The 72,089-nt window shown below is 44.2% G+C and overlaps 1 protein-coding gene across 1 annotated transcript; it reads left to right on the forward strand.

Moving 5' to 3' along the window:
* The first annotated feature begins 10,939 nt into the window (after positions 1-10,939).
* On the forward strand, positions 10,940-47,278 carry IVD (isovaleryl-CoA dehydrogenase). The gene is made up of 12 exons (XM_040333806.1): positions 10,940-11,121; positions 22,644-22,733; positions 24,947-24,998; positions 27,016-27,185; positions 28,289-28,382; positions 32,020-32,156; positions 33,161-33,257; positions 35,878-35,971; positions 36,343-36,424; positions 39,598-39,702; positions 42,343-42,415; positions 46,867-47,278. The coding sequence occupies exons 1-12, from the start codon at positions 10,984-10,986 to the stop codon at positions 46,998-47,000; spliced, it is 1,266 nt and encodes a 421-aa protein (XP_040189740.1). The 5' UTR covers positions 10,940-10,983; the 3' UTR covers positions 47,001-47,278.
* Positions 47,279-72,089: the final 24,811 nt, after the last annotated feature.

The following is a 72,089-nucleotide window of genomic DNA, read 5'->3' on the forward strand; positions in this document are numbered from 1 at the left end:
ACTTGTTTAGAAACAGCCCGCTGGAATCCTGTCCGCTCGGACATGTTCGGTCGTCTGTACAGACCTACCGTACATGTCTGAGCACCCGCCATCCCTCGCCCTCATGACTTTGACGCATGCGTGGAAGCATTGAACTGGCAGGGCCGCGCACGTCGCCGCGTCATCGGCACGGCCTCGTCGACGTGTATCGAGTACGCGCGGATTTCTGTATGATGGTGAGTACAGCCATCATACAGAAATCCCCGGGCAGACATGTACGCTGAAAACGGTCCGGCGGACCGTTTTCATCGTACATGTTTGCCCGTGTGTACAAGGCCTTAGATTTAGGCCCCATTCACACCTCCGCGACAAAACGCCCGACGCCGGACGCTAGTGCCGCTGGAGGGGAGAATTCCCATTGCTGTCTATGAGATGGTTCACATCTCATAGACGCCGTACGCCTGCCGCCTGAAAAAAAGTCCTGGACCCTTTTTTTCAGGCGGCATTGGCGTTCGGCCATACAAAGCAATGGGAAGGATTTGTAAAAAAAAAAAAAAAGTTACACTATTCGCGGCAGTGTGAATGCAGTGTCAGAGTTACGACGGCGTATCTACTGATACGCCGGCTTAACTCTTTCTGAATCTAGCCATACATTTTCAAAAAAACATTTGTCATTAGGACAGTGAGGTGCAATCTTCTGAACAGATCCCCACATACAGCAAAACAAATGTTACAGGGGTGATAACCCTTCTCTATGTTTTCCAAAAAGTTTAAAAATAGATTTTTTGGCTGGAGCTACACTTTAAAAAAGTATATATCAAAAAATATTCCATATTGGGAACCAAAGAAGCGGCACCCTAAGGGAATTAAAGACGGCTACTATCGGTAATATTGGGCAATAATGGATCAAGATAATAAAATGTATTAATTAATATTTATTGATGTATCAAAAAAGTCATATACAAAAAATTGGTAAAAAATAATTGCTCTATATAGAGTCATTAATGACAAAAATACCAATCTATCATCGTTCATAGTATATATTATACCGTTGGTGCAAATAACAATGACCCATAAGGACAATTACAAACATTTATACTAACATAAAACAAAAAATGGTCCGGACGCCTATTAAGCCACATATATTGATAAGTCCAGCGGTAATACACCGCTATATACAAAAAAAGTTAGTTATCAATATGTTGAATTAAGGACTTAATCATAATTGATGTGGCTTCCCCCGGGGGTGAGATAGGAGTAGCTGTTGTATAGTATGATGGATATAATTAAATAGTTGTTAATGGAGTGCTTTTTGACATTGGAATTCAGCAGTGTGTCTCATTAATTAGTTTGATCTCTGGGCTAAATGCAGATGTTGACGAGTGTTTGTTGTATCTCAAGGTCTGTGTCTCTATTGTTTCCCACAATGAATCTTATTGCTTCCGCATATAATGATGCCATTGAAACATATGATGAGCCACATAAATAAGAAGGCCAGTATGGTGGCCTGAGTTTATGGGAGGAGCCCGGAGGGTATTTAAGCAGCCCACTCACACATGCTCTTTGTCGGTTCAGTGTGCGGTACTACACGTCACTGGGCCGACTCTTTCCAGCTCACCTCATGTCCGTGAGTCTGCGCATTCAATCGCATTCGACATCCCAAGCGCTTTGCGGCTTCTCCCTTCATGGTCTTCGCCGGCGGTTCCCGCTTACTGTCGCAGGTAGGATTCAAACCTTTTCGTATGTTGTGAAATCTTGCAATTCATTATGCTTCCTATCCTGCATCCCTTTTGGAAAAAAAACTGCCTCTGAGTTACTTTTGCTCATGTTTCAACATCATTTGGCTCAGGCGTAGTACATTTGTAACTTCCTTCTGCCAAACATACGATTCATTTGTAAATCCATTTGGAGATTGACATGTGTTTGTATGGGTTCTTTGGCAGATTGCGGTGGTAATTGGACTCACATGGTGCCTTGTCTGCACTTGATTAGCCTGGGGGGATGGGTGGTTGGTAGGTGTTCGGTTTCAAAGCAAGGGGTAGCATACACTCTACAGCCAATTCGTATCAGATTCGTTCAATACTCCTTACTATCAATTCGTATCGGATTCATTTCATGCATTTTACAACCATTTTGTATCACATACATTGCATACTTTCTACCGTTGCCATTCATTGTTTCCCCCATGTCGTGTGTTTTAGTTCCCGCAGCGGAACTTACGAATTGCTTGTACACGGTTCTTCTCTCTCATTTATTTACCAAAGTTATTGCCTGTGTGTCATGCATGGCGCCACACCACACTCTTGGGATGTGTTGCACATCCACTCCAGTCCAAAGCAAACCCAGTCGCACGTTCACTGTCCCATGTAGGATTCGTTGGCTTGTTTGTCATGTCAAATTCGTGGCCACTCATGGTGTCACCTGTACCATATGTTTGGTTCCCGCAGTGGAGCTTACAAAGCATTGATACGCACTTCTCGTGTTCTATTTTCTACACCAAACCTCGTTGTTTTGCCCCATGCACGGCATCACGCTACACGTTCCCGACATGTTTCACTCCAGCCACAGTCCGCCGCAAACTCACTCGCATGGCCCACTGTCGCAAGTAAGATTTACACATGCCTTATGTCTTATCAATTTGCTACCATTCGTTCTCTCCCATATCATTCATTAGTGGCCCCTACGGAACCTACGATTCAAACAGGTGTTGTCCTTCTACCTTATACTGCTTGCTTAAGGTACAAACAAACCAGGTGTTTCTATCCTTTCTCAGTAACCCAATTCTTATTGATTGAGACCTTGCAACCATGCAAATCATCTCAGCAGTCTGATACCCTTGCTGAGACCCTTGCAACACATGACCCTTACAAAATGCAAAAAAAAAAAAAACGCAAAAAAAAAAAATACAAAAAAACAATTGCCGCCACTTAATCTCAGCCCAGCAACCTGACACCTGTTGAGACCGTTGCAACTACGCAAAATTCGTCTCCACAGCCTGACACCCTTGTTGAGACCCTTGCAGACGCAATACCGTCTCAGCAGCCCCACACTCATCGAGACTCTTGCAACCACACAAAATCGTCTCAGCAGCCTGACACCCTTGTTAAGACCCTTGCAACACATGACCCTTACAAATAAATAAATAAATAATAATAAAAAAAAAAACGCAAAAAAAAAAAACACAAAAAAAAAAAAACGCAAAAAGAAATATAAAGGTGCAGAAAAAAAAAAAATTGCCACCACACAATCTCAGCCCCACAACCTGACACCTGTTGAGACCGTTGCAACGACGCAAAATTCGTCTCCGCAGCCTGACACCCTTGTTGAGACCCTTGCAAACGCAATACCGTTTTAGCAGCCCCACATTCATGGAGACTCTTGCAAGCACACAAAATTGTCTCCACAGCCTGACACCCTTGTTGAGACCCTTGCAGACGCAATACCGTCTCAGCAGCCCCACACTCATCGAGACTCTTGCAACCACACAAAATCGTCTCAGCAGCCTGACACCCTTGTTAAGACCCTTGCAACACATGACCCTTACAAATAAATAAATAATAAAAAAAAAAACGCAAAAATAAAAAAACGCAAAAAAAAAAAAAAAACCCAAAAAGAAATATAAAAGTGCAGAAAAAAAAAATTGCCACCACACAATCTCAGCCCCACAACCTGACACCTGTTGAGACCGTTGCAACGACGCAAAATTCGTCTCCGCAGCCCGACACCCTTGTTGAGACCCTTGCAAACGCAATACCGTTTTAGCAGCCCCACACTCATGGAGACTCTTGCAAGCACACAATTGTCTCAGCAGCCTGACACCCTTGTTAAGACCCTTGCAAACGCAATACCGTCTCAGCAGCCCCACACTCATGGAGACTCTTGCAAGCACACAAAATTGTCTCAGCAGCCCGACACCCTTGTTAAGACCCTTGCAACACATGACCCTTACAAAACGCAAAAAAAAAAAAATAAAAAAAAAAAAGCAAAAAGAATTATAAAAAGTGCAGAAAAAAAAAGAAAATTGTCACCACACAATCTCGGCCCAGCAACCTGACACCTGTTGAGACCATTGCAACCATGCAAAATCGTCTCAGCAGCCTCACACCATTGTTGAGACCCATGCAAACGCAATACCATCTCAGCAGCCCTACACTCATCAAGACCCTTGCAACCACGCAATACCGTCTCAGCAGCCTCACACCATTGTTGAGACCCTTGCAAATGCAATACCGTCTCAGCAGCGCCACACTCATCGAGACCTTTTGCAACCATGCAATATCGTCTCAGCAAACCAGACTGAGACCCTTGCAACAACGCAATACCGTCTCAGCAGCCTCACACCATAGTTCAGACCCTTGCAAATGCAATTCCGTCTCAGCAGCCCCACACTCATCAAGACTCTTGCAACCACGCAATACCGTCTCAGCAGCCTCACACCATTGTTGAGACCCTTGCAAACGCAATACCGTCTCAGCAGCCCCACACTCATCGAGACCCTTGCAACCACGCAATACCGTCTCAGCAGCCTCACACCGTAGTTCAGACCCTTGCAAATGCAATACCGTCTCAGCAGCCCCACACTCATCGAGACCCTTGCAACAACGCAATACCGTCTCAGCAGCCTCACACCATAGTTCAGACCCTTGCAAATGCAATTCCGTCTCAGCAGCCCCACACTCATCAAGACTCTTGCAACCACGCAATACCGTCTCAGCAGCCTCACACCATTGTTGAGACCCTTGCAAACGCAATACCGTCTCAGCAGCCCCACACTCATCGAGACCCTTGCAACCACGCAATACCGTCTCAGCAGCCTCACACCGTAGTTCAGACCCTTGCAAATGCAATACCGTCTCAGCAGCGCCACACTCATCGAGACCTTTTGCAACCACGCAATATCGTCTCAGCAAACCAGACTGAGACCCTTGCAACCACGCAATATCGTCTCAGCAAACCAGACTGAGACCCTTGCAACTACGTAATGCCGTCTCAAAACAAACCTTCATACTCAAGGCCCCTGCAACCACACAATATCGTCCCAGCAACCTGACACCCTTGCAACCGCACAATATTGTCTGCAGTAGTATAAAACACTTTGCGGCAGGCACCTACGTGCAAACCCGAATACAAACTAAACTTGCAAACACACCTCAGTGACAAACGATCAGCCACAACACAGTGGCGCCCAGTTGGCCGTTCGTCTTCAGTGGCGCGCGGGCCGCTTATCTTTTCTCAGTTTTTTCCCTGCGGTTAGTTCAGGTTTTCATCCAGCACCAGCGAGTGCACGTTGGCCTGCGAGTGCACGTTGGCCTGCGAGTGCATGTATATCGTCTTGTTGAGCACCTGTGTATTGTCTTGATTTTCTCACACCAATGCAAGATCCAGTCCAAGTTCTCAAACTAGACCAAGCATCAGTAGCAGACTTAGCTATGTGGCACAACTTCCCCACCTGATAGAACAGCATTTCAATCTTCATCCTGGCAGTGTCAGCCGAGCCACCAAAGGCTTTTGCAGCCATTTTTAGGCCGCCACTGGTTCTCCAAAACTTGGCCCCCAGAAATTCTCTTAAAATTTTTCACCCAGTCTTCATCACACCTCGTGCTGCACCCCATCGTGGCAGCTGCCCAGGTCTGGGACCACACTTGAACAGGACAGACACTGTTCTTCACCACAGACAATCAGGCCACAGCCGACATCATCAATTAAGGTAGATCTAAGTCACTCCCCATCACTTCCTGCGCAGGCTCGCGCAGCTGTCACTCCGTCACCAGTTAATATCTTATGTAGACCTTTTTTCAGGCAAATGCAAAAAGCACCTGATGCGCTTTCCCATTCCAACCTTGGAATGGATGTTTTTTCCAGCAAGAGCCTGGAGCCGACCCAACAACTATCCCTGTCCCACCATGGACATTGCTGACGATGGACTGAAGTCACATCTCACCAACGCAATCCAACTTATTAACCACTCCTTGGCACGCAACACACTGAAGGCCTATCGCACTGCTTGGAACACTAATCGCAATTTTTTGGCCCCTTGCCACGAAGCAGCAGTTGGACACATCCTAGCCTTCATATCGTATTGCCACATGCAGCTGACCATTTCTCAATACTATCACGCCATATCTAGATGGCATCCAGCATTTCCTGTCCCTACAGGACCCCAGTAAACCGTCAGTATTCTCGAGCCCATGCAGTCAAGTCCCTCCTACAGGGCATACAGAAGCACCAACCTGTAGTCAGTGGCAAGCGCCTACCTTTCAAGAGTCCCATCTTTAGGGACATGTCTAAAATCCTTACTCATTCCCTGTTTAGGGCTTTGCCCAGACTAGTCACCCGAACAGCCATCTACCAGGCCTTCTACGGTTCCCTACAACCTAGTGAATTTAGTCAGCGGCTCTGGCAGTCACACACTGCTCCGACGCCACCCGACTCGCTTTCGAACCACTACACTCTCACAGTCTGCAAACGCAACAAACCAGCCCCTGGGGTTGACATCAACCTGTTTCAGACTGACAACGCCTGATGCCCAGTGACGGTGCTCGACCCACTACTGCTCCATCTACCCAGCCAATCTGATGGTAGCTCGTTGCTACCCTTTCTATACCAGCTCCCTGAGTGTCAGCCAGTGTGTCAAGCATGTCAGAATCCTCCTAAGTAACTTGGGCTTCAAACCCCAGTCAGTTCTCTAGACATTCTTTGGAGCAGCCTCAGTTGCCTCCCAACAGGGAGTACCAGACCACATAATCAAGATACCAGGCTGATGGAAGTCTCCTTGTTTTGCCACATACATCCCAAATCCTCATGAAGGAATGGCACAAGCCTTTACCAAGCTGGCTAAATAAATACAAGAAATCAATATAAACTATTTCCCTATCTGAGTCTTTTGCCCCCTTTTCTTGGCATACTGACCAGACCACCAAGCCACACTTCAGGTCTATTTATGTTGTAAGTCTTGTCGCGTGTTTATGTGATCCACATCTCTCTCGGTCAGAGGGTAACGACCATAAATAAGAAGGCCAGTATGGTGGCCTGAGTTTATGGGAGGAGCCCGGAGGGTATTTAAGCAGCCCACTCACACATGCTCTTTGTCGGTTCAGTGTGCGGTACTACACGTCACTGGGCCGACTCTTTCCAGCTCACCTCATGTCCGTGAGTCTGCGCATTCAATCGCATTCGACACCCTCCCGCCCTTCCCTTTTTCAGGGCACTTCTCAGCATATCCTTCTTCAATTAACTACCCATTACTTACCTTGGGTATGCCCCCTTTTCCAGTCCTTAATTCAACATATTGATAACTGACTTTTTTGTATATAGCGGTGTATTACCGCTGGACTTATCAATATATGTGGCTTAATAGGCGTCCGGACCATTTTTTGTTTTATGTTAGTATAAATGTTTGTAATTGTCCTTATGGTTCATTGTTATTTGCACCAACGGTATAATATATACTATGATGCCCTGTACACACGATCGGTCCATCCGAAGAAAAGGTCTGAAGGACCGTTGTCATCGGTTAACCAATGAAGCTGACTGATGGTCAGTCGTGCCTACACACCATCAGTTAAAAAAACGATTGTGTCAGAACGCTGTGACGTAAAACACAACGACGTGCTGAAAAAAACGAAGTTCAATGCTTCCAAGCATGCGTCGACTTGATTCAGAGCATGCGTGGATTTTTAACCGATGGACGTGCCTACAAACGATCGTTTTTTTTTTTCTATCGGTTAGGTATCCATCGGTTAAATTTAAAACAAGTTGGCTTTTTTTTAACCTATGGATAAATAACCGATGGGGCCCACACACGATCGGTTTGGACCGATGAAAACGGTCCATCAGACTGTTCTCATCGGTTTAACCGATCGTGTGTACGCAGCTTGAGCGATGATAGATGGGTATTTGTCATTTTGGTCATTAATGACTATATAGAGCAATTATTTTTTACCATTTTTTTGTATATGACTTTTTTGATACATCAATAAATATTTATAAATTGTATTATCTTGATCCATTATTGCCCAATATTACCGATAGTAGCCGTCTTTAATTCCATTAGGGAGCCGCATCTTTGGTTCCCAATAGGGAATATTTTTTGATATATGCAGTTTTTCTGGTTATGGTACTAACCCAATGGGGAGTGGCAGAGGATCATATGTCATATACTTAAATAATAGAAAGCGCAGGAAAAGCGCTACTTTTTATAAACTTTAAAAAAAGTACCAGTTCAAAATTACAAACAGATTCTACTTAACAACAAACCTACAGTCCCTGTCTTGTTTGCACCGCCTGTATACTGCTGTTCAAAGTATATAGGGCCAAAGGGGCTGGTAATGACCTGGGGGGAGGGGGGCGGGGAAACCCATGCTATTTTTCTCAGTCATTTTCATCCATATTGCAGGGACCAGACATTACATTAAAGCCGCAAGCAGTTTTAAATGACTTTTTTCTTATAGTAATCTCATTTTGTGCAGGGACAGTTCTAAACATGTGCCACTTCACAGGCATACTATAGACACCCAGCAGGTACGATATTTAAAGGAATTTTTCAAAAAAAAATTCACTTTAAGTCCTCAAACCCGTTTTAGGACAATAACTTGAATATTAGGCTTTAAAATGAGTACTTTTGATTTCGAACATTCGAGTCCCGTAGACTTCAATGGGGTTCTAAAGTTTGTGCGAATGTTTGGTTCGTTCGAAGGTTCTGGTGCGAACCGAACGGGGGGTTGTTCGGCTCATCCCTATTTGGGAAGCGACTGCACAGACAATGGTCATGGGTGGGTCCCCGAACACAGACAATGCACCCACATAGATGTCAAATTGGGAGCAGCAGTTGTGTCTGTTGAGGCCCCCCCGCACCCCTATAGATATGAATGGGACTGCCTGCACATGGATACACAGAACACCTGAGGCCGAACACACAGACATTGGGAAACTATTCTTTATTGGAGAAAAATAACTCCTTCCTCACCGCACACAAAGAAAGGTTGAGCGTTGTACATCCTCCCACTGGTCATGAAGAGGACAATCATCAAACCGTCTGCAGTCTGGCACTTGACACTTCTCTGGCCTCGTAGAACATTGCCGGATATTAATCAAATGGGGGGGGGCATAATCGTACATGGTAACTGACATCATTGACACGATTGGTACATTCAGACGACATCGGGACAATGTTATATGGGGGGGGGGGGACAAGTAGGATTGAACAGGTATGAGGATGTTTTTTTCCATGTACAGGGTGTTTTCTGCACAGTTTATATTTTCATGTGCAGAGCTGTGGGGGAAATGCTGACAGGCTGAATAATACAGCTCTACTCTGTACATTACACCAGTGTTATGGTGTGAACAGGACACATAGAAGACACTAGCAGCTTGAAAACCAATGACGCTTTGTGACCGTTAGCATCCTAACAACCAACACGTTGTGACCGCTAGCATCCTCCTAACAACCAATGACGCTTTCCGACCGCTAGCCTCCTAACAACCAATGACGCTTTCCGACCGCTAGCCTCCTAACAACCAATGACGCTTTCCGACCGCTAGCCTCCTAACAACCAATGACGCTTTCCGACCGCTAGCATCCTAACAACCAATGACGCTTTCCGACCGCTAGCATCCTAACAACCAATGGCGCTTTCCGACCGCTAGCATCCTAACAACCAATGACGCTTTCCGACCGCTAGCATCCTAACAACCACTGACGCTTTCCCAACCGCTAGCATCCTAACAACCAATGACGCTTTCCGACCGCTAGCATCCTAACAACCAATGACGCTTTCCGACCGCTAGCATCCTAACAACCAATGACGCTTTCCGACCGCTAGCATCCTAACAACCAATGACGCTTTCTGACCGCTAACATCCTAACAACCAATGACGCTTTGAAGCCACAAGAGTCTTAGCAACCAATGAGACTTTTTTGGTCACTAGCATCTTAGCAAACAAGCAGGCTTTCCGGTCACTAGCATCTCAGCAACCAATAAGACTTTCCATTTATTAGCATCTTAGCAACCAATGACGCTTTCTTGCCATTAGCTTCTTACTAACCAATAGTGCTTACTGGCCATCTGCATCTTAGCAACCAATTATGCTTTCTAGCTGTCTGTGTCATAGCAACCAAATACACTTTCCAGCCACTAGCATCTTTAGCAACCAATTACACTTTCCAGCAACTAATTAAGCTTTCTGGCTGCTAGAATCTTAGCAACCGACTATGCTTTTATCCCACTTAAGTGTTCGCAACTAATCGTGCTTTCTTTCCACTTGCATCTTAGCAACCAATTATGTTTTCTCGTTGCTAGTGACACTTTTTAGCCATTAGCAATGTTATATTGCCACTTTATCTTACTAACCAATAATGGTTAAGAGCCACCTGCATCTTAGCAACCAATGACTGTGTGCATCATAGCAACCAATGCCACCTTCCAGCCACTAGCATCTTAGCAACCAATGGAACTTTCCAGAAACGAGTGTCTCAGCAATCAATGCCGCTTTATGGCTGCTAGCAACTTAGCAACCAGAGATGCTTTTATCCCACTAGTCTCTTAGCGACCAGTGATGCTTTCTTGCCACTTTAATCTTGACAACCACTTCTGCTTTCTTGCCTACATCGCTGCACATTGGGAAGAGGTCATTAGTGGTAATAATCCCACCAATGAATGAATGAGTTCCTGCAGCTTCCAGCAAGAGATCTGGACGCTAAATTGTCCATTCAGGGTCTGTGACCCCGGACTCCATCCCTAGGTACATGTCTGTACACAATTATATCACACGGAGGGGAGGATGAAAGGGGACAGGACAGGGAGCGCTCTGGTATAGATATGAACTGTACACCCGGACACCACATGACATCTCTGCCCCACTCTCCTCCAAGGTGAGCCGCATCATGTGACTAGAGGAATGGGCGGGGTTATTGCTCAGCTATGATAATCCTATTGGCTAACATTCCCCACCCCTTTCTCTCTGCGTCCCCATTGGACGGCTGGCTCCGGGACGTTCCTAAAGATCATGGCCGTTCTCCTTCGTAGAGTGCTCGTTGGTTGTCGCCGAGGATGGTCTGTGCTGGCTCCGAGCAGCCGGGGGTGTTCCGGGTCCTCCGTGCCCATAGATGACACTGTGAACGGGCTCAGCGACGAGCAGAAGCAGGTGCGGCACCCTAATCATTCATCATCGGGGTTACCCGGCCTGCTGGGAGAGCTATAGGAAGAGCTTACATGTAATAGGAGAAGAGCGAAACAATGTATAGGAAGAGCTTACATGTAATGGGAGAAGAGCGAAACAATGTATAGGAAGAGCTTACATGTAATGGGAGAAGAGCGATACAATGTATAGGAAGAGCTTACATGTAATAGGAGAAGAGCGATACAATGTATAGGAAGAGCTTACATGTAATAGGAGAAGAGCGATACAATGTATAGGAAGAGCTTACATGTAATAGGAGAAGAGCGATACAATGTATAGGAAGAGCTTACATGTAATAGAAGTACAATCGGGGCCGATTCTAGACTATTTTGCGCAATAGGCAAGACCAGCTACCTGCACCCCCCAGTGCCACCAGCCAGTGTTACCCTCCAGTGCCAACCACTGCCAACCAGTGTCACCCACCACTGCCAATCGGTGCCACCTGCCAGTGCCAACCAGTTCCAAGTGTCACTGCCAATCAGCCAGTGCCACCTGCCAGTTCCATATCAGTGCCACCTGCCAGTGCCAACCAGTGCCACCTGCCAGTTCCAAGCCAGTGCCATCTGTCAGTTCCAAACTGTTTAATTTCTAAATATCGGTATCGGCCAGAGAAAAGTACATATCGGTCTACCTCTAATAGGTAGATCTTCCATGTAAAAGGAGGAGTACAATCAGAGCCGATCCGCCCTATAGGCTCACTATGCAAGCCACTTAGGGCCCCGCAAAGCTGCGGAGGGACCCCAAATTACTAGAGGCCCCTGGTGAGAAGTCATTTTTGGCCTCTCGCCCCGCTTCTCAATTTGGCTGCATGGGAGAAGAGGTAAGAATTCGGCACCCCCCACTTTAATGTAAGATGTAATTTCCGACAGCAGAACACCCCCTCCCTCCGCTTCTCAACTTTAATCTTTAATGTCACTGTCGCTTCTCAACTTTTAATGTGACATGTCATTTTGCTTAGGGCCCCAGGGAGGTCAGGATCGGCACTGAGTACAATACAGTATAGGAAGATCTTCAGAAAGTCCAATAATATTTTGCCATGACAAACATGCAACTTCAGTGTTCCATCACCAAGACAGACATCATCTGCTTATCAAACAATCTGAGCTCTTATGAGGTCACATGCACTTTCCAGTCGTCTCCTTTCCTCTTGCTCTAAACCAGTGGTCTCCAAACTGTGGCCTGGGGGCCAGGGCTGTCTTAATGAGTGGGCACTGCCCAGGGGCCCCCGCTGCATGGGGGGGCCCTGAACTTTCCCTGTCCTCTTGCAGCTTAGTTTGTAAACAAGTACTGCTTTGTCAAGTCGATCGGGTCAGGAGGAACATCAGCGGTGTGGGGGAGGCAGCCTGTAACACACCCCTGAAAGCAGCTAGTCCTTGAGCCCACGCTGCCCGAAAATTGTGGGCCTTATGATGACACTGAGAGTAATGGATACACAGGGAAGTACATAGAGTTCACATGCACTGTATCTCCACTGGAAAAGAGGGTACTGCATGGATGGAATTGTGGTGCTGGGGGATATCAAGGGTGTATGGGGAAAAACAATGCTGAGGCTAGGGGGGTAGCAATGCTGGGGGTATCATGGGTGGCTGTAGTGCTAGAGTTATCAGGGATGTAGAGGGGCCACATAGGTAGGGGGTATCAGGGATGCAGTCGGGTCACAATAGAAGGGGTATCTTTTGGTAACAGTGCCGGAGGGACGTCTGGGGTGTAGTGGGGTTACTGTTATCGGAATATGTGGGGTGTAGAGGGGTCAGAGTGCTGGGGGGGATATTTGGGGTGTAGAGGAACCATAGTACTGGAGAGGTATTTGGGTTTTAGAATCCAGGGGGGTGTGGAGATGGTTACAGGATAACAATGGTAGGGGAAAACTTGGTGTGTGTGTGGGGGGGGGGGGGGGGGTGGTTGGGCGGCGTCAGGAGTGTTGGACGTATACAAGATGTAATATAAGAAGGGTTACAATGTTGGGGGTAACTGAGGCCCTGTCAGGCTGGAGTTGAAGCAGAGCTCCACTCAAAAAGGGAAGCTCTGCTTGTCTGCCTCCTACCTACTTGATGTCTGTTTACCTGCACTCTATCCCTTGTAGGGGCCCCAGAGCATTACTTTGCCCAAGGGCCCATGATGCTATTAAGACCGCACTGCCAGGGGCTGGATGTGGCCCTTTGCTTACCTTTATCTGGCCCTTGGTGTACTATTACTCCAATGGAAACCAATGATGGGGCCCCATTCCTCCCCCTGACACCGGTGACGGGGCCCCATTCCTCCCCCTGATGCCATAGATGAGAAACTATTTCTCCAACTGACACCAGCGATGGGCCACCATTCTTTGCCTTGACTCCGTCAATGGGGCACTATTCCACACCATCAATGCAGTGTTTCTACTTCCATTGGCCACAGTCTGATCCTCCTAAAACATGCTCAGGGGGCCACTTCCCTTTCTTTATCGTACATCACGGGACACAGAGAAGCATAGTAATTACTATGTGGGTTATAGAGAGTACCTTCAGGTGTGGACACTGGCACGCCCTTAAGGCAAGAAGTTCCCTCCCCTATATAACCCCTCCCATACCGGGAGTGCCTCAGTTTTTTGCCAGTGTCTAAGGTGTTGGTCACGAGTGAACATGTGCTCCAAGGAGCTCCACTGGAGGGATCCATATTGGATGTAAAAAGCCTCCATGAAATCCGGATCCGTCCAAAGTGCTTCTGAGCCAAAGTGGACGGTACCCGGGCCCCGGTTAAGAAGAACGGGGTTTGGCCTGTAATGCTTCTCTTTGAGAGCTGGATCCTGGTTATTCAGTACTTTGGTCAATTTCCTAATACCAAAAGTTTACTGACAGGGTGCGATATGGGTCCAGGGGTGTGGTGTTCCTGTCCATGGACCCCGGTCCCTGAAGGTCTATAGACACTGCTCTCCGTGATGGGTGAAGATTGGACTGTCTGTTATGCAGAGTCCTGCAGCGTTGGATCAGGTAAGTGAAGGTGCTTCAGGACTTGGTCCTAGGAGTAACCTTCCTTTATTTGAGCCATTATGTTTGCCTAAAGCTAACTGTCTGTGCTTCTCCTATATGGTCCTGTGTGTTGTGGGGAGGAGGGGTATCTCTAGTCAGGTAGTTAGCCCCTCCTGTGCAGGTTAAAAGCAGAAAAAAGTTGTCCAAAATGTTTGGCTTCACTTGGCTTACCTGGTTCTCACATGGAGCTGTGGGTTCCATCCTCATGCATGGCGCGTAGCGTCATGCGCGCGCGACATTGATGTGTCTTAGGCGCACGCGCGTGCACAAATGAAATTTTTGTACGCTGCTCCGATGCGCACGAATGTGCGCGGCATGCTCCGTGAGATGCGTGTGACGACATGTGCGCGCGTAGCCTCGTGGTGCACGCCTAGCAGCGGAGCGCGCGTGCGCATGCGCGCAGGGGGTCTATCTCAGCTGTTCTCTATGAGACTTGAGATTACAGGACAGAGCTACTGGTTCTGGCTGACGGTGGACACAGAGATCTTGTGCACATACTTCAGTATTTAGTACTGGTGGTGGACAGTGACATTTGCTTAAGGCGCATAGTGGGCTCTGCACCTTGCCAACCATCAAATAGCAGCGTCAGTGCTGGTCTATAGGTTCGCAAGTAGTTGCAACTATTGTGAGAACCTCAGCTTTATCATGGCTAAAGGCTCAGGGACTAGAAGCAAAAAAGCAAAGGGATCGCCATCTGGCTCAGAGGATCTCGGGCATGCTCCTGCGGCTGCTTCCTCTCCTGAAAAATTGAAGGAGGCCCAGGGTGAACCATCAGGGCTGTCAGATGCCTGTTCTGCCCTTGTCCCACTTGCTCCAGTTTTTGTGACACAGGAGGCTCTGGCCTCAGCTATGGGGGGTCTGGAGCAAAGATTAGCGACCTTGATTGCATCCTCTCTCTCAAAGGAAAATTGCACAAGGTCCCCCTCTCCCTCTGAGGAGTCCCTCGATTTGGGGCATGCATCCTCAGAAGAGGTTGATTTACCCTCTGGAGATCTGGCAGAAGGTCAGCTGGAAGTAGTGGACTCTGAGGATTCCACTTTGGGAGAACCCTTTTCGGCGTCGCAATCCGAAAAATTGTGGGTCCAGTCCCTCACTGAGATGGTCCGTTCGGCCTTCAAGTTGCCACTTTCAGAACCAGCTTCAAGTGCAGTCTCATCTTTAGGCTCCTTTAAAAGCTCCTCAAGCTAATTATTCCTTCCCGGTTCACCCCCTGCTGGAAGGGCTTATCTACAAGGATTGGGAACATCCAGATAGATATTTTCTTCCTCCTAAAAAGTTTTCGGTTTTATACCCCATGGAGGAACAATTCACTAAAAGATGGGGCATCCCCAAGGTTGACGCAGCTGTGTCCTGCGTAAACAAATCTTTGACCTGTCCAGTAGACAATGTTCTGGTATTCAAAGATCCGACAGACAAGAGATTAGAGACTTTATTAAAAACCTCTTTTGCTTCGGCGAGAGGAATAACCCAGCCTGCAATTGCGGCTATTGGGATTTGCCAGGCCTTGAAGGACCAGTTTAAAGGGGTCTTAAAGGAATTGCCGGCACAACAGGCCCAGAATTTGGCTGAGTTTCCCAGAGCATTATGTTTTGCCATAGATGCTATTAAGGACTCCATTCAGCAGTCCTCACGTCTCACTCTCTCGCTGGTTCATATGCGCAGGTTACTCTGGCTGAAGAACTGGTCTGCTGAAGCCCCGTGTAAAAAATTACTGGCGGGGTTTCCCTTTCATGGAGAGCGTTTGTTTGGGGAAGATCTGGATGCTTACATTCAGAAAATTTCCAGTGGCAAAAGTACACTGTTGCCAGTAAAGAAAAGGTTTAGGGGTCCCCCCTCCTTTAAGCGATCCTCCTCTCCTATCCCTAGTACTTCCGGTACCAGGCAGTTCCGACGGCCTCCTGGACGATTCAATGCAGGTGGGAAGCCACAGGGCCAGCCTCAGGCTTCCAAAAAACCTTGGAACCGTAAGCCACAGGCCAAGCCAGCAACTAAGTCAGCATTATGAAGGTTCTCCCCCACTCAGCCGGGTGGGGGGAAGACTTCAGCTGTTTGCGGAGGCTTGGCTAGACAGGATCCAAGACAGGTGGGTCCTCTCTACGGTCTCCGGGGGCTACAAGCTGGAGTTGAGCGAATTTCCTCCACCGCGCTTCTTAACCTCGAACGTCCCAAAGGACCTCGGCAAAAGAAGGTCCTTAGCATTGGCCTTAGATCATCTGTTATCCCAAGGGGTAATCAGAGAGCTGCCAGTGGAAGAACAAGGTTTGGGGTTTTATTCCAATCTCTTCACCGTCCCCAAACCAAACGGGGATGTAAGACCCATCCTGGACCTCAAGGCCTTAAACAAGTTCCTAAGGGTCCAATCATTCCGGATGGAATCGATCAGGTCAGTGGTGGCCTCCCTGCAAGGAGGGGAACTACTAGCGTCCATCGATATAAAGGACGCATACTTGCACGTTCCTATCTTTCTCGACCATCAGAAGCTGCTTCGCTTCGCGGTAAATCAGCGCCACTTCCAATTCGTGGCCTTACCTTTTGGTCTGGCCACCGCTCCTCGTGTTTTCACGAAAGTATTGGCTCCACTGTTAGCCTATCTAAGGTCTCAAGGCATATCCATAGTAGCCTATCTAGACGACCTATTGGTAGTAGACCGGTCAGTGGCCGATCTAAACTCAGCGGTACACAGAACCGTAAAATTTCTGGAATCCATGGGTTGGGTTCTCAACCTGGACAAGTCAGCCTTAATGCCTGTGCAAAGGCTCGAATATTTGGGTCTACTCATAGACACAAAGCTAAGAAGGGTCTTCCTGCCCCAAAGGAAGTTCGAGGCTTTAAGAGAACTAGTTCTACTAGTCAAAGCAAAGCGTCAGCCTCCCATTCGCCTCTGTATGAGGTTACTGGGAAAGATGGTAGCCTCGTTCGAGGCCGTCCCATTTGCGCAGTTCCACTCAAGGGAGCTTCAACATGCCATTCTGTCCGCTTGGAACAAAAAGGTTCAAGCCTTGGATCTCCCTATGTCTCTCTCCCGGTCAGTCCGGCAGAGCCTTTGTTGGTGGCTGGTTCCCCGGAACCTGCTAAAGGGGAAGTCCTTTGTTCCCGTGACATGGCAGGTTGTGACCACGGACGCCAGTCTGCTAGGCTGGGGTGCAGTCCTGGGAGGTTTGTCTCTCCAGGGGAAATGGTCAGCCTCCGAGAGGTCTCTACCCATAAATCTGCTGGAAATTCGAGCAGTCTATCTAGCCCTGTCAGCTTGGTCAGACAGGTTGAAGGGTCTTCCGGTCAGGATTCAATCAGACAATGTCACTGCCGTGGCATACATAAATCACCAGGGGGGCACAAGAAGTTGTGCAGCCCAAAGAGAGGTGAATCGAATCCTGACCTGGGCAGAGAAATATGTCCCATGCATATCTGCAGTGTTCATTCCGGGAATAGACAATTGGCGAGCAGACTACCTAAGCCGCCAACAGGTGCTTCCAGGGGAATGGACTCTTCACCCCGACATCTTTCAGAGCATTTGTCAGAGGTGGGGAACACCAGATGTCGATCTCTTTGCATCGAGGTTCAATGCAAGGGTGGGCAACTTTCTGTCCCGGACAAGGGATCCACTTGCTTACGGCACGGATGCACTGGTGTTCCCATGGGATCAGTTCTCCCTAATGTATGCGTTTCCTCCGCTGCAATTATTACCCCGTCTTCTTCGCAGGGTAAAGTCGGAAGGAAGACCAGTGATTCTGGTGGCTCCAGCGTGGCCCAGAAGGGCCTGGTTCGCGGACATTGTAAGGATGTCCGTGGGGCAACCGTGGTCCCTGCCGCTTCGGCCAGATCTATTGTCCCAGGGGCCAATATTCCATCCTTCCTTACCGTCTCTCAATTTGACGGTCTGGCTATTGAGTCCCATATCTTAAAGAAAAGGGGTCTCTCTAATGCGGTGGCATCTACTTTGATTAATGCCAGAAAACCGGCATCCAGACTTATCTATTACCGAGTTTGGAAATCTTATGTGGCCTGGTGCGAGACCAGGGGTTGGCATCCCCGGAGGTATCTCATTGGCAGAATTCTGGAGTTTCTGCAGTTAGGGGCAGACATGAAGTTGGCCCTAAGCACCATTAAGGGCCAGATCTCGGCCTTATCGATTTTTTTCCAAAGGCCACTAGCTACACATTCCCTGATCAAAACCTTTTTGCAAGGTATGATCCGGCTTAGTCCACCAGTCAAGATTCCCTTGTGTCCATGGGATCTGAATCTGGTCCTTTCTGTCTTACAGAAACAACCATTTGAGCCCTTGGCTCATATTCCTTTGGTCCTTCTGACCAGGAAGGTGATATTTTTGGTAGCCATAACCTCCGCCAGGAGGGTTTCGGAGTTGGCGGCCTTGTCTTGTAAGGAACCGTACCTTATATTCCATAAGGATAGAGTGGTCCTACGGCCCCACCCGGCTTTCCTACCTAAAGTTGTTTCAAAATTTCATTTGAATCAGGATCTTGTTCTCCCGTCTTTTTTCTCAGAACCTAGTTCTGCAAGGGAGAAGTCGTTACATACGCTAGACGTATTAAGAGCAGTTAAGATCTATCTTAAGGCTACTGCTCAGGTCCGGAAAACTGATACATTGTTTATCCTGCCAGAAGGTCCCAGATGTGGGCAGGCAGCGTCGAAGTCCACTATCTCCAAATGGATTCGGCAGGTCATTACTCAAGCCTATGGCTTGAGGGGAAAGGTTCCCCCGTTTAAGGTTAAAGCACATTCCACTAGAGCGGTGGGTACTTCCTGGGCAGTGCATCATCAAGCCTCCATGGCTCAAGTCTGCAAGGCCGCGACATGGTCGTCTGTCCATACTTTCACTAAGTTTTATCAATTGGACATAAGAAAGAATGAGGAGAGCGCCTTTGGGCGCAGTGTGCTGCAGGCTGCAGTCTGATTCCTCATGTCTGATGGCGCCCGGCTTATTTCTTGGGGTCTCCCTCCCCTCATAGCATTGCTTTAGGACATCCCACATAGTAATTACTATGCTTCTCTGTGTCCCGTGATGTACGATAAAGAAAATAGGATTTTTATAACAGCTTACCTGTAAAATCCTTTTCTTTTGAAGTACATCACGGGACACAGAGCACCCGCCCCTCTTTTGGGGTATTTGGGACACTTATTGCTTGCTACAAAACTGAGGCACTCCCGGTATGGGAGGGGTTATATAAGGGAGGGAACTTCTTGCCTTAAGGGCGTGCCAGTGTCCACACCTGAAGGTACTCTCTATAACCCACATAGTAATTACTATGCTTCTCTGTGTCCCGTGATGTACTTCAAAAGAAAAGGATTTTACAGGTAAGCTGTTATAAAAATCCTATTTTTTTGCATTTGAAAGACCACTGCGCAAATACAGTGTGACATAAAATATTTTATTCTAACATTCTTAACATTTTATTCTCTAGGGTCTCTACTGTGTGTGTATATGTATATGTGTGTGTGTGTGTGTGTGTGTGTGTGTGTGATAGAGATATATATATATACACACACACACACACACACACACACACACACACACACACACACACACACACACACACACACACACACTCTAGCAAAAAATAATTATTTTAACTTGAAAACAACAAATGTCAGAAAAACGTTTGATGTTTAAATGGTTAAACTTTCCTAATTTACATACAGAAGTCTATTCCTTTGTAAAAGACAAATTGTTACAATGTTTAGACTTCGTTCCACTGATAAAGAATGTTCTGATACTTGGCACACTGCCCAGATTTTTTTCTTCCTTTCTTTTGACTGCTAAGAACAGAAGTAATTCTCTGTATACAGAAGATCGGAAATACTTTGTCAAGATCCCAACGGAAAAAAAATTGCGATAACGATTCTTGACGATTAATCGTGCAGCTCTTCTTTTCAGCCATCGATTCTGTGCACCGTAAGAACAATCCTAGTGGCAGTTCAGCTTGACCGTTCTTACAGGTGGCGGTAGGGGACAGCTGCCCTCCGGGCGATCAGGGAGCCAGAGAAAGAATCCGCCGGGTGAAGAGCATAGATATTTCCATGACCGTCAGAGGCCTGGGCGCGACGTTATGATGTCACGTCCGGGCTGCAGATGTAAACAAAGCCGAGATCTCAGCTGGAAAGCATCGGATCTTTCCCTTTTTTTTTTTTTTTTTATATCTGATGCTTTCCAGCCTGGAGGAGAGATGAACCCACATCTCTCCATAAAGAGGACCTGTCACGCTCCATTTCTACTACAGGGGATGTTTACATTCCTTGTAATAGGAATAAAACTGATAAGAAATGTAAAGAGAAAGTTTAAAAATATTCAAGTAAAATAAACAATGAAAAAGATTAAAAATAAATGTCAAGTGCCTCCGTCCCGTATTTTTCCCTTGCGCACACGCAAGTCGCGCCCACATATGTAAATGCCATTCAAACCACACATGTGAGGTATCGCTGCGTGCATTACAGAGAGAGCGACAGTTTTAGCACTAGACCTTCTCTGTAACTCTAAACTGGTAACCTGTAAAAAAATTAAGTGTCGCCTATGGAGATTTTTTAACTACCAAAGTTTGGCGCAATTCCACAAGTGTGCGCAATTTTAAAGCATGACATGTTGGGTATCTATTTACTTGGCAAAAACATCATCTTTCACATTATACAAAAAAATTGGGCTAACTTTGCTGTATTGCTACTTTTTAATTCATGAAATGAATTGTCGCGTGACATTAAAAACGACCGCCATTTTATTCCCTAGGGTGTCTGCTAAAAAACATATATAATGTTTGGGGTTCTGAGCAATTTTTTTAGCAAAAAAAATGATTTTTTACATGTAGGATAGGAGGGTCAGAATAGGCCCGGTATGGAAGTGGTTAAACACACTGGGCTAGATTCAGCATTGATTTACGCCGGCGTATCTATAGATACGCCGCGTAAATTCAAAGCTGCGCCGGCGTATCTTCTTTCTTTATTCAGAAAGCAAGATACGCCGACATTGGCCTAAGATCCGACTGGCGTAAGTCTCTTACACCGTCGTATCTTAGAGTGCATATTTACGCTGGCCGCTAGGTGGCGCTTCCGTCGTTTTCGGCGTAGAATATGCAAATGACCTAGATACGCCGATTCACAAATTTACGTACGCCCGGCGCTATTTTTTTTTTTTACGTCGTTTACGTTAGGCTTTTTCGGCGTAAGGTTGCTCCTGCTATTATGGGGCGTACGCAATGTTAAGTATGGACGTCGTTCCCGCGTCGAATTTTGAATTTTTTACGTCGTTTGCGTAAGTCGTTCGCGAATAGGGCTGGACGTAATTTACGTTCACGTCAAAACCAATGACGTCCTTGCGGCGTACTTTGGAGCAATGCACACGGAAATTCCACGGACGGCGCATGCGCAGTTCGGGAAAAACGCCAATCACGTCGGGTCACCACCCATTTACATAAAACACGCCCCCCTCATACTCATTTGAGTTAGGCACGCTTACGCCAGCCCCATTTACGCTACACCGCCGCAACTTACGGAGCAAGTGCATTGTGATTACTGCACTTGCCCGTGTAAGTTGCGGCGGCGTAGCGTAAATAACATATGCTACACCCGCACAAACTTACGGCGGGCTACTTGAATCTAGCCCACTGTATATATCGTTGGTATTCGTAAGAGGAATATGCCTCATCATTGGTGTGAGTGTTAGGAATAGTTCCCTGTTCAGCCCCTTTCACACTGATGTGGTGCGGTTTTCCTGCACTGCGGGTGCAGCTCAGTGTACCTAAGGCCCCTTTCACACGGGCGGCTGTTCTGCTGCTGTTAAAAGACTCCAGGCACAGCAATTACTTGCATTTGTACATTGCGATGAGCTGCGTTTACATGTGGCTGCATTGGAAATTTTTTGCCATTTCTGATGTGCTTTCTGTTTTTTTTCTTTCCTTGTTGCCGCTGCTATCTGCAGGAGCCACGAGTCCTTGTATGCCTGACATACAAGTATAGTATTATGTATTAATAGATTCTTCTACACAGATGATTTGTCCCCTTGGTGACATTATTTTGTGTGTGTGTGTGTGTGTGTGTGTAAAGCTTGTACTGCAGTGATAAATGAAGGCTGTACACAGCCCAGGAATGGCTGTCCGATGTATTCCACCCACAAACACAGGTTCATGCATGAGGACCTGCACCGTACCACTGTCTACATTACATTGCCAATTTGCTGTTGAGGTAAATGCTGGCTGTAGACACAGGTATGTCAGTCTGTAGTTGTTGGGATAATGTATCTTCTAAAGCCCCATTCACACCATCAGATTATCTGCAGATTTTTGTCTTCAGATTTACCAAAACCATGTAGTACAAGGGCCTGCCTGATTGCATACAAATTGAAACTCTGAAGGTTTGACCTCATATTATATGATTTTGGTAAATCTGAAGACAAAAATCTGCAGATAATCTGATGGTGTGTATGGGGCTTAAGACTCTTTTATTAACCAGGAGGCCTTATGTTTCTCTCCCATTCAGCTTCGGCACACTATACACCGGTTCCTCCAGGACCATCTGGCACCCAAAGCCAATGAAATTGATCAACAAAATGAATTCAAAGACCTGAGGGTGAGTTGTTGTTACAGCTGGAGCACAGTGTTCTTAATGGCAATTACTTGCGCACCGTGTATTATGTCTTCTTATCGACGTGTAATTGTATCGAATTTTAAATGTGGGGGAATAACTAAAATGCACAGAAGTTTGTTCCTTGTGTTATTTAGCTTAAAGGGGTTGTAAAGGTAAAAAAAAATTCCCTAAATACTTTCCTTTACCTTAGTGCAGTCCTCCTTCACTTACCTCATCCTTCCATTTTTGCTTTTAAATGTCCTTATTTCTTCTGAGAAAACCTCACTTCCTGTTCTTCTGTCTGTAACTCCACACAGTAATGCAAGGTTTTCTTCCTGGTGTGGAGAAAGCCTCTTGAGGGGGCGAGCAGGAGTGTCAGGACGCCCACTAACACACAGCTCCTTTTTTCCATCTGCAAAGTAGAGAGTGTCCTGACCCCCCTGGTCGCCCCCTCCTTCCTCAAGAGGCTTTCACCACGCCAGGGAGAGAGCCTTGCATTGCTGTGTGTAGTTACAGACAGAAGAACAGGAAGTGAGGATTTCTCAGAAGAAATAAGGACATTTATTGCGCTATAAACAAAAAAAGACAGAACATTTTGAAAAAAAAAAACACTATTTTTTACTTTTTGTTATAATAATATCCCAATTTTTTTTTTTTAATTAAAATTTCCCTCGGTTTAGGCCGATATGTATTCTTCTACATATTTTTGTTAAAAAAAATCTCAATAAGCGAATTTTGATTGGTTTGCGCTAAAGTTATAGCGCCTACAAAATAGGGGATAGATTTATGAATTTTTTTTTTTTTTTTTTTACTAGTAATGGCGGGTGACTGGGGGAGGTGACCGATGCTGTGTCCCTATGTACAAGGGACACAGATCGGTCTCCTCTCTCCCGGACAGGACGTGGAGCTCTGTGTTTACACACAGAGCTCCACGTCCCTGCTGTTACCGCCGATTGCGGGTACCTGGCGAACATCGCGGCCGCCAGGCACGCGCATCGGCTTCCCAACGATGCGCCGGGCACACTGGGCGCGCACTGGAAATGTAAACAGGACGTCCACCCGCCACTTGAGAGCCGCGCTGTGGACGTCTTTCGTCTATAGTGTGGCTCTCAAGTGGTTAAATACCACCAAAGAGAGCCCTATCGGTCTCAAAATATTCTAAAAATGACATTTTGGGTACAGTGTTGCAAGACTTGTATTGTAATTCAAAGTGTGACAGCTCTGAAATCTGAAAGTTGGTCTGGGCAGGAAGGGGGTGGAGGTGTGATGAGGTGGTTAAAAACCTTATCATCCCATTTATAGTAACATTAAAATTGCATTTAGTACAACATGCAACAGATTTATTCTATCAAATTGTCATTCTGTAAAATCTAGCCTTGCTGTAAAGTTACAAAAATGGCTATAAAAAACACAAAGTTTGTCATGCAACAATATCTATATATATATATATATATATATATATATATATATATATATATATATATATATATATATAAAAAACTCAACGTGTATGTATGTATGTTCCAGCATCACGTCCAAACGGCTAAAGATATTAACATGAAACTTGGCACACATGTTACTTATATGTCAGCAACAAACATAGGATAGGTGGTTTAACCCTTACCCACCCCCATTTGCCTTGGCCGGGGTTTTCCTTTAAAGTCCCATTCAACTCTATGGGAAATACATGTTACTTCATAACTTCCAAACGGCTGTACATATTTCGATAACACTTGGTCACATGTTACTTATATGTCCACTTAAACTATAGGATAGTTAATTTATCCCTTAACTACCCCCATTTGTGAGGGTCGGGGGTTTTTGTTTAAAGTCCCATGCAAATCAATGGGAAATGTATGTTCCCACATAACTTCTGTACCCTGGAGATATTTCAATAATACCTGCTACACATATTACTTATATGCCAAATAAAAATATATGACAGTTAAATTAACCCTTACCTACACCCTTATATAAAAGATGGGTATATTTATTACTATGATTTTCCTCCCCAAAAGGTTAAGATAGGAAGACCGGGCAACGCCGGGTATTCAGCTAGTTATAAATAAAAGGTGTGTGTGTGTGTGTGTGTGTGTGTGTGTGTGTGTGTGTGTGTGTGTGTCCCTTCAAATAGTTGAACATATATTTCACTACATATTTTAATGTAAATCTGAGCTACCTTGTAAATATGTTTTTTTTTTTGTTTGTTTTTTTAGAACTTTTGGAAGAAACTTGGAGATTTGGGAGTTCTTGGAATAACCGCTCCAAGTAAGTATACAGCAGTTATTAAGTAAAAAATACATTATTAAAGGCACTTCTACCAAACCTGAACATTGAACAGGGGAATGTGCAGAGAGTCTGCTGTGGTGTTGTGTGGTTGGTTTTTTTTTTTTTTTTTTTTTTTTTCTTACCCCAGGAAATCCCGTCGGTGTAAAGTCATCTTGTTTAGGAAAACGTAGTGGTTCTGAACACCAAGGGAATTGTGATGCGATTTTCATTGCAATTATGCATTACAACTTTGGATGTAATTCACATATTTAGTGGAGCCAAATCAAAGTGTGTTTTTTTTTTTTTTTTTTGTGCCTTCAAATTTACTTTAACCCGTAGGCCTCGTACACACCAGCGGATCTGTCCGCTGCCGGATTTCTGTCTGATGGTTGTACACACCATCAGACAGAAATCCACGCGGACACGATACGCGGTGACGTGGCCGCGACGATGACGCGGTGACGTGGCCGCGACGATGACGCGGCGACGTTCGCGGCCCTGGAAGGTCAATGCTTCCACGCATGCGTGGAATCACTTTGACGCATGCGAGGGCTTTTGGCCGATCGGACATGTCCGGTGTGCCTGTACAGACGACCGAACATGTCCGACGGACAGGCTTCCAGCGGACATGTTTCTTAGCATGCTAAGAAACATTTGTCCGCTGGAAACTGTCCGATCCGCCGAACAATTGTCCGGTCGGCCGTACACACGACCGAACATGTCTGCTGAAACTGGTCCGTTGGACCAGTTCCAGCGGACATGTTCGGTCGTGTGTACGGGGCCTTAGACAACTGAAACTATTAAAAGTCTCTTTTGTCTAAATATGCACTATTGTTTCCACTTTTTTTTTAGATTGTGCAGACAGGGCCCTCGTGTCTGCATGCTTATTTTATTTGTATTTGTTCCCTTGTTCTTCCCCATTTATTTTTCTTATGGATAGTGGGTAGTGTGTGAAGACACTTTGCCCTTGCTCATGGTCATGTAAGAGCTAGGTGTGCTCTGCAAACCTGAGGCTGGTAGAAGGGAAGATGATCCTTTTCTTAAATCTAAATACCTAAATATGCCCCTTGTTTAGATTTGGGGGTGACTCCTTGAAACCTCTATAAACTCCAGGCCCTATTGGAACTTTGGTGCAAAGGCTTGAGATTTGCTGATCTTCCCTGCACAGCGCCCTTAGCCCTGGCTCACACCAGTGCGACTTGTCATGCGACTTGACAGTTTAACGCACCCCATTCGCAGCAATGGAACCGTTCAAATTGCTGTGACTGAAGTTGCAGCGACTTTGAAAAAGTTTTCTGCACCATTTTTGTGCGACTTGCATTGACCTCTGTTAAATTAAGTCGCAGCGATATCAGCAGACTGCACATGAAATCGCACTGCTTTAAAGTTGCGCTGAGGTAGCTCAACTTCAAAACTGCACTGGTATGAACCAGGCCTGAAAGTGACTGTAAACTTTGCATTTTGTAAACAAAAAGACTTGTCATGCTAGATTGCTCTGTATAATAATCGCATGTTGATAAGTTGTTTCAGCCCTTCTATTGTTGTAATGAAAATTTAACAAACCTTGTTTACAAGCCCAGTCAACCTTTGTGCACATGTACACATATGATATATGATTGTCTATATACTGCAACTTTTCAGAGTCTGAACACTTACCAAAGGATATATAATCATCATGTATGGGATCCTGAAAGTGCCCATACATGGAATTTCTAATGGCTAAATAGGCATTTTTAGACCTGATTTAAGAAAATTGCTATTTTTATGGTAATTACTTTATGATACTTGGGCATGTGTGATCAGCTACAATATGCTACCAGTGGAAATGGTTGATGGCAAAATTTTCCATTATGAATGTTTGAAGCCTGAGTCTTTGGATATGATCACAGGCATGGATTGACAGAGCTGACAGACCCATAGCTCAGTGTGGGAGCTTTTAGTGCTTATTAGATTGCAATATTAGTTATGCTTTAAATACCTTCTATCCTAATATAACATTGTTTCAATCATTTTGCAGCTGAATATGGAGGAGCTGGCATGGGTTACATGGAACATGTTTTGGTAGTGGAGGAAATCTCGCGTGTATCGGGAGCCATTGGTCTAAGTTATGGTGCCCATTCCAACCTCTGTATAAACCAGCTGGTGAGAAATGGGAGTGAAGCCCAAAAAGAAAAATATCTTCCTAAGGTACGATTCACATTGATACCCAACGTTAATATCTAAAGCTCCATGCACGCTAGCTTCAAAAAAACGCTTCTAGCATCAGCAATTAAAAATGTTATTTATATTTATTTATATATATATATAATTTTTTATATATATAATATATATATATATATATATATATATATATATATATATATATATATATATAAAAAAAAAAATTTTCTCTGAAAATACATTTGTTTGCATTTTTGGGGAGCAATTTGCCAGCAGGAAAAAAAACCACTGACGGCTCCTACAAGCTTTAAGCACCATTTTTCAGCTTTTTTTTTTTTTTGCAGGCAGCTGCCAGTGTCCTTAACAACCAGGGAATAGCTAGCTGTTGGTTGAGGAGGGGGTTGGCAAGCCAGCCGCCACCTCCTTAACAACACATGACTCATTAGCTGAATGTAAACCAAAGAATTGCTTGCAATTAAAACTTGTGAAGTTATTGACCATGGCACGCTGGGTCGATGATGTCCCAAGTGGGGTGATGTCAGGTGGCCCCTCCCCTTAGTTTAGCAGCAGAGCTGCCTTTTTATTTTTTGGTACCCCATAATCCTTCACTTGAGGGGCCTGGATCTGGGGGCACCCCCTTTTTTAAGGGGATTTCCAGATTCTGAAAAGAAAAAAGTAAATGCCAATTTATTTTAGAAAAGAAAACTATTGTAGGGACAACAACAATTAGAACAAATAGGGGATGTTATGAAGATATATGCTGTATAAAAGATAACATTTGTGGATAGACAAAGCTGACTGTTCTCTGTTGTGGCATTGTGTATGGAGCCCGTATATGTTTCGGTAAGTAGCAGACAGCAACATCTGTATAGTCAGTTCTATCAATGCTGCCTGACTGTTTGGGAGACGGCATCTGACTCATATATATGCTTTGCCCATGGTATTATCAGCTAAGTTCTACCACCGCCTGTCTGTGGAGTACAAACTAAAATTAAGATAAAGTATTTTGTATTCTAAAATGTTTATTTCATTATTATTCCCTTCACTATAATGTATAGTCCTCTGTGCAATCCAAATCTTTTGTGTTCAGTTGCTGGTTTTCCACTCATCCACTGATGCTTTATCAACAGCTAATCAGTGGAGAACATATAGGAGCTCTTGCCATGAGTGAGCCCAATTCTGGTTCTGATGTAGTGTCCATGAAGTTGAAGGCCGAGAAGAAAGGTTGGTTTCACTGTAGAAAATTCACTTAAAAAAAAATATTCTCTTTTAAGCTGCGGTTTCAAATTTTCCACAAGAGTATTGGAGCCTTCCAAGAAGCAGACGGACTTGCAGCAGAGCCAGTGTTCAGTTTTGGGGCTCCAGCTTGTTGCACTCTTTTTTTTTAGCCTTCTTTCTTACTACCTGCCAGCATGTTATTGGGGAACTGGTGTAGGGGACAAACTAATGCTGGTGTAATGCTCTCTTCCACTGTGTGTTGAAGGCAAAAACAAATTGTTGAGAATCAATTGAACATTTTTAATAAATATAGATATTAGTGGGGTTAATACTTTTGTGAAAGTGTGGATTAGTAGTCCTGATCAAATAACAAGTCTAATGCCTTGTACACACGATCGGAATTTCCGATGAAAAAATTCCGTCTGACTTTTTTCCATTGGATATTTCGACCTTGTGTGTGTGCCCCATCTGAGTTTTTCCATCAGAAATTCCGACGGACTTAGACAGAGAACAGAAATTCCATTCATCTGTATGGAACTTCATTTTTCTCGGCTCGTCGTAGTGTTGTATGTCACCGTGTTTTGGACGGTCGGAGCAATCTTGGGATTTGCAGCATAGATTGGCTGGACAGCTTAATTAGGATGTGCATTAGTCAGTATACTGAACTCACCAATAAAAGTGCTGTGAGTACCCATATTAAGGTTGGTGTTTTAGGGAACCATCCAAAATGTTTCAGTTTAGCTGATGGCCTGTACGAACGCTTAAGGCTTTTCACCAGGGATCTAGCATCTTTCCTGCCTGAAATGTCAGTTAACCATTTTAGACCATGTTGTTTGATCTAGTCCTAGACCTACATGAATAGTAATCCCTTAAGATCTTACAAAATCCTAAAAACGAATTTCATGTTCGTCCATTGAGGAACACAGGAAGACTTTCACTGGTTTCCACGTCACACGGCGTAGATAATTCAGTAAACTCTGAGGGGCTCGGGCTGGTTGGGCAGGGGCCCGTCCCCGGCCCTCTGAGTTTCTGGTTTCACCTACACAGGGTGACGTGGCAAGCACTTTCCCCTGCGGCATATTCTCTGTCCAGCCACTTCCTCCGTGCATAGAAGGTGAGGGCAGGCACACTCTAAGGTGGCACCAGTGAAAGCAGGGGGCTTGTTTGTGAATCTGGAAAGCCCACCAGAGTATCTTGGCATACAGTGGTGGGGGGCAGGTCAACACAGTATATCAATATTTTCAGTGAAGACCTCAACAGATGGCAGCTTCTTAAAAATCCCCCGATGGATATAACTTAAAGAAAAACGAACAGACATAATGGATTATCACGGTACCAGAGAGGAACTTGTAACAAATAAATTAATTTTACTAAATTGTTTTATTAACACAGTTAAAAACTGATAACATGATTACATTCATAAAATCATTAAATAATTGTTTGGCCGATGGATATAAAACAATAGAGGGGGGGGTGGGAGCGCACCACTCTGTGTAGTATTAGACGGCAATGTACAAAAAATTAAGAGTTATGGAAATTGCAAAACCATTCATTCTAGCCTAGATGGCTGCAGCACCGATCCCAGCTGCACCTGACACCACTGGCCATATTTTTTTAAATTTAATACATGCATTCACATTAAAGGTGGTGACCTTCTGATGGTCCCCAATGGAGATGTATAGAGGGTGGATAGGAAGCTACTCCTGGTGGATGGTCTCATCAGTGGATGTAAAAATGCAGTGACAAAAAACAATCAGAGCCGGTTCACACAGGGGCGGCACGACTTTGGGGGCAATTTGGCAAGGTAATCTCAAGATGACTTGAGAGGCGATTTTGCAAAATGACTTCTGTATTGAAGTCAATGCAAGTCGCCCTGAGTCGTCCCAAAGTCGTACAAGAACCTTTTGTGTCGCTCCTATTAGAACGGTTTTATTGAATAGAGCGGAGCGCGACTCGTCAGGACGGCTGAGTCGCCTGACGAGTCGCCCCTGTGTGAACCGGCTCTGAGAGTGGGCTACTCTAAGTGTAGTAGTATTCATAAAATAAAAAATAAACATGCACTTGCATTTAGGAAGTAACGCAACAGGCAATATGCCAAAAACTTCCAGCCAGTGGCATAGCGTTCTTGTTTCCTGATAGCCACAGTGACCTCCAATCATACACACCAATGTGACTTCTTCCTGGTTCTCATCCTACGAGAAAATATAATGCTTCTTGGCATACTTCTTCACCTATGACCACCCAGGACTGACTATCCATTGGGACCCATGATATAATGCCACTGGCTGAAAGTTTTTGGTATATTGCCTGTTGCTTTACTTACTAAATGTGAGTGCATTTTTTATTTAATAAATTATTAATACACTTGGAGCAACCAACACTCCCATTTGGTTTTTGAAACCATACTTTTACATCCGCTGCTGTGACCACTCACCAGGAGCGGCTCCCTATCCACCCCCTATACATCTCCATTGGGGACCATCAGAAGGACACCACCTGCTGGACACATTTGTACATTACCGTTTAATATTACTACACTGAGAGTGGTGCTCTTTCCCCCCCCCCCCTCCTCTCCTCTTATTATTTTATATCCATCATCTTAGTATTATTAAGAAGCAGCCATCTATTGATGTGTTCACTGAACATATTGATATGCCTTGAGGCGATTTAGTTTGCTTTTGTAGCGCTATACAAGTTGCTCACTCATTTGCTGTGTTTTATCCATGTTTTATGTGAGTGCAATGCTTTTTCATTATATATATATATATATATATATATATATATATATATATATATATATATATATATATATATATATATATATATATATATATATATATATATATATATATATATATATATATATATATATATATATGATTTTTTTTTTTTTTTTTTTTTTTTTTATATATTGACTTTCCTACTACTACTACTACTACTACTACGTTTAGACAGGAGTGTGCTCTCTCTCCCCCCCAAAGCCCCCCCCCCCTTTTTTTTTTTTTTTTCATGAACATTGCCTTGAGGTTCACTACTAATCACCCTGGTCCTTTCACCTTTTGAGGGTTGTATACTGGTCTTGCTCCTTTTGCGCTGGGTTTCAAGTATATCCCCTTCAGGGGCCATATTTGATATTGCTTTTCAATTTAAAAAAAACATTATTTTATAGCCCCCTCCATTTTTGTCTGGGTTATGGATGTCAGAGCGGTATGTGAGGGGAAATCTCCCCAACTAGCACACAGGTGGTAATAAGGACTATTTTTCAATAGAGTTGGGGAAGGGGTAAAGCTTTTCATGTTTTATTTATGCCTGTGCCCTTGATGGTAAGATTTTTCTCTCCCTCTGTCAAGCTGAAAAGTTTGGGCCAAAACGGCAATTAATGGGAAATCTCACCAAAACGTGTTGCAGCATTTAAAACCTGACGGAGGCTGTAACCCTATGTGATTCTATCCCTAAATAAAAAAAAGTTTTGGCTGGAGTTAGGCTTTTAATGCTTTAAGAAACAAATATGAATAGCCTGATGTTTCAAATATTGTGTAAGAAAAAAAATTGTGTGTGTGTGTGTAAATTTTTATTTAATTCGATGGATGGATCTGGTTCTTTAGTGGAAATTTTATGAATATATTTTTGTATTTTTTGCTAGGTGACTATTATATCCTTAACGGCAACAAATTCTGGATTACAAATGGGCCTGATGCAGATGTGGTGATTGTCTATGCAAAGACAGACAGCAATATTAAACCAGCCTCACATGGCATTACTGCTTTCATTGTAGAAAAGGTATGTTTTCTCCTTTTGCCATCTGATCCTTCATAAAAGTCTGCCTCCTGGCATAGTTACGTAGTAGGTGAGGTTGAAAAAGACACAAGTCCAACCTATGTGTGCGATTTATATGTCGGTATTGCATTGTCTATCCCTGTACGTTCCGGTCGTTCAGGTGCTTATCTAATAGTTTACAAAAACTATTAATGCCCCCCCGCTGAGACCACCAACTGTGGAAGGGAATTCCACATCCTTGCCGCTCTTACAGTAAAGAACCCTCTACATAGTTTAAGGTTAAACCTCTTTTCTTCTAATTTTAATGAGTGGCCACGTGTCTTGTTAAAACTTTTTCGTGGAAGGGAGTTTATCATATCCCCTCTCAAGCGTCTCTTCTCCAGAGAGAATAAGTACAGTGCTTGCAACCTTTCCTCATAACTAATATCCTCCAGACCCTTTAATTATCTTTGTTGCCCTTCTTTGTACTCGCTCCATTTCCAGTACATCCTTCCTGAGTACTGGTGCCAAAAACTGGACACCATACTCCAGGTGCAGCCGGACCAGAGTCTTGTAGAACGGGAGAATTATCATTTTATCTCTGGAATTTATCCCCTTTTTAATGCATGCCGACATTATATTTGTTTTGTTAGCAGCAGCTTGGCATTGCATGCCATTGCTGAGCTTGTCATCTACTAGGACCCCCCCAGGTCCCTTTCCATCCTAGATTTCACCAGACGTTCTCCCCCTAGTGAGTAGATTGCATTCATATTTTTGCCACCCAAATATAGTGTACCATAATAATTTAGTAATCTCAGGAAGTCCACCAGGATCCTGGTGTGTCTGTGTATTTCTTTAAAGGAAACCTGTTGTGAGAATACGACCACAGTTGCCAATGATGACCCTTCCTTTATCAAAAAAATAAAAAATAAAGTTGTTGGGTGTCAGGCTGATCCCATTATCAGAAGATTAGCAATTCAAAACACAATATTTTCTCACCACATTTAATTACTTTATTTTATTTGTAGGGCACACCAGGATTTAGCACAGCCCAGAAACTTGACAAACTAGGCATGAGAGGGTCAAGCACTTGCGAACTGGTGTTTGAGGACTGCAAGATTCCGGGTGAGTTGATCAAAGGAATATCTATAAGCTTGGGGAGAATCCTTAAAGTGGATGTAAACCCGAAAAATTTTGTTTTATTTTTTTGCTGGCACAATGTAGAGTATAAGATTTCCTATTATCTGTGCCCAGTCTTGTCACAAAGAGTTAATCCAGCTCTGAGCAATTCTCTTTTCTTTGTTCAGTAAGTTAAAACATACAAACAGAGAAAACTCTGTTCCTCCCCCTTGCTGTGAGTGACAGGTGATTTCCATATCCCATATCCTGTGTACAAAGTGAAAGTATGACATTTTAAGTTTTACGTTATTATCTCCGGAACCATAAGTCATCCAAACTTGGTAATTAAGGGTTTGAATACCCATTCTACCTCCATGCTAAATTGGGGGGTCTCTTGAGCAGGCTTTGTGTCAGCCTAAATTTAAAAGTCAAGCTATTTTCTGCAGCAGAGAATGACATTTTACGAACCGTTGTAGTGCTAGGTCCCCTGAGCTTGCACACCAAATTTGGGTTTCTGGGGTCCAAGGGGCCCCAAGATACAGGGCCCCAAAGTCGCTCAAGCGGAGCTAAAACACTTATGGTACCGGGCGGCTGTAGGTCCGCAGGACCCCAAACTTTGCATGCAGGTAGCCTAGAGTCTCCTTTGCGTTAACAGGGCCCCGAGATATTTGTTCCCAAGCTGACCAACCTACCCCTTTGAGGCCAGTGTCAAATAGTAGTTTTACCAGTCCCTTTGGGGAGCCGTTTCCAGCCGTAGGTCCCCAAAATTCTACCACATGTTGCCCCAGTCCTCCTCTACAAGTGTGCAACGTTTGGTGGACGGTGTCAGTAGGGCAGTGGACGGTGGCAGTGGTCTTGGGGCTCTGTCAGTCCCAGCTGCGGGGGACGAGGGGGGGCTGTGGGGGAAGACACAGCGGGGGATGAGGAGGATACAGAGGGGGCCAGAGAAGAAGGGGGGGTGGAGGAGCACTAGCACACTGGCACTGGAGGAGGCGGACACTGAGGACAGTTAGGGATGATCGCAGCTGTGAACACCGATTTCCCCCATGCATGGCTTTTCAGGTGAAACCCGCAGGAGAGAGAAGTGGCTGATGAAAAGTCATGCAGGGGGATCGGTGCTTACAGCTTCCTCCTGCACCGATCATCTCCGACTGTCAGTGGACATTGATGTGTGTACAGGGGTGACATGGTGCTGTGAGTGCGCTCTGCTTTTACCCAGAACGCTCTCTGCCTCTCCTGTGCAACTCTGGCCAAGGGGAGTGTAGAGGTGGGCAGAGAGTCTGTTGGCATCACGACTACGCCCACCGAGCGGTGAATAACAGACCCACCCACTGAATCAGGAGTTTTGGGGAGCTTCAAACAGAGAAGGGGGAGACCTTTGACAGGTAAGGATACATGCAGGAGGCATGTATATCCTCATAGTTCACCCCTATGGCAGTACTTTAGAATTGATGAGAGTGGGTTTACATCCACTTTAAAGTATCACTCACACCCTGCGAAAGAAGAGTTTAGCAACCCGAACGTTGTCATTTAACATGCATGCCTGGGCAAAAATAAAACTATTCATGTGATCTTTGCAATACATAAATATTTTCCCTGAGCCGCAGGTAGAGAAATACACCTGAGCAGAGCATAAGCAGGGCATCTTCCTAATGCTTTTTGAAGAGTACTGTGTGGGCTTTTTTTTTTTTTTTGGATGTATATCAAGCTTTAGGTACCGTATATACTCGAGTATAAGCCGAGGCACCTAATTTTACCACCAAAAAATGGGAAAACGTATTGCCTCACTGTGCCAATGACTAGACTGACGGTTAACATGGTAGTCTAAGGAAGGGGTGTCTGGCTTTGAAAAATCGGTGCTCCCCGACCTTTGAAAATAGGTCCCCCCGGACAACAAACTTTGCACACTTGTAGAGGAAAAGTGGGGCTACATGTGTGCTAAGTTTGGGGTCCAGGGGGACTTACGCCAGTATCGGTGAAGGAAAGGAACCAGCAAAGACCCCCCCCCCCCCTGGTGACAAATGGAGGGCAGGCATAACATGGGAGCCCGAATGTGTAACTTTTGATGTGTCCCTCAAAGTCCAATATGATTACCAGCTACAACAAAAGTGTATATCTAAGTAGTCAAATACCAGGAAAGCCAACCATATGTGTCATGTTACATATACATTATATATATATATATATATATATATATATATATATATATATATATATATATATATATATATATATATATATACATTTTTTTTTTTTTTTTTAAGTGTGTGTACAGTATCTCACAAAAGTGAGTACACCCATCACTTTTTTGTAAATATTTTATTATACCTTTTCATGTGACAACACTGAAGAATCAACACTTTGCTACAATGTAAAGTAGGGAGTGTACAGCTTGTATAACAGTGTAAATTTGCTGTCCCCTCAAAATGACTCAACACACAGCCATTAATGTCTAAACGCATATATATGTGTGTGTGTGTGTGTGTATATATGTGTATATATGTATATAGTGTGTGCTTATATAGATAGAGAGGTGGGCAGAGGTAACCCGATGGCAGAAATTGATGGGTAATTCAAACCACTACCTTTTTTATTTTTATTTTTTATTTTGGTTATTTATTTTCAGAAAAGAACATGCTTGGACACATTGGAAAGGGAGTCTACGTACTGATGAGCGGGTTGGATCTTGAGAGGGTCGTTCTCAGCGCAGGTCCACTAGGGTAATGCTGATATGCAATATGATGCTCTTCGTTTTAGATGGGTGTTAATGGGTCCATATCTGTATTGGCAGCACATTATACTGGTGAAGGGGGCTGGAGTATCCCATTTTCCCTGATTCTATTATACATTATAATCATAACACAGTCTATTGATGACTGTGTAATAATCTATATCATGGCAGCATTATTCATACTGGTTTTAAACTTTAAACAGAGAAATCATATGCCACTAAATGAAACCCTTATCTCTAATATGTTTTCTTGGAAATACTTTTATATTAGCGACCTCATGCACAGAAGATGTATTGTGAATACAATAGATTTTGTGGCCTTTTGAAGATATATTTTTCTTTTTTTCTGGAATCCTCTAGCATCATGCAGGCTGTTATGGATCATGCAGTCCCCTATCTGCACACAAGAGAAGCCTTCGGTCAAAAGATTGGATATTTCCAGGTAAAACCACTTTGTTGGTGCCTAACCGCTGCCATCTTTTCATGAATGCCTCCAATGTCCTGACTTGTTTAGAGAAGTGCACTAATCTTTACAGGTAGCAGAAGTGCACCAGAGGGAGGCTGGAGGAATATCGGGGCATATTTTTAAAGACATGAATGATAGATGAAGATCAATGTTCTTGGTGCATGCGTTTTACAGTGATTGATTCACCTGCAGTGAACATTTTGGTGAATTTCTCATTTAGGGCTTTATAAATATGCCCCCCTACTGTATGCAATTTACAAATCACTTTGAAGGTAAAGCATAGTGTATTTCCATTGTGTTTATAATTTCAGCTGTTATTAGTGCAGCACTTATTTTTAAGGCAAATTTTCTTTACCACATTGAGCGTGTCATAGAAGCGACGGGGATCCGACTTGGATTCCCGCCAATTCTAGCCGCAGCGTTTGGTATGAATCATGAGGGGGAACTCCACGCCAAATTTTAAATAAAAAACCGGCATGGGTTCCCCCCCAGGGGCATACCAGGCCCTTAGGTCTGGTATGGGTTGTAGGGAGAACCCATATCCAAAGCACGCTCCCTGGCCGGTCAGGAAAGGAGTGGGGACGAGCGAACGCCCCTCCTGAGTCGTACCAGACCGCATGCCCTCAACATGGGGGAGTTGGGTGCTCTGGGGCAGGGGAGCACCCTGTCCCCATGTTGATAAGGACAGAGCCTCTTCCCGACAACCCTGGCCGTTGGTTGTCGGGGTCTGCGGGCGGGGGGCTTATCGGAATCTGGGAGCCCCCTTTAACCACTTCCCGCCCGGTCAATAGGAGATTGACGTCCGGAAAGTGGTTCTGAAATCCTGACTGGCCGTCTGCAGGATTTCATGCTGCGCGCGCCCGTGCGGGGTGTCAGTCTGACACCCTGTATCTCCGATCTCGGTAAAGAGCCTCTGGCTAAAGGAGATGATCAGAGACTGTGGGCATAGTAAAGAAGATGATCAGAGACTGTGGGCATAGTACAGGAGTGGATTTGATCATCGCTGTAGCGATGATCAAGATATCACCCTTACAATCCAGCAATGTACCAGTACGTCGCTGGACAGGAAGTGGTTAAAGGGAAGTGGTTGGGGGGCACATGTTTACTGCCCCCCCCCCCCCCCCCCCCCCAAATGCAAGTGTAAAGCAACATCTCACTGCATCTTCACCAGCATTATGAAAATCACAAAGGCAGCACAGAGACAGCATGTGTTCGTCATGGATCTGATGCCCCCCAGTATGTGTGATTGGTGGAGGAGACCCATGTGTAGGACAGGTAGGATGTGGTGAAGGGTCAGTAGATGATGATGCCCCCAGTATGTATGATTGGTGGAGGAGATCATGTATAGGACAGGTCAGTAGATGATGTCAGCCTTGTTTACAGTATTCTGTCCTCCACAGATCAGTACTTCCCTAGTGTCACATTTCCTGCTCCCAGCCGCCCAGTGTGAGGAGCCCTGACCCCCTCATACACATACAAAGCTGCCCCCTTCAGCACCGTGTCCAGCTACCCTGGAGTGCCCCGAGCCTTCCATGGCACCGCCGGACTACTTTCAGAAACCCCCCCACATTACAGGACCAGCCCTGACTTTACCTGAACCGGGGCGAGTCTTTTAGACACTCCTCAAAGTCCACCGTCACCTTCATGTCCCTGGTACTGTGAGAACTATGAGAGGACGGAGCGGGCACACGGGCCGTGTTCACTATACACACATACACAGCCGGACAGGAAAAAGCTAACCGAGGCGGCCAGGGCAAGCTGCTGAGAGACAGCTTTGACAGCCAGGAGGGCGGGGCTGACGCCAGGAGAGACAGACGTAAAAGGAGAGAGGCGGGCGCGCCTTATACACACACAAGGCAACGTCTGAACGACGGAGCGCTCTCCCGGGAGAGACGGGGCAGGGCCAAACATCGATCAATAGGGTCGCATGCATCGGTGCCGCATCGGAGACACCAGAATCGCGATGCAGCGATTAAATTTGACAGCCCTACCGCGTTCTGACACGATCGTTTTTTAACTGATGGTGTGTACGCACGACGGACCATCAGTCAGCTTCATTTGTTAACTAATGGAAAAATCCATCAGACCGTTCTCATCGGATTGACCGATCGTGTGTACAGGGCATTGGGGTACAATGTCCTGAGGCTGAGATAATTTTACCCTGAACAATTATGCAGGTCAGAAACTCTACATTTATTGGGCCAGATTCACAGTAGAAATACGCCGGCGTATCTACTGATACTCCGGCGTATTTTCAAATTTGCCGCGTCGTATCTTTAGTTTGAATTCTCAAACCAAGATACGACGGCTTTAGGCTTCGATCCGACAGGCGTACGGCTTCGTACGCCTTCGGATCGTAGGTGTAATACTTCGGCGCCCGCTGGGTGGAGTTTGCGCCGTTTTCCGCATCGGGTATGCTAATTAACTGTTTACGGCGAACCACGAATGTACGCTCGTTCGTCGCATTCTCTTGCGTCGTCGCTAGTCGGCTTTTCCCGGCGGATAGTTACGGCTGCTATTTCATGGCTGCCCATGTTAAAGTATGGCCGCCGTTCCCGCGGCAAATTTAAATTTTTTTTTTTTTTTTTTTTTTTTTTTTTTTGCGCAAGTCGTCCGTGAATAGGAAAGGACGTAACGCACGTCGCCGTTCAAAAGATTACGTCGGTGCGACATCATTTCGCGCAAAGCACGGCGGGAAATTTCAAAACGGAGCATGCGCAGTATGTTCGGCGCGGGAATGCGCCTAATTTAAATGATACACGCCCCATTTGAATTAGGCGGGCTTGCGCCGGACGCATTTACGCTACGCCGCCGCCGCAAGTTTACAGGCAAGTGCTTTGTGAATCAAGCACTTGCGCTTAAAACTTGCAGCGGTGTAACGTAAGTCCATGACCAGCCCTTCGCAGATGGGACATCAAACTTGTGCTTCTGGACAGTATCATAGTCTGATTTGTCCAAAAACGGTTGCTGTTTTCTAACGGTATTGGTTAAAACTGAATTGTGGTAAAATATATTTGGGTTACTTTAGAATGGGCTTATAGGCAAGAAATGGTATCATACTAGATGGTATAAAAATGGAGTAATCTTTTGCTGTTTAATCTTCCCATTTTTGGAGTAACTCTAAATATGTCAAACATTTTGTTTGGCAGCTGATGCAGGGAAAGATGGCTGACATGTACACACGTCTGACTGCTTGTCGTCAGTATGTTTATAATGTGGCAAGAGCCTGCGACCAGGGACATGTCAATGCTAAGGTAAGCTGAGATCTAAGCTTTCAGGAATTCTTTCATGTCCAATTTTCCCCTAATGAACATTCATTGAGAGTCTAAAGCTGGACTCTGGGCATGTTTAAATTCTATCTCCCTAATTTTTTTTCCATTTTACAATTTCCCAATTTAATTATTTTTTTTTTTTTTAAATTCAAATATCTATTTTCCATTTATGTGACATATGGCTGATTTTTTGTGCCTATGCCACTGTGAGGTCCATAGTTTATGCTGGTACATGACCTCTAGAATAAAAAGAAGGTGCTACTGATTTTTTCGACCCCATGGTATTCGCGCAAATGTTTATCAAACCAATATATTTGCAAAAAAATATACATATTATAATTTTACAAAATTCCTACTAAATATTAAAGCTTAACCTGTATTGAGTTAATAAATAACAAATATTTGTAACTTTTTTAAATTGCGCCTTTTTGCGAAATGGTGAATATCGAACAGACGCAAAAGTGTAAATATCCAAATTTCCCCCAAAAATCTAAAGGTTTTCATTTTTTTTCCTTTACAACTTTCAGAATTTTGTGAAAGATCCCCAAAACCATATATTTTCTGAAAGCATACGACCTCCAGAATAAAAAAAAGGTGCTACTGATTTTTTTTAGACCCCGCCGTATTTTTGTGCAAATCTTTATCAAACCAATATATTCGCAGAAAATACACTAAAACCATTATTGGCAGATAAAAACGCAGCTAATTTTACAAAATTCCTGCTAAATCCCTACTTGATATAAAAGCTTTACCTGTATGGAGTTAATAAATAACAAATATTTGTAAAATTTTAAATTGCGCCTTTTTGAGAAATAGTGAAAATGGGAGGTACGCAAACGTTTTAGAAATTCTGGAGGTTTTCCTATTTCACTTGAAGGGGTTTTTTCCATTTACAGCTTTCAGAGTTTGTAAAAAACCCCCCCCCCCCCCCCCAACCATCTATTTTCTGAAAGCACATTGCCAGTAGAATAAAAAAGTAGGTGCTACTGATTTTAAAGGCAGCACGATATTTGCGCAAATGTTTATTAAAACAATATTTTCGCTAAAAATACACTAAAATCGCATTGCCATAAAAACACAACATAACTTGCAAAATTCCTGCTAAATTGCTACTAAAGCATTGTTCACATGTGGCAAACTAAAGTGTACGCCCGTGGAGGGCCATGTTTACCTGCACGAGGATGCCCAGGTGTTCCATGCATCCCCGTACAGGCAATCCCATTTATGTCAATTGGGATGCCACCAACTGCACAGGCATAGCTGCTGTTCCCAATCTGACATCCGCGTGAGTGTGGGTACCTGACCCCGAACGCAGACAGTGTAAGCTCGGAGACTTTCATGAGGATCTACATAGATGGAACATTGGGAGCAATGTCTCTGTTGGTGCCGTTGCTACATCCCAAATGACATCAATGGGATTGCCTGCACAGAGATGCACGGAACTGTGCATCCCTGTAAAGGTACGCTGTGTATAACTTTGTGTGAACAAGGCCTTAGGCCCCTTTCACACAAGCACACGGATCTGAGGCTCTAATTGGCTTGAAAAAAATTGCACCCTGAACCCACCCTGCTTGCTATGGGGGCACCCGAGCTGTGTCCATTCAGACATGGAGTCCCGACCTGGCCCTGCCCCCTCTCTCCACTGATTGGCTAGCTGACTTTGACAGCAGCGAGAGCCAGTGGTGCCGCTGCTGTTTCTCAGCCAATTAGGAAGGAGACTCTGGACGGCTGAGACACTTGTGTACATCGCTGGACAGAGAGGGACCTCAAGTGTTAGGCGGGGGGATTGCTGCACACAGAATGCTTTTTATCCTAATGCATTAAGATAAAAGAACACCCCTTCATTGCCAGGCAATTTTTTAGTGCTGTGATAGTTTGACTAAAAATTACTTGGTCAGCGAACACTAACCAAATGGATTATTTATCATTCCTTAGAGACAGAGAGGACTTTCCTTTTTTTGGTGGTGTTTAAAAACCACTGTTTTTATTAATTAATTAATTTATTTATTTTTACTATTTACACCTCATGCACACTGGACGTTTTTTGCTGTTTTGGGCAGTGGTGTTTTTGAGCAGTAAAAAAAAAAAAAAACGAGTGTGTTAAGAGAGACGTTTTTCAGCTGTAAAAATGCTCTAACGCTGATAAACGTCGAAAAACACGGCTCACCAGGGTTTTTGGATGTTTTTGATTCAAAGTATCAATAATCGGCGAGTACTTGAAAAAAGTATCAGTACTCGGTCTTAAAAAAAGTGGTATCGGTGCAACCCTAATTGAAATCCCTCACCATAAATCTGTTGCTATCCAAGATCCCTTATTTTGTTTCCCTTTTGATCCTCACTTTTCCTTCAGTTGTGGGAGGAGGTAAGGCCTTTCAAATGTAAATACTAGAGTGTTTTACATTTCTGATCATTTGTGAGTGGGCATCACAGCGATCACAAGGTACAGAGCCACTCCAATTGGCTCTGTGGATTGCATCTGTGATCTGAGCCACCTAATGACTGTTCAGATCACAGCCGTTCATGGGAGTATTGACCAGTAGTGAATTGGGTAAAGCTAGCTCTTTTTATAAAAGTATGCATTTGTTTGCTCTCTGTAATTGTATTGTTTGATTTGTTTTACAGGACTGTGCTGGAGTAATCCTTTATTCTGCTGAATGTGCTACACAGGTGGCTCTTGATGGCATCCAGTGTTTAGGTACGGCTTTTATTGACAGGACCAGATTAAGTTTGTTTGTAATTTTATTTCTAGAAACACATTTTCAAATCCTGGGACTGCCTGCTGATGTGTACATTGAGGTACAAAAATACATTGGTTGAGTGCTGAAATAACAGAACTGTCAGGCATATGTGATAAGCATTCATACACAGAGGTTTGATGAGACAGAATGGTATAGATAGTCTGTTGTGACCAGCTGACTGCCAGCACAAGGGAAAACAGAATATTATTTTATAGCTGAGGTTTACGGGGTCACATAATTCTGTTCTCTGGTTCATAAATAGCCATTCATGTCTGTACAGATCTCCCGGGATATGCCTTCTTCTAATATATTCTGCCAGAAAAATACTTTCCTCAGCTGCCTTTGTATCTTGGCTGCTGCTATTAAAGGAAATGTATTTTCCTGTCTGACTCTGAATTGCTAACTTAGAATATGTATCAAGATTAGAAAAGTATAGTGTAGTCAGAACTTCTGCTGACATATGCTCCAGACAAAGTACTGAAATCACTAAATCAGCATGACAGCCAGGAAACTGACACTTAAAAAAGGAGAGGTCATTAACGGCAGCCTATATAATACTCACTGCCAGTTTCTTTTACAATGTCTACTACTGTGCCTAAATCCCACAACGATATATTATTGGGTTCTTTAAAGTGAATCTAAACCCAAGAAAAATAGAATGTATTGCAGCTTACCAGTCTTTAAATTCTGTGATTGCATTTATTTAAATGTTTTTATTCCCTTTTCCTTTATAATCACCTGGTTATTCTACCAGGAGCACGCCTCACACCAAATGCCTGTACTGTATTTGTAGAGGAGCAGTGTTATCCTGGGAGAGGACTCTAGAGCAGGGATAAGCAATTAGCGGACCTCCAGCTGTTGCCAAACTACAAGTCCCATCAAGCCTCTGCCTCTGGGTGTCATACTTGATGCTGTCGGAGTCTCGCTATGCCTCATGGGACTTGTAGTTTGGCAACAGCTGGAGGTCCGCTAATTGCATATCCCCGCTCTAGAGCATCCCTCTTCTGATTTCCATAACATGGAGGAAGAAGGTGTTCTGTAATCCACAGAATTGAAATGGGCAGGTCTGATAATTGATGGAGCGGCACAGGTTGAGAAACACTTTGCGTTGCTTCGTTATTGACTTACTGCATTTCTTCTGGCAGGATGAAATTATTTGCATTTACCGAAAAGATATAATAAAACTTTTTTAATGGTAGATTTTTTTTTTTTATTAAAAAATTCATTGTTTCGAGTTTATAAATAAAATGGCTGAACTTGCTGTAACATCTTAGGACTTTAAAACCTGCACCTACCACCCATAGCCTCCTGAGAAACTGAGGTCATTCTCTGCTGCACTACGCATACATCGGGCAATATCTGCTGCACTGCTGGAAACGGATGCAGTGGCTGATACTAGGCAACTCTGGAAAATAGGCAAAAAAAACGAATGAATGAAAAGGAGGGGGGAGGGGGTTGGTGAATCTCTCTTCTTTTGTGTGTGGAGTTTTTCCTTAAGGTAATATTTCTCATCAGGCTTTATAACAACTGTTTGTCGATGGGATGCTTTTGTCATCTGTTTTGAGATCATTCACAGTTTGTCTGGTGCGTTTGACCTGACCTGGCTCTGATTTGAGCGGCTTTTCCCGTATACAAATGCAGTTATGACATGAACAAAAGCCCATCAACTTTGCCAATTTGGATGAAGATGTGGGGGTGGCAAGCTCAAAGGTGGCATCCCTAGATGTCACTGCTACCCCTAACAGTTCCCATGTTACAAAAAATCATTGGAAATGATACTGTTTGTATTAAAATAAAAAATATGCAACGTGTGCAAAATGTGACAATGAAATAAAGTGTTTGTTCACCAATACCAAACATCTGCCAAGCGAAATAGGTGAGAACTATGATTTAATTGGTATTGCTGAATCTTGGCTTCATTCTTCACATGACTGGGCTATTAATATTCCTAGCTATTCTCTTTTGGAAAGACCGGGTAAAACGGAGGGGTGGTAGTGTCTAGATGGGCTGCTCTCCTGGCTGTTAGGGGTAGCAGAGACATCTATGTGAGAAGTGATATCAAAGCAAGTGTGAAAGAGGACCTAGTTGATGGAGAGTGTGATGAATCTGGGTGTGCGTCCTACAGTGGCGGTGCGGAGCCAGATGGGGGCGGCGCTCCAGCGCCCTCTATGGACGGACCGCCGCAGGCGTCCTACAAAGGTTATCATTTGAGTTTTGTTATAGACCTCCCAGTGTTAAAGAGGAGGTGGAGACTGAGCTCCTTGCACAGATGGAAAGGGCTACAAGGGCTGGGACGGTGATAAGAATGGGGGATTTTAACTACCCAAAAATTTACTGGAGTAATGGAACTTTATGGTCCAGTTTATGGAGGCCCCGACTAGGAATGATGCTTTGTTGGACCTGGTAATCTCAAACCATTCAGAGCTTATTACCAATATTAATATAGAAGAACATCGGGGCAGTGACCATAACATGGTTTCATTTATTGTTGGCTGTAAGCAACAAACTCATACGGGAAAGATAAAAACACTAACTTTAAGACCCCTTTCACACTAAAGCATTTTTACAGCATTTTAGCGTTAAAAATTTTGCTATTAAAACGCTCTCCATGCATCTCAATGGACCCTTTTACACCGAGTCCTACAAGCAGCATCTTTGGAGCAGCTTTTGGGTGCTGAAAAAAAAAACGCTCCAAAAACGCCCCTCTCAATTGAAATTAATTGAAAGCGCTGTAAAAACTCCTTGCCATTTCCCACTGAGGCGTTGCAAAAACGCCCTAAAACTTTAGGGTCTTAGCAGTGCTTTACCAGCAGTTTTCAGGAGCGCTGGCAGTGTGAAAGGGCTCTGAAAGCACTCTGGCTTTCACATTGGGATTGCAGATAAGGCTTCTTTCAGGCGCTTTACAGGCTTTTTTTAACGCCAAAGCGCACGAAAAACGCCCCAGTGTGAAAGGGGCCTAAGAGGGTTGCTCTCTAAGACTTAGACTGGGAGGGAATATTGGCATCGATGAACACAGAACAGAAATATTAATTCTTCAAAAAGACTATATGTGAACTCATTGCAAAGCAGATTCCCATGGGCAATAAGTTTAAAAGGCTAAAAAAAAATATGTGGCTCATGACATAACAAAGTTATAAATAATAAGAAAATAGCTTTTAAAAAATGAAGGAACACTATCATTGTTTAAATGTTACAAAGTATATAACAGAATATGTAAAAAGGAAATCGAAGCCGCAAAAATTCAAAACAAACGAAATAATTGCAAAAAATAGTAAGACAAACCGCAATTTTTTTTTTCAAATATATTAATAATAAAAAGGTCCAGTCTGAGCATGTAGGCCATGTAGTGGGTGACTGGGAACAAAGAGAAGGCTAATTTATTAAAAATATTTTCTTCAGCTCTGTGTATACAAAGGAGCATGGGGGAGCTCATGCCCATAATGGGGGTGGTAGTGACACAGCCCCAAATGATGTACAATGACTCAAAAGTGATATGGTCCAGAAATATTTAGACAGAATAAAGGTGGATAAAGCACCTGGACCTGATAGTATCTACCCACGGATCCTAAAAGAATTGAGCTCTGTCATTTCAAAGCCATTGTTTCTAATCTTTAGGGACTCATTAATGATGGGAATAGTACCACTGAATTGGCGTAGAGCCAGTGTGGTGCCCGGAATGAAAGCCGTTTGTGTTTTGGGTGCATATTGCCCTAAACAAAATTGTCGCTGGGTGCACCGTACTGCTGTAGAGGCTGGGTACCCTCTTGTAGAGTTTAACAAGCTGCTGGCAGTAGGGCTCAATAGTCCACCTATGCCTTCTGCCCATGGGTAAAAGTCCTGACCATAAGGAAAATATGTATATATTCACTGTCAATTTCCTTCAAGACAGTGCATTGTACAGTGCTTGTGCACAGAGGCGAACGCATGCATAGGCTGTGCATGCATGTGTAAATGTTGTTTATATCATACAAGTGAGGTATCGCCACAAACGCTATAGCGAGAGCAATAATTCTAGCTCTTCTGTAACTCTAAACTGGTAACCTGTAAAAAAAAAAAAAAAATGAAAGTGTTGCATATGGAGATTTTTAAGTATTGCACTTTGCGCATGCTCGTGGAATGGAGACAATCTTTAAAATGTGACATGTTGGATATCTTTTTACTCAGTGTAACATCATCTTCTATAGTTTACCCCCAACATTTTTTTTTTTTTTTTTGCAATAAAATTTATTAAAGTGTTTTTTTTTTTTTTTTTATTGTCTAGGGTCTCTGCTAATATAAAAAAAAAATATGTGTGTGTGTGTGTGTCAGAATAGGCCTGGTCTTGAATGCTATATAATGATGAAAGACCATGCTCAAATAAGTCACTGGTCTTCAGCCCATAATCTGTTTGTTTTTTTTTTCTTTGCAGGAGGAAATGGTTATATAAATGATTACCCAATGGGACGCTTTCTTCGCGATGCCAAACTGTATGAGATAGGTGCCGGTACAAGTGAGGTACGGAGACTTGTCATAGGCAGAGCCTTCAATGCACTTTATAAATAAACCGATACCTCTGTGAAGCTTCTAAGCTGTCTTCTGGTGGCAGAAAAGACCTTTTTAAACCGAACACTAACAATCATGACTCTGTCAAGAATGAATCCCGTGCACTCCCTCTACACACGGATTCAAGAAGACCCTACAAAGAGAAGTTGCTGCTGATTGTTTTTCCCTTACCAGGAGTGAATGAGGTTCCTACTGTGGATGCACAAAAACCATACGGACATGTAATCTCATGGAAAAGATTGTAACATTTTGAAATAAAGAATATTTTAACAACTGTGTGTTCTTGAGATTGTCAAAATGGTCTGTTTTAGGAAGTCGCGTGTATTTTTGTTTTTTTCATGGTTCTGGATAGATGGATTCTTGTTTGTTTACCTCCTTGCGAATTTTCACCTCACTTCCTGTGAATGTCTGTAGAACAGAAAGTGAGGAGAGATGTCTCTAAGGGCTTGTTCTCACGTGTGTCAGTAAAGGCCTTTCAATGCCTGCCACAAAAATTCCAATAGCACCACAATTAAGTGATGTGTCACTTTCATGAGGCATCGACACTTTTCAGCTGTCTCCATTGATTTCAGTGGTAATGCTCTGTAACCACACTTTAACAGCACCTATAACATTCTGTTAGTATTTATGAAGTGTTACCTGGGCATTGGGAGAGAGGCAGTGGAGGTTCCTGGTTTAGTGGTATCCCAGAATGCACTGGTTGTACAGAACAGCTGTATGGTTAACACCATTTGCTTCTGTGTGCAGGCAAATTCATCAACCAGCCAGCAATACTGACAGTGCCAGGCAGGAGCAGAGGTACTGAGCATTCTTGCCAGTGGCAAAGCATTTTGTTTCAGCAAAGTTAAGCCGGACCAAACAAGTGGGCAATCCGGTTCAACCAACATTAAAGGAAAAAAACACACACACCCGCACAAATAGAAAAATATGCACTCTCCTATTAACCCCCCCCAAAGAGGCAATTGGATATTACCTTGAACAACTTTTATTTTTTTATATATATATCCCCAGTATAATTATCCTGAACCAGTTTCTTGAAGCACTTTACATATTTGTAGATGAAATCTCCTTTCCTCCAAATGTAAAGAGTGCCTCCCCCCCTTGTCCTCTGATGACCTTTAAAGTAACCTTTTGAATAGCGAGGGCCACTTAAGCGACTTGGTAACCGGTCGCGGGCCACAATGAGCAGAGTGGGTAGATGACAGGTCCATGTCTGCTCTGCACACGGACACGGACGCAGCCCACTTTACACTATGGGCTCTCCGATCTGATCTGCCCAGATGCAGGTAGCCCACAGGTGGACTACGCTATACCTGTGGATCAGTTTGAAAGCAGCCCAGTGACACCTGCAGAAGAAATATGCCTATATATATATATATATATATATATATATTAGTATTACTGTGATTTTTAGTAATAAACGTACCTTTAATAACCGTTTCTCCATTAACCACTTGACATCTGCCCGTCGTCAAATGACGGCGGGCGGAATACTCCATTGTTCCGACAGGACATCATATGACGTCCTGTCTTTTAAAGCCTCTAGGGCGCGCGCACCCGTCGCCTCACTGGGAACACGGTGCGTGTGCCCAGTAACTGTGCAGGGACGTGGAACTCTGTGTGTAAACACAGAGCTCCACGTCCTGTCAGGGAGAGAGGAGACCGATCTGTGTCTCTTGTACATAGGGACACAGATCGGTCACCTCCCCCTACAGTTGGAACACACCCAGGATACACATTTAACCCCTTCCCCGCCACCTAGTGGTTAACCCCTTCCCTGCCACTCACATTTATACAGTAATCAATGCATATTCGTAGCACTGTTCACTGTATAAATGTGAATGGTCCCAAAAATGTGTCAAAAGTGTCCTTTGTGTCCGCTATAATGTCGCAGTCCCGAAAAAAAAAAAACGCAGATCCCCGCCATTACTATTAAAAAAAAAAAAATCATTCTGTCCCCTATTTTGTAGGCAATATAACTTTTGCGCAAACCAGGTTATTGCGAATTTTTTTTTTTTTTTTTTTTTACCAAAAATATGTAGAAGAATACGTATCGGCCTAAACTGAGGGGAAAAAAAATATATTTTTTAAAAAAAATGGGATATTTAATATAGCAAAAATTCAAAAATATTGTTTGCTCTTTGCCGCTCTTTTTTTGTTTATAGCCCAAAAAATAAAAAACGCACAGGCGACCAAATACCACCAAAATAAAGCTCCATTTGTGGGGAAAAAAGGACGCCAATTTTGTTTGGGAGCCACGTCGCATGACCGCGCAATTGTCAGTTAAAGCGACGCAGTGCCGGAAGCTAAAATCTCGTCTGAGCAGGAAGGGGCGTATGTGCACAGTAGGCAAGTGGTTAACCACTTCCTTACTGGGAACATATACCCCTTCCTGACCAGGTGAAATTTCAGCTTGTGGCACTGCGTCACTTTAACTGACAATTGCGCGGTCGTGTGACGTGGCTCCAAAACAAATTGACGTCCTTTTTTCCCCACAAATAGAGCTTTCTTTTGGTGGTATTTGATCGCCTCTGCGTTTTTTTTTTTTGCGCTATAAACAAAAATAGAGCGACAATTTTGAAAAAAAAAACTATTTTTTACTTGTTGCTATAATAAATAGCCCATTTTTTAAAAAAAAACATTTTTTTTTCTCAGTCTAGGCGATACGTATTCTTCTACATATTTTTGGAAAAAAAAAAAATCGCAAGAAGCGTCTGGTTTGCGCAAAAGTTATTGCGCCTACAAAATAGGGGACAGAATTATTATTTTTTTTTTTTTTTTTTTTTTTACTACTTATGGCGGCGATCAGCATTTTTTTTCGTTACTGCGACGTTATGGCGGACACATCGGACACTTTTGACACATTTTTGGCGCCATTCACATTTATACAGCGATCAGTGCTATAAATATGCATTGATTACTGTATAAATGTGACTGGCATTGAAGAGGTTAACACTAGGGGGTGAGGAAGGGGTTAAATGTGTTTCCCTAAATTGTGTTCTAACTGTGTGGGAAGGGGGGTGACTGGGGGAGGTGACCGATCTGTGTCCCTATGTACAAGGGACACAGATCGGTCTCCTCTCTCCCCTGACAGAACGTGGAGCTCTGTGTTTACACACAGAGCTCCACGTCTTGTCCATGTAGCCGCCGATCGCGAGTCCCTGGCGGACATCACGGCCGCCAGGCACTCGCATCGGCATCTCAGCGATGCGGCGAGCACGCGGGCGCCGCCGTCGGACGCGCGCACGCCCCGCAGGATGCGCGCGCAGGCCGTCTTTTTACGGCCTGTTAGAGATTGACAACCACCCCGCGGCCGTATAAAGTCGTACGGCCGTCGGGTAGTGGTTTAAGGAGTTGTAAAGGAAAACATTTTTTTTTGCTAAAATGACTGTTTACAGGGTATAGAGACATAATAGTTAACTGATTCCTTTTAAAAATAGATAAAAATCAATCATATAATGTACCTTTAGTTTAGTTTAGTTTTTGCCTGTTGCTTCCTGTCTCTCTGATGTAGAGAGCCAATAGAGGGCAGTGATGGTTTGTAAAATGAAACTGGATTGGTGCTGAGGGGTTTTAGACACACAGTAATCACACCTCCTTGATTAGTGATCACAGTGAGAAATCTCCCAGTACTGTGGTTATCAGGAAACCGACAACCATGAAGTGTCCAGAACAGAGAGGAATTACAGCAACACCAAAGCAAAAACGAACAATGAGGACATGAAACCAGGACTGCAGTAAGGTAAAGGAAGCTATTTAGCTAAAAAAAAAAAAAAAATTCCTTTAGTGACCCTTTAAGAAGTTTAAGGTATCTCTGGTTGTTGCTGTCTCAGGCAGAGTGCATTTGGTATTACTCCGCCTATGACAGGAGCGCTGTACAGGAAGCATCGGCTTATGCGGCTCTGTTCCGCAGCTGCTTGCTTCCTTTACCACCGTCTTCACAACACTAATGCTCTGGGGTTGGTAACTCCGCGATCTGGGCTTGCCAACCTGCCATCCCAGAGCAGGAGGTCACAGGCCACATCAGAAGGCTCCTTGGGCCACATGTGGTCCCTGGGCCACTGGTTGAGCACACCTGCCTTTTAAAGTTCACCTTTTGTAACCTGTTACACCCATATTCAGGGTGTATCATGTTACGAATGGACTGGCCCGGCTCCCTAATCTGACAGCTAGTGGAGATTTTTGTTTTCCCACTAGCCGCCCGGCCGTGTCACTTCATTTACAGTGTTCTGTAAATAGGAAACTACAAACTTCAGCAGCCTTTGTGGCTGTCGGCTTGTAGCGTTCAATTAACTACCACGGCGCTGTGAGCACTGCGGTAGTTCGAGTCTTCCTGTCAGTATATATCAGACACTGATAGGTCTGCAGGAGACCTGTAAAGCATCAGCGACTTACTGATCGCTAGTGCAATGCTTTACAGGCTCCTAAAACAAAAACAAAAAAATGCACATTTAGTTTTTTTTACCTGCATTAAAAATGTGCATTTATTTTTTGGAAAATGTGAACTTATCCTTTAAAGCGGAGATTCCACCCCAAAAAAATATTAAAAGCCAGCAGCTACAAATACTGCAGCTGCTGACTTTTAATATAAGGACACTTACCTGTCCTGGAGTCCAGCGCCGTCCGCAGCAGAGCACGAGCGATCGCTCGTCACTCTGCTGCTCCCCCCTCCATCCACGCTGAGGGAACCAGGAAGTGAAGCGCTGCAGCTTCACTGCCCGGTTCCCTACGGCGCATGCGCGAGTCGCGCCACGCCCGCCGATTGGCTCCCGCTGTGTGCTGGGAACCGAGTGTTCCCAGCACACAACGGGGGGGGGGGGGGACGGGATGTGACGCAATGCCCGTCTTTTGCCCGTGAATGCCAGGCCGGAAGTGGGTGCAAATACCTGTCTTTAGACAGGTATCTGCACCCCCCTCCCCCCTGAAAGGTGTCAAATGTGACACCGGAGGGGGGGAGGGTTCCGATCAGCGGGACTTCACTTTAGGGTGGAGAACCACTTTAAGGTGAATGACTCTACACCAAGTTCAATATATGGACCACTTATGTATTTATACATGTTGATCATATTGCCTCTTATAAATATAATAAGGTCAGTTCCTCTAATCTTTCCTCATAGCTGAGCTCCTCCATGCCTCTTATCAGTTTGGTTGCTCTTCTCTGCACTTTCTCCAGTTCCCCGATATCCTTTTTGTGAACTGGTGCCCGAAATTGAATTCCAGATGTGATTGGGGAGGTCTTTTACAAATTTCCAAAAGCAATTGGTGAAAAATAACTTTAAAATTTTAGAGTATAGTAAAACCTTGGATTGCGAGTATAATTTGTTCTGGAAACATACTTGTAATCCAATGCACTTGTATATCAAAGCAAATTTCCCCATAAGAAATAATGGAAACTCAAGTGATTTCGTTCCACAACCATTTATTCATAAATCCTTCAGTTTTATAATCCATGTAAAAATATTAAAGTAATGTGATAGGCTGTGTAAATATAAAATGTCCATCTACAAGGGGATTAGAAGCAAAATCCAGCAGGAGCTACAGAGTATAAAAGAAAAGAGAGGCGCTTCTAAGTGTAGCAATTTGGTTACATTTATTAAAAGGTACAACATTTAGCAACTCACATGTTTGATGATTAAAAGAGGCACATCTAAATATGCAGGCATCCGGGGTAAAGCTGTTCACATAGATCATTCTCCACACCGCCGGCTCTCACCGCTGTCAGTCTGCAATTGTGACTGGGAAGACTACCCTGAAAGCAAGGTGTGGAGCGCAGCATGGAAGGGATGATGTTGATGGCGGTTCAGAGGACGGTCTATGTGGACAGCTTTACCCCGGATGCCTGTATACTTGGATGTGCCTGTTTTAATCATCAACCAATCATCAATGTGAGTTGCTAAATGTTGTACCTTCATTGAATGTAACCATATTGCTACACTTTGCCCTCAATAACCATGCTAATGCCAGCACTGGGGAGTCTCCCTTTTTTACAGTGTATGATGGTCATCCTTCGGTACCATTTCCTGTTGCCATCTCTCCTGTGCTGCCAGCGGCTGCAGAGACTTCAATTCCATCTGGGCAGATGTTTCCAAGAACTTACATTTAGCAGGTGCAAAGTAGCTGCAGATTGTCATCACCATGTGAGTTACAGATTTCTTCCTGGTGACAAGGTTTGGCTTTCTACTAAGAATTACCCTCAATGAAGTTTACTGCTCAGTTCATTGGTCCACAGGTTTACAATCTTCTGCCACGTTAATCCTTTAGCTTCCAAGCACTGTCTCCCTTTGCATTTAAGGATTCCTAATGTTTTCCTTCACTCCTGAGAAAGCGCCTCATCATTGAGTTTTCTTGTCATATTCATCATCCTTCTCCAACGGTCAATACTATGGATCAGTATGAAATCAAGCAAATCTTGGATTCTAAATTCTCCAGGGTACGGCTTTTTTATCTAATTGACAGGAAGGTATAAGGTCTTGAAGAAGGATGCTCAATTCCATATACAGATGGGTCTGCTCCCTGTTTGGTGAAATCCTTTCATCTGAAGTCTCCTCTCAAGCCTGGTTCTAAATGGGTCGGGAGGCCTTGGCAGAAGGTGGTATTGTCATGGTCTAGCCTGCAGTTTTCTGTTTGTGAAGTTCTTACCTTTGCTGCTGTGGTTCTGCTAGATCTGTAAATCCATTTACATGTGCTGCTGGCTTCTCTGTTCACCTATGGACATCACCTGCTCTACTGTGGATTTATATTCCTTTCCTTTCTGTCACTTCCTGTCCAGCCTCCCAGACTGCTCCCTATGTATGGTCTGCTCCATATAGACATGCTCAGTGCAGCTTAGGTTGCCTGAGCAGCTTCCTAGTTCTCTGAGCTCTTGTTTGCCTACTACTACCTATATTCAGTGTCTGATTTCCTGTGTTTGCCTGTTGCACACCCTGACCCTGATTTTTTTATGGATCTCCTTCCGTCTTCTGCCTTTGTACTCTGCACACATGAGTGGTCACTGCATCCTCAGCTGGGTGTACCTGGGGACCGTGACCTGGTTCCAGATGGCTGCATATCCACCCCCACCATCAGGGGCCCTTGTAAATAAGCAGGCTGGGGCTTAGAATTCTCGCCTTGGGGAACCCCGAGTTGGCATTCTATAAGGGCTCACTACCACTAAAACCTGACACAATTTTATTGTGCTTAAAAGAATATTTGCATAGAGCAGCAAATTTCAGAAATAATCAATTGGTAAGCATAATTTATTTTCACATGGAAGACGCTGTTATACATCAATCGATTAAACGATAAATATCGTTGACTTCATTCACCATTCAAACATCCTGAAATCATAAATATTCAGGCCCTGGGTCTGCCTCTTCCAACTCACTACATTCTAGAACCTATTAGAAGGCAGGGAGAAGTAGTGGAGCCTGCAGCATGTAAGACCCAGAACAGCCTAAAATAATCACACACTGCTCCAATGTTTACAGAGGAGTCAAGCACACTAAATGAACCTAAACCTCCGTAGAAACCTATTCTAGGAGGGTGTCACATCCTTATTCTCTAAAAATAATCCATACACTGCTTAATGACCCAGTACTTGATTTTTCATGAAATTGTTCCTTACTGTGTTTATCTGTCTCCTTGTAGCATCCTCCATGATCTCGTGAAATTCTATTTGTTCAGAACAAACATTGCATGTTAGATGTGGTCATGTACACTGCTCTGTGCACACTACAAACTGCATAGTGTCTCGTCATTGTATTCAATCATTCCTCACCACTTAGCCTGTGACGCCACTAAATGGGGACTTCGGAACTTCACCGACCTTCCCTGTGTACAAAGGAAGTACATCATCAAGTGTTTAGACTTTTGTCTAAAACACAGTCACCTATGGTACAACGACCAGTTTTACCAACAACGGACTGGAGTGGCGATGGGGGCAAAATTTGCCCCGAGCGTGGCAGGACTGTTCATGTCTCAATGGGAGGAAGAAGGGGTATTTACACATCAATCTACAGATCTTTTGCTATATAAAAGATATATTGATGACATTTTCATCCTGTGGAGAGGCGACCACCAATCACTGGTGACCTTCCTGGAGAATTTAAATAAAAATACCAGAAATATCAAACTTACGTGGCAAATTGAAGAACAAAACATAGCCTTTCTAGATCTAGAAATATCCAGGAACAATGCAACCTTCGATACTAAAACCTTTTTTAAGAATGTGGACAGAAACAGCTACCTCCCCCTTACCAGCTGCCATCATAAGAACTGGCTTTTTAATATACCGAAAGGTCAATTAATGCGCCTACGACGCAATTGCACCAAGCAGGATGTTTTCCAGGAACAAGCGAAACAGCTAGGTGATAGATTTGTGCAGAAGGGGTACAATAAGACACACATCGAGCAAAAGATAGAAGAGGTATCTAGAATTCCCAGAGAAAAACTTTTGGAAAACAAAATTCCTACAAGCAGACAAGATTTAGTACCTATTGTATTGGACTATAATATACAACACAAGAAAATTGAAAAAGTCATTCAAAGACATTGGCATATCCTCAAAGGTGACAAAGATCTACGAGACGTATTACCTGACAAACCAAGGTTTATATACAAGAGAGCCCCCACATTGAGGGACCAACTAGTGAAGAGCGTTATCAACCCACCAAAGAAACAGTTCACATTTTTCACTGGAAAAGGTTTTTTCCCATGCAAGAGATGCTATGCTTGCATGCATACTAAACGCCCAAATAAAAAGGTGTCTACTTTTAAGTCTAATAGCAACAACACCGAGTATGAAATAAGAGACTTCATTGGCTGCAACACAGAAGGTGCAGTATATGTACTCGAATGCAGCTGTGGACTACAATATATAGGCCGCACGAAGAGACTCCTACGGATACGTATTAAAGAACACGTGAAAAATATAGAAAAAGGGTTCGCTAATCACAGCGTATCTCGCCACTTTGCCAAAGTCCATCATAAAGACCCCTCATATCTGAAATTTTGGGGGATAGTCCCATATTCTAGACCATGGCGGGGGGGCCATAAGGTTAGGGCACTCAGCCAACTAGAATCGAAATACATCTACAATATGGATACTTTTACACCCAGAGGCCTCAATATTGAGTTCGATCTGAACTGCTTCCTAAGTGATTTCTAGATCCTTTGTTCTATCCTACATTATTCTGTTTATGTTGGGTTAACTATTGTATGTCACAAACCTTATGCACTCATCTATCTTACACAGACCTGCTGTGCGTCATGTGCTGCTCCTTTTGGTTACCACACCATTACAGCCCCTTTCACACCAGGTGTTACATACTCCGTGCTTTACTGATTATATCATCCCACATACACCTGTTGTGCGTCAGGTGCTGATCGATTTAGTTGTCATAGCATTAAAGCCCCTTTCCCACCAGGTGTTACATATTCCGGACTTCAACATCCGGATTTTCCCGACCACTTTACCATTCCCTATTTGGGTTCCTATTGTTCACCCCCTTATATATGCTTGTTAACATATATTATATATGTATTTTAAAAAATAACCTTTTTTATGTTTCTTAAATACTCTGCACAGCACACCTGCCACCGTGCCGCTAGCCAATGCGGTGTTTATTGGCTTTGCGGCATGACAGCACTCTGCAATACCATGCACGATAGCACATCATTTTTTCCAATATGTGTCCTAATTCCGACCGCCCATATGGGCGTTTCACTGGACTTCCATTTTCAGAGTGTCGGGATCGTGCATATATAACAATTACTCTTCCCAGTAATTAATTTTTAAAAGTTTTCCTTTTCTTTTTTATTCTTCTTTTTTATTGTATGGAAACCAATTGGCTCTCTATATATTTTTATTTTACATTTTTTTTACTATATTTTTGTTATCTTCCCTTGTGGACACTTGCCCATGGCACTGGCCAGCCGATGCCTGCTCCGGCTCAACTCCCCTGATTGCCCCTTCTCTGTCCCGTCTGTTTCACTGAGCGGAGACTAATACAAGAGAGGAGACTCAGGGAAAATGGCGCCGGCGCGGTATTCGCCAATATATGGCGTGGACTTCAACAAAATGGCCGCTGCCAGTCCTATCACTCAGACGTTATTTAAACAGGACCCAGTACTCTAGTTAACCATCCCCTGATGAAGTCACGTGATGTGACGAATACGCGTCGGGAATACAGAGTACACACCAGGAGCAGTACCTGACGGACAGTGGACGAGCGCGGCGCTCGTAGCTACGGAACCGCCTTTAGACTGCCCTATGTGAGTCTTTTATCTTCAATACTTGTTTTAATAAATTTATTTGCCTGGTTTACGCGATGTGCCCCCCTCTCTCCTTTCATCTCTGCCTATTTGTCTCATCACGAGCGGACGGCTCCATTCGATGCTGAGAGGAAACTGGCAGTAGTAGGAAGATTGGGATACGAGTCCGGCGCTCGTGGAGATAGGCACACGCCCCTTATACATCATTGTAAGTTGTGTAAGTGGACAATTAGCCACCCCTGACTGTGGAAATTTTGTCTCCTTGTTGTTTGCAAGAAGTTAAAGCAACAACATCTATATCGCTGTCTTTACATGTATGCACCACGATCGAAACAAGCAAATATCCATTCAATAACCAGCTGGTACAGTGACTGACCTGAGTTTATATGTGAGTAGAGAGGTAAGCCATTTGATTCACTACTGGTGAAGGGTGCACGATGTGTGGACCTACCTGATCACACACCACGACTCACTGGAGTTTGGCATGTCCTATACTCAACCACTTACCTACCTATCAGTCAATCTCCATTTTGCTTGCTTTTTGATTGTTTTTCACCATTGTTCATTAGACTTTATCACTTCTATTTGAGCTCCGCTCATTTTATATGTTGATTTTCTCCATTCACCTCAAAAGTTTATTTGTTTGAAATGTTCACTTATTAGTGACAAGAGTTTTTCATGTGTTTCTTGCCACACCTTTCAGGCCAGACCACACCTATTTCCTTTTTCATTGTGGGTCACCTTTACTGTGTTTATACATCCATTATCCCACTGACCCACGGACTTCCGCCCACTCACCCCTCCCTTGCTGCTCCCTATGTATGGTCTGCTCCATATAGACATGCTCAGTGCAGCTTAGGTTGCCTGAGCAGCTTCCTAGTTCTCTGAGCTCTTGTTTGCCTACTACTACCTATATTCAGTGTCTGATTTCCTGTGTTTGCCTGTTGCACACCCTGACCCTGATTTTTTTATGGATCTCCTTCCGTCTTCTGCCTTTGTACTCTGCACACATGAGTGGTCACTGCATCCTCAGCTGGGTGTACCTGGGGACCGTGACCTGGTTCCAGATGGCTGCATATCCACCCCCACCATCAGGGGCCCTTGTAAATAAGCAGGCTGGGGCTTAGAATTCTCGCCTTGGGGAACCCCGAGTTGGCATTCTATAAGGGCTCACTACCACTAAAACCTGACACAATTTTATTGTGCTTAAAAGAATATTTGCATAGAGCAGCAAATTTCAGAAATAATCAATTGGTAAGCATAATTTATTTTCACATGGAAGACGCTGTTATACATCAATCGATTAAACAATAAATATCGCTGACTTCATTCACCATTCAAACATCCTGAAATCATAAATATTCAGGCCCTGGGTCTGCCTCTTCCAACTCACTACATTCTAGAACCTATTAGAAGGCAGGGAGAAGTAGTTGAGCCTGCAGCATGTAAGACCCAGAACAGCCTAAAATAATCACACACTGCTCCAATGTTTACAGAGGAGTCAAGCACACTAAATGAACCTAAACCTCCGTAGAAACCTATTCTAGGAGGGTGTCACATCCTTATTCTCTAAAAATAATCCATACACTGCTTAATGACCCAGTACTTGATTTTTCATGAAATTGTTCCTTACTGTGTTTATCTGTCTCCTTGTAGCATCCTCCATGATCTCGTGAAATTCTATTTGTTCAGAACAAACATTGCATGTTAGATGTGGTCATGTACACTGCTCTGTGCACACTACAAACTGCATAGTTCCTACTCTGTCTCGGTAATGAGCAAGAGTGGGTGGCTAAGTCCCTACATACAGTGGGAGAGGGACCATCCATAATGAACATAGCCATTCTGTAGTAGAAATTCAGATAACAGCAGCAAAAAAGGAAGCTGAGAGCAATACACGGTATTTTTATGTTAGGAATACATACTTGAATATATATTTTTTTTAAACAGAGATTAGTGTCACTTTAACGTTTTAGATGAGATAGGCATTGCTTGTCCCTTACTCATCTCAAGAGCTATAATAAAACACTAATGACACTGCAAAGGGGGAAAGGGCAGTCATTCTAATAAAAGTCCATTTGTGCCAATTACTTTACATGCTAGATTTTCATATGAAAATGCAAAAATATTTAATTCTAAAATGGATGCACAAATGAGTGACTAATTACTGTAATTTGAGTTTATAGACCACAGCATGATCACTGTCATTATTTTCAAGCATTAACACATATGGAAATGTAGTAATCTTTACATAAATGATTACGTTTCTGGAGCCTCTCATGATGGCTTAGAATGCACACAGAATAAGATGCAAAATTATGAAGATCGGACTGATGCTGCACTTTAGGTAATGTGGACATTCACAGGGGCATGATGATAAGAGAAGCTTGTTTGCTGCCATTTCCGTCCCGGCTGGACACCTAATTCTCCAGTCCACAAGGTGTTTGTCTCTACTACTGTTTACAGGAGGGGCTGTCCCATGAGTTTATTCTGCTTGATGCGTCCTTGATTATAGTGCCAGTAGAGCCTGTGCTCTGCAAATGAAGGGGACACCACCGCCCCCCCCCCCCCCAGGTGTCCATTGGAAGATTCTTTCCCCTTTTTTTCTGGAGACAACCCAAAATTTGGGATTTTCTTTCACATTTTTAGCCTCTTCCCCACCGAGCCATAGTAAAATGACGTCGGTGGGGACCTTTCGTCCTTCAGACTGGACGTCATATGACGTCCTGGCTTTTCCGGACGCTAGGGGGCCCGCCGCATTGCTCGGGACCCGGTGCGCGTGCCCGGTGGCCGCGCTGTCCGCCGGGCATCCGCGATTACCCGCAATCACGGCAGGACCATGGATCTGTGTGTGTGTGTAATCCATGTCCTGTCAGCGGTGAGGAGACAGATGTGTGTTCCCAATACAGAGGAACACACCTCGGTCTCCTCCTCTTGTGAGTCCCCTCCCCCCTAACAGTTAGAACACACTTTAGGGAACATACAGTATTTAACCCTTTCAGCGCCCCCTAGTGTTAACCCCTTCTCTGCCAGTCACATTTACACAGTAATCAGTGCAGTTTTATAGCACTAATCGCTGTGTAAATGTGAATGGACCCAAAAATGAGTCAAAAGTGTCCGATGTGTCCGCCGCAATGTCGCGGTCACAATAAAAAAATTAAAAAAAATTGCAGATCGCCGGCATTACTAGTAAAAAAAAAAAAAAATGCCATAATTCTATTTCCTATTTTGTAGACGCAAGAACTTTTGCGCAAACCGATCAAATACACTTATTGCGGTTTTTTTTTACCAAAAATATGTAGAAGAATACGTATCGGTCTAGACTTTTTTTTTTTTTTAAATGATATTTATTAAATCAAAAAGTAAAAGATAGTGTTTTTTTTTTTCAAAATTGTCGCTCTTCTTTTAATTATAGCGCAAAAAATAGAAACCGCAGAGGTGATCAAATACCACCAAAAGAAAGCTCTATTTGTGGGAAAAAAAGGGTGTCAATTTTGTTTGGGAGCCACGTCGCACGACTGCGCAATTGTCATTCAAAGTGTGACAGCGCTGAAAACGAAAAATTGGTCTGGGCAGGAAGGGGGTGAAAATGCCCTGTATGGAAGTGGTTAATAATAATGGTAAACAGGACAAATCTAGAAGGTAAATCTCCCTAGCAGGGACACAGACAGCAATAAGAACCTGACTGGTGTCGTAATCCCTTTGTGCTCTAGCAATAACTAAAAAAAAAAGTTTTTGCCTTTTTGTTATACTTTAATTATTTTTATCTGCACTATTCAGTGTACCTGTGTGTAGAACCCTGGTGTTTAGGCAGGGTTGCTAACCAATTTAGTTTGCCAGGTAGTAATTGTCCTGGCTAATTGTTAGGCGATCCACTGATTTCCCCCTAATTCTGAAATTGCTGCACTTTTCTCTTCTGTCACTAGGTGGCATTATAGCTGGTGACATTAAAATTACAAGGGCATAGCAAGGACAGATTATGAATGGATGGGAAGTCTCAGCCAATGGACAGGGGTTTCTTTAAGCCCCTTGGCCTGCTGGGAGAGCCTATTTATTTGGGTGAAGTCAGGTGAGTTGGTGTCTGTGCCACCTGTCTGGGTGGATGTGTGCTGTCGCCCCCCGGGCTGCTAGGCCAGAAGCCTGACTCCTATCCTGGGGACACCTGGCTGCTAGGGTGCCTGAGGCCTATCCAGACGCAGGAAAAGCAGCGTAGGGTTGGGACTGCAGGATTGGAGTCCACCGAGTTGAGAAGGTTCAGCCTGACGGGGAACCAGTTGTGGTCGGAGGTAGAGGGGAAGCTATCGCCATCCACCTTGTTACCGGAGAATACCAGAGCAGTCTTCTCACCATCCATGGACAATGAAGAAGTGGGAAAGTATCAGCCAGTGCCAAGCCAGGGACCCAGCAGGATAGCGGGGGTGACGCTTGAGGAGTATACAGAAGGATAGCTGTGGAAGAGCTCAGAGGATACAGTGACGACTGGGATCTGGTAGTCTAGTGAGAGACTGGGAGCTCAGTGAAGGAAGATCTACAGTTGGATACTGTGAGATACTGTAGGTAAAAGGACTGTTCTGTGTTACCAAGAGTTATGTACAACTACCAATAGTGACTGTTACAAGATTAGTTGCCATACGAGACAATGGTCCTACCTATACAGGAGTGTTATCCAGCTGGAGGCCTTCCATTGTATAGCTGTCTACCTATAGAAGTCTCGGAGACTGCCAATTATCATTGCATCTATTCAAGGGTGTCCTGGCCCTAACCCGCTCTCTCCCAGTTCTGTTAAGAGTCAATAAATCTCTTGTTTGCATTTCTTTTGCATCACACCCAGCATGCCTGGTAACCCACTTTACAATGAAGTATGTCAGCTCTCCCTAACCCTTTCGGTCACCATTAGGCCTCTTGGACCCCGGGACCTTGCTACATTTGGCGCCCAACATGGGGCAAAGGCGTTATTCCTGAAACCGTCGCCCATAGCAACCGGCTACATCGGGATTTCATCTGGCTCCGTAGGAAGGTGGCAAGTAACATCTTTACTGCGTATAGACTTTGTTATTGTGCATTCCAACAATGTGGGGAAGAAACAACATGTCTCATTGCTCATGGGAGAGTGTCATCCTGGTCTTATGTCACTTTATGCCAGTGCTGCAGAGGTTAAAGTGGACACTGAGGTTGGTTTCCAGAGTGTGTGTGGCCCAATCATTTGGCAGTGGGGGGAGCTGCCGCTCTGCAGAGAAGGAAAAGGAAGTGCTGCCACGAGTATCCGATTGTTGAATGGAGAAGATTACGCAGCTTGGAGATTGTAAATTGTGCGTTCCGAGTTTTGGCCCTGGTTTGAGCGGAGCTAAAAGTGTTCTGACTGACACCGGAATGAGGTACACACCTAAGTGCAGTCTTGCGGGAAGTGTTCTGGCTTGACCACTCATCTGCGGCCTTGGATCATCTGTGGACAATGGCCACACTAGGGTTGGTGTCACCTGGTGCGAAAAAAATTGGTGTCTCCCCCCCGCCAACTATAGCCTTCCTTCAGTACAGACCCCCCACTAAGTACAGACCCTCTTTCCTCAGTATAAACCCCCCTCCATCAGTATAGACCTCACCCATCAGCATAGACCCCCTCAGTGCAGACCCCTATCAGCATAGACCCCACTCAGTGCAGACCACCCCCATAAGCATAGACCCCCCTCAGTGCAGACCAACCCCCATCAGTGCAGACCCCCTCCATCAGCATAGACCCCCCCTAAGTGCAGATGCCCTCCATCAGCAAAGACCCCCTCAGTGCAGACCCCCTCTATCAGCATAGTCACCTCCCCCAGTGCAGACCCCCTTCATCAGCATAGTCACCCCCTCAGTGCAGACCCCCCCCATCAGCATAGACCCCACTCAGTGCAGACCACCCCCCTCAGTGCAGACCCCCTCCATCAGCATAGACTCCCCTCAGTGCAGACCCCCTTCATCAGCATAGTCCCCCCCCATGCAGACCCACTCCATCAGCATAGTCACCCCCCAGTGAAGACCCCCTTCATCAGCATAGTCCCCCCCCTGCAGACCCCCTCCATCAACATAGTAATCCCCCCGTACAGACCCCCCTCACACCTCACCTCGGGCCAGCGGCGGTCACCTCCTCAATGCAAGCTGACATTCTCCCGGCCATTACAGGGTGAGCGGCTAGGTAAAGTGTAGTGCCAGCTAGAGAGGAGAGAAAAGTTTACAGCCGCCCAGGCAGAGATGGTGACACTTGTGAAAGGCTCAGAAGCAGGGAAGTAGGAGGAGGAAGAAGGACAGAGACCAGGGCATGCAGCTACGACGCTGGAGATGTTCCGGCCGGGGCAGCTGAATGCCAGGTCTTTCCTCACCCTCTGGAGAGCCGGGATGGTGTCCCCCCTCTAGCTAGTGACGCCACTGTCTGTGGACACTGCGGGGAACACCAGCCCAACCTCCGCAGACACTACAGTCAGATTGGGACAGGAATGCCGCCATCCCAGCTGGGGACAGTCTTGAGAGTCCCCCTGCTATTACCCGGCTTGTGCAAGAAGCAGTTCCTCTTATCTCTTTTGCTGCTCCAGGGCCCAACGCTTCGGTTATCCCTAGAGGCCGTGGTTGGGCCGAACTGCATTCCTTGATGATGGAATTCCCTGGGGGAAAGACACCAGAGTCGGGTAAGCCTGAAATGGGTGGAAGTAGTCTGTGCCAGTGGGGGCTGTGATGCCTGTGGCCAGTAAGGGAGACAAGGTTGCTTTACCAGTTGATGTTGGCTCAAAGCGCGACCTGCTCCTGGCCGAAGAGTGCGACACTATCTCTGATTCAGATATACCCTCTGATCGGATGTATGTCATTATTAGACAATTTGTCATGGACTGGAAAGTGGACTGATAGTGAAGAGGAGCAGGCATGTGATTTAGAGGAAGAAGAGATTCTTCCTATGCAAGCTAATAGCGTGAAGATTGAACTGTCTGCCAGTGCAGCGCCACGCTTGAGATTTATTATTTTATTTGAGGAAGATGGATGGGCGAGTTAGGTTCCTAAAGTCCTCGTTACTAAGCCAACTCAAGTGACCAAGTTCGGCTGTAAGCCCGATGTTGCTGGGCATCCGGTCCAACGTGCCCCTGATGCCTTGGTCCTGCCCGGATGTGGGGAGCCTAAAACTCTGCCTTAGGCTGTCCAAGTAACAGCGCATCATTATCAAGAACGTGGCTAGAAATTATAGCCATTTTTATCTATATGTTACAGGTTCAGTTGGAGGAGGAGATCCAAGAGAAGAAGGCACAGTGGGCGGATGTGGCCATTGAAAGCTTTCTCAAAATCCCTCCGAAGCTTGATATCTTCTGTTTCACAAACTTGGGACTATGACCGGTACATTACTTCTGACTGTGTGATCATTTGCATTCCTAATAAGAAAGACCTTCAGCACTACATCACTATTACTGATGCAAGTGGGAAACCTGTACAGCTGCCAGATCCCAGCTATTACTGGTAAATACTACTGAATGTGTCAGGTGACAAAGAAAATCATTGTGAATTACAAATGTGTGCTTTGTGGAGTAGGTGCTCAGTACGCCACCACTTAACTTTTCAATATTTACACATTTAATTGTAAACTATTTGTACACATGATTCTTAGAGTCGGTTCACACTGCAGCGCCACGACTTCGGGGGCGACTCTGCAAGTCGTCCTGAGGACGACTTCAGAGGCGATTTGCAAAACGACTTCTGTAGAGAAGTCAATGCAGGTTGCCCCGAGCCGGCCCCGAAGTCGTACAGGAACCTTTTTCTAAGTCGGAGCGACTTGCGTCCAGGGCCGATCCTAGGCAGGGTGCACAGGGTGCATTGCACCCAGGCGCCTGCAGAGGTGGGGGCGCCGAAGATCTAACAGACTCTCTAACAGAAGCCCTCTCTGTGTACATCACAGAGGCCCCCCTCCAGGTCCCAATAAAGTACTCTGCTTCTCTTCCTATATTTTGTTAAGAGATCATGTAAGGATCCCAGGTTAATGAAGACTTTGTGGGGGAGCATCTCTGTGGTTGAGTCATTGCCATAGAAACATTTGTAAAGGGGAGGAGTTAGTAAAATGACGACGCCCATGTGGGGGCGCCAGAAAAATTTCTGCACCCAGGCGCCTGTGACCCTAGGATCGGCCCTGCTTGCGTCGCTCCTATTGGGACGGTTCCATTGCATTCAATGGGATGCGACTCGTTAGGCGGCTGAGCCGCCTGACGTGTCGCCCCAGTGTGAACCGGGTCTTACTCTTCCTTCCTTAATAATCTGTTCCTACTCCCAAAACATTTCTTGCTGCTTCCCGGGGTAAATATAGATTCACAATCTATGTACAGTGCCTTGCTAAAGTATTCACCCCCCTTGGATTTTTTCTTTAATCTGAATTATATGTGATGGATCAGAACACATCAGTCTAAGTTGGTGAAGTAAAATTTGAAAAATATATACATAAAACTATTTAAAAAAAAAAGCTGGCACCCTGAGTTAAAGGTCTCCAATCACCTAAAGTTATTTGATGCGCAGATCATACACATCCTGAACTCCCTATCCTACTATTCTCCTTTGCACAAGTACTGGAGCTACGGTAAGTGCACCCTTACGCTAGATATGCACTTCCCCCTTGCGGTTTGACTTTGCAGGATCAACAGAAGTTCCATGAACTGTTACTCTACACTTATCTGGAGGTAGTTCAACCAACCAAAGGAACTGCCTCAGTGAATTGAACTTGACTAGGCCCCGTCCTTCTCGGACTACAGCCAAACACACCCCCCCCTTTTTTTCTCTCTTTTTTTTTCAGTTACACTTGGGGTGGAATGCAGAACTGTGTTCACTTCTCTGAAGCCTCCCCCGACACCCTGTTCTCCGGAACTCCTGCTCACACGGATGTGCGAGAACCTCAGGCCACTAAAGATCTGGACTGATACAGACCTGGTAGAGAACCAAGTTGTAGGGTTCTTCTGCTAGATTCAGGTTACATGTTTTGTTTTTTGGGTAAAAACTATTCCCATTCCCTCTGTTTTTTTGTTTCTTTGGGAGAGTGATGGGAACTAGTAGGATAAGCACATTGTGCTTGGGTTGATTTATATTCTTTTTGTTTGTTTTAATGGTATGTTTCATGGTTTTAATATGCTATAGTGCTAACGATCAAAGATATGTCATGACAGGGATTATGCTGCTCATTTTTAATCTCCGGATTCACCCTCCTTATTATCAAGTCCTCACCATGATGGCTGATCATAAGGATAACTCCTTTTCTGTTCTTTCATGGAACTTGCCTAAATTCCAAATTTAAAAGAGCCCTCCTATTTCAATACCTGAAATCCGATTCTTCCCAATTTATCTTCCTCCAGGAGACCCATCTTATGGGCAGCAAAATCCTGGCATTAAAAAAGCCGTGGATTCAAAAGGCGATTCACGCCACCCAGGGCCGCTGATAGGGGGGGACCACCAGTCCTCCTGTAGGGGGCCCGGGCACACAGGGGGGCCCAAACTGCAGGAGGAATGGGTGTGGTCAGGCGGAGGTGCAATTACAGAAAGATGCCCTGTGCTGCTCTCTGCAGCTGTTGAAGGTGACACCTACTGCCAGCTATTATGTTTGTGTCCGCTAATAATGATCTTTGTGTATTTTTTGTGAAAATCTTGTTTTGATATATTGGTGGGGGCCCCACCAGGTAGACTGCATGGGGCCCCGTGATTTCTAGCAGCAGCCGTCGCCACCTACGCTAGAGGAGTGTCAGTTCTGGTGCACAACAACTTCCTGCGTGTAATTGAAGAGATATGCACAGATCCCCAGGGTAAGTTTGCTCTGGTGGTATTCAATCTATGGTCTCAAAGGTATATTGTGGTATCCTTGTCTAGATAAATCCCCAACTCCTACCACATCCAGCTCTCAATCTCAATTGTTCCAAAACTTCTTCAGCAACATTCGCTACAAGATTCCTGGGGTGAAATCAATCCTACGAAACGCCAATATTCTTTTTATTCCGATCCACACAAATATTTTTCTCGTATTGATCACATTTTAATATCAATAAGTATGTCCCCGGAATTGCTTAATTTATCTGTTATACCTTTTACATGGATTGATCACTGTGCTATACTTTCAACTTTGCGGCTCTGGTAATTTGTAATAGGAGTTTGAATTGAGTGTGGGAGATAGAGGCCAGTTTTAGGTTTAGAAGTGCAATTGTAGAGCCAGGAATGATAGATTTTTTAAATAATGTTGAGAACATGAGAAAAACATCTTTCCAAAAATTTTCGCCAACCGGACAGCCCCAAAATATGAGAAAATTAGATCCTAGTTCACCACAGCCGCAAAACAGAGAGTATTGGGGAACATATTTCGCAGTTCTGACAGGGACCGGATAACAGTGTGTGAGTACCTTATAATTTGTCTCTAAGACAGTAATATTTTGTGAAGATGATTTTGTTGTGGCCCAGATGTTATCCCACTCAGTTTTAACATTTAACATTTTAAATGAGAGACCTTGGTTCGGCTTTAGGTGAAGTAATAAGATGATTGTATATTATTATTATGAGTCCCTTTGAGTGGGGATCACGTTTGCATATGCTTTCAAAATGCGTAATTGTATCTAAATTACTTCTTCCTTGTATATAAGTTTGAGACTTTCACACAGTTCAGAAAATGTTTTAAATCAGGTAGATGACAATAACTCACAGAGTTGAGTTAGGTTAAAGGAGTACCATTCTTTAAAAGATTTAGGAGATGAACGTGAAGTGGGTTTCTAATAAACGACAAAAGGGGAGACTGTAGTCCATAAACTGATTTAAATGTATCCCAGATCACAACTGTATGTTTAGTTATCTTATTTTTTATATTTTTACAGAGGAATTAGACCATATTAGGTTTGTTATGGAAAGTGGGTCACAGTCAATTGATTCTAGCGCTACCCAAAGCGGAATTTCATGTTTCGTGTGATATTTAGGTTTATGTGCTATTTGAGCTGCGTGGAAGAAAGTGGTAAAATTAGGAAATCCTAGTTAAGTTTGGGAAGGTAAAGTGTGTGCTTAGGCAAACAAAGTTTCAAAGAACCCCAAACAAATGCAAGTGTTTTACGTTGTAGATTTCTGAGGAAATATGCCGGGACAGGAATAGGTAAAACTCGAAAAAGATATAAAATTCGGGGTAATATAGTCATCTTTATTATGTTATTTTTACCTATCCATAATATTGGTAAGAAGGACCATTGTTTAAGATAATTGGAGATTTGCAGCAATAATGAAGGGAAATTAGGAGAGATAACAACAAAACCTGGGGAATGCCCAGGGAAAAACCAAGCCTCCTTACCGACCAGCCTGCAGAACAACCAAATTAACAAGTCTAACAGTATGCGTTAAAAACAGAAGCAATTCATTCAAAAACAGAAGCAATATCCAATTATAACATTTATAACGTCGAGAAAAAATCCTTGGGTGACTCACTTTTTTTCCTCCCAATTTTGACACCACCCTACAAAGCCCGTGGTAATATTGTTACATATATCTATTCTGCGTACTCCTAGTATATGACTACCACTATGTGATACCCCGGGGATTCCTACTATCTTTGACTTACTTCTTTTTCTCCTTTCCCTTTTCTCTTTTCTAATTCTCCTCTTTAGTCTGTCTTCCCTCCTTCAACTTACTCTTTTACACAATACTGGTAGCGGAATTTCTATTTCCCGATTTCCTTAACTATCATTCTACAACAGTTATATCGTTCCAATGAAAAAATGCAAGCCTTTTGATTTTACACAAAACCATTTCTTAATCTCTGATGCATTTCCAGTGATAAATGCGATTTAATAATTAAGAACTTTCTTTTTCTTTTTTTTCCCTCATCCTTTATGATTATATTATATATAACTGTTCTATCTGGATTGTAATCTTTTATTTTCAAGATAAAGAATACTGTGAGATATTAGATCTTCATCTACATTGGTTAATTAATTTGTTTTTAAATATTTGAACTCGAGTTCAATACTGTTTTCTAGTATGTGATCTCTACTACTGCTACCATTAAAGTGGAGTACCACCCAAAAGTGGAACTTCCACTTAAACCACTCCTCGCCCCCTTACATGCCACATTTGGCATGAATTTTTTTTGGGGGGGGAGTGGGGGCTTCAGTAGGAGTGGGACTTCCTGTCCCACTTCCTCCTTCCGCCCAGGGACCGCTTAGGCGACTCGTCATATCGCCTTTTGGTGGCCCCTCTCTGTAGGCGATCGCCTGTGACACGTAACAGGTCCCAGGCGATCGCCTGTCCATGCGCAGTGAGTGCCCGGCCGTGAAGCCGAAAGCTGTCACGGCCGGGTGCCCATAGTTAGAATGGAGGCGCCAGCGGAGGGAGGGGGAGGGGTCGTGTCGCTGGACAGTGGAACAGGTAAGTGTCTGTTTATTAAAAGCCAGCAGCTACAAAAAGTGTAGCTGCTGACTTTTAATAAACATAAAAAAAGGCTGGAACTCCGCTTTAATGTTTGTTAATTATACTTATCAAAACTCAATAAACAAAATTGACAAGAAAAGTTAGAGCTAGATTCACCATTGCTTTACGTCGGCATATCTATAGAAACGCCGCGTAAGTTGAAAGATGCGCCGTCGTATCTATGCGTGCCATTCTGGGAGCTAGATACGCCTGAATTACAGCTTCCTCCGACCGACGTAAGTGTTAGTACGCCGTCGTATCTAGGGTGCATATTTACGCTGGCCGCTAGGGGTGCTTCCATAGATTTACGTGTAGAATATGAAAATGACCTAGATACGCCGATTCACGAACGTACAGTTGTGTTCAAAATTATTCAACCCCCCAATGCTGTAAAGGGTTTTAGGGAATTTAGTGTACATTTGTAATTGTATTCAGAATTAAATCCTACAAGGACTTCTTAAAGAACCATATGCAACTAAAATGACATCAATTGGTTTTGTAATACAGTAGTAAATGTTTATTTTGTGAATTCTTCATTTACACAATTATTCAACCCCTTAAAGACTACCACTCTGAAGAACAGAGGTTCATTGAGGTGTTTTCAATCAGGTATTGAAAACACCTGTGGATGTCAGGGAGCAGCAATTAAGCCTAATAAGCACCAATCAGGCAGCTTTAAAATTACTGTGATACTCAGCTCCTTCTAGACATTTACTGGTGTGGTTACAAACATGGTGAAGTCAAGAGAATGGTCCAGGAAGACAAGAGAAGAGGTGATTACTCTTCACAGGAAGGGCAATGGCTATAAGAAGATTGCAAAGATGTTAAACATACCAAGAGACACCATAGCAAGCATCATTCGCAAATTCAAGGCAAAGGGCACTGTGAAAAACTTTACCTGGTCGTGGCAGAAAGAAGATGCTGACTTCGACTGCTGAGCGCTACCTGAAGCGTAGAGTGGAGAAAAGTCCCCTTGTGACTGCTGAGGAACTGACAAAAGATTTGTCAGATGTGGGTACTGAAGTTTCTGCTCAGACAATACGGCGCACACTGCGTAATGAAGGCCTCCATGCCAGAACTCCCAGGCGCACCCCCTTGCTGTCTCCAAAGAATAAGAAGAGTCGACTGCAGTATGCAAAAATCATGTGGACAAACCACAGACATTTTGGGATTGTGTTCTGTGGACTGATGAAACAAAAAAGAAGTGTTTGGGCCCATGGATCAACGCTATGTTTGGAGGAGGAAGAACAAGGCCTATGATGAAAAGAACACCTTGCCTACTGTGAAGCATGGCGGGGGGTCAATCATGCTTTGGGGCTGTTTTGCTTCTGCAGGTACAGGGAAGCTTCAGCGTGTGCAAGGTACCATGAAGTCTCTTCAGTACCAGGAGATATTGGATAACAATGTGATGCAGTCCGTCACAAACCTGAGGCTTGGGAGACGTTGGACCTTTCAACAGGACAATGATCCCAAGCATACCTCCAAGTCCACTAGAGCATGGTTGCAGATTAAAGGCTGGAACATTTTGGAGTGGCCATCGCAGTCACCAGACTTAAATCCGATTGAGAACCTCTGGTGGGACTTAAAGAAAGCAGTTGCAGTGCGCAAGCCTAAGAATGTGACTGAACTGGAGGCTTTTGCCCATGACAAATGGGCGAAGATACCCGTAGATCGCTGCAAGACACTTGTGTCAAGCTATGCTTCAAGTTTAAAAGCTGTTATAACTGTAAAAGGATGTTGTACTAAGTACTAAGATTGAATGTCAATTGGGGGTTGAATAAAACTGATAATGATGTGAGCACAGAAAAGACATTTGTGGTTATTTCATTATAAATGTTATGTTATATTTGTCTGACCTACACGTGCAAGCATCATTCGCAAATTCAAGGCAAAGGGCACTGTTAAAACGCTACCTGGTCGTGGCAGAAAGAAGATGCTGACTTCGACTGCTGAGCGCTACCTGAAGCGTAGAGTGGAGAAAAGTCCCCTTGTGACTGCTGAGGAACTGACAAAAGATTTGTCAGATGTGGGTACTGAAGTTTCTGCTCAGACAATACGGCGCACACTGCGTAATGAAGGCCTCCATGCCAGAACTCCCAGGCGCACCCCCTTGCTGTCTCCAAAGAATAAGAAGAGTCGACTGCAGTATGCAAAAATCATGTGGACAAACCACAGACATTTTGGGATTGTGTTCTGTGGACTGATGAAACAAAAAAGAAGTGTTTGGGCCCATGGATCAACGCTATGTTTGGAGGAGGAAGAACAAGGCCTATGATGAAAAGAACACCTTGCCTACTGTGAAGCATGGCGGGGGGTCAATCATGCTTTGTGGCTGTTTTGCTTATGCAGGTACAGGGAAGCTTCAGCGTGTGCAAGGTACCATGAAGTCTCTTCAGTACCAGGAGATAGTGGATAACAATG

Source organism: Rana temporaria, chromosome 13, assembly GCF_905171775.1.
Source record: "Rana temporaria chromosome 13, aRanTem1.1, whole genome shotgun sequence".
NCBI classification, from domain to species: Eukaryota; Metazoa; Chordata; class Amphibia; order Anura; family Ranidae; genus Rana; species Rana temporaria.

Bases quoted from the DNA above. Each gene is read 5' to 3' on its own strand.
- IVD (XM_040333806.1), top strand. From the start codon at position 10,984: ATGGCCGTTCTCCTTCGTAGAGTGCTCGTTGGTTGTCGCCGAGGATGG. The intron at 27,186-28,288 runs GTACGATTCACA...CTTTATCAACAG, and splicing joins AAGAAAAATATCTTCCTAAG to CTAATCAGTGGAGAACATAT. The intron at 35,972-36,342 runs GTAATGCTGATA...GGAATCCTCTAG, and splicing joins CTCAGCGCAGGTCCACTAGG to CATCATGCAGGCTGTTATGG.